The sequence below is a fragment of the Beta vulgaris genome, chromosome 7 (genome assembly GCF_026745355.1).
Source record: "Beta vulgaris subsp. vulgaris cultivar EL10 chromosome 7, EL10.2, whole genome shotgun sequence".
Classification (NCBI taxonomy): domain Eukaryota; kingdom Viridiplantae; phylum Streptophyta; class Magnoliopsida; order Caryophyllales; family Amaranthaceae; genus Beta; species Beta vulgaris.
In genome coordinates this window covers 42,788,456-42,851,036 of record NC_079208.1, presented here as the reverse complement: position 1 = coordinate 42,851,036, position 62,581 = coordinate 42,788,456, and the positions used below count along the sequence as shown (strand labels likewise).

Sequence of the window (62,581 nt, the reverse complement as noted above, 5' to 3'; positions counted from 1 at the left end):
TTCTTGAACAAGGCTATGACTACCTTAGAATCATTAGTAGGAGATGCCACGGCTTCAACCCACTTAGAGACATAATCCACAGCAACCAATATGTAGCAATTTCCATTGGAGGAGGGGAACGGTCCATAAAGTCAATACCCCAAACATCGAAAATTTCAACTTCTAGAATACCGGTTTGGGGCATCTCATGCCTTCTCGAAATATTGCCGGTCCTCTGGCAAGCGTCACATGACACGATGAAAGACTGTGCATCCTTGAACATTGTCGGCCAAAAGAAACCCGACTCATGGAGCTTTGCAACAGTCCTGGAAGGGCCATGATGCCCTCCATACGGTGAGTTATGGCAACGATTCAGGACGCCATTGACCTCCCATTCAGGTACACATTTTCGAAAAAGACCATCTGAACATTCACGAAACAAGTGAGGGTCATCCCAAAAGTAGAATTTGACATCATGGAGGAACCTTTTCTTCTGTTGGTAGGACATATCAGGAGGTATCACACCGCCTACCCCTTTAACATTAGCTGGTGGGGGTAATTGCTCAATCACTTGGACCTTAGCTCGATCAACTTGGATGCCCCTATCAGAAACAATATGGCCTAAGACGACTCCTTCAGTCACCATGAAATGACACTTTTCCCAGTTTAAGACCAAATGACACTCTTCACATCTTTTCAGGACTTTAGTGAGATTAACTAAGCATGTATCAAACGTAGAACCATACACACTAAAATCATCCATAAAGACTTCCATGATAGACTCGATGAACTCAGAAAAGATACTCATCATGCAGCGTTGAAAGGTGGCAGGGGCATTACACAAACCAAAGGGCATTCTACGATATGCAAAAGTGCCATAAGGGCAGGTGAATGTGGTCTTTTCTTGATCATCAGGATGAATGGGAATTTGGAAGAAACCTGAATACCCATCCAAATAGCAAAAGTATTTATGACAAGCCAACCGTTCAAGCATTTGGTCAATAAAAGGTAGAGGGAAGTGGTCCTTTTTAGTGGCCATGTTGAGTCTCCTATAGTCTATACACATACGCCATCCAGTCACAGTTCTAGTAGGGATTAGTTCATTCTTTTCATTTTTCACAACAGTCATGCCACCTTTTTTCGGTACTACTTGGACAGGACTTACCCACTTAGAGTCAGCAATAGGGTAGATAATACTTGCATCGAGTAGTTTCATCACCTCTTTCTTGACCACTTCCTGCATGTTTGGGTTCAATATCCTTTGTGGTTGAATGCATGGCTTATGGTCATCCTCAAGGTGTATCCTGTGCATACAAAAATCGGGGCTAATACCCTTCAAATCATCAATACGGTACCCTATAGCCTTCTTATGATTTTTCAGAACAACTAGAAGTTTGGAAAGTTGGCTATCGTCGAGTGCAGCACTGACAATTACAGGATCTAACTCTTGCTTATCTAAAAAAACATACTTCAAATGAGAAGGGAGAGGTTTAAGTTCGGGTTTCTTTACCTCAACATTGCACACAGATCGATCAAACCTCTTTACCTGTTGGCATCCATGAAAGTCAGATTCTTCACTTGCTAGCATTCTCTCAATAGCATCTACTTCATCGCTCCATATACTGCCATCACCTGTGGAAGAATCAAGCAAAGTACCGCCTCCAAGGGATCTCCATAGAGAGCTTGGGGCATGTTATCATGGCAAATTAAATCAACCACATCAATACTATAGCACTTTTCCTCTAGCATAGGACTTTTCAAAGCAGTGCTCAGATTAAAAGTGACCTCATCATCTCCAACAGATAGTGTAAGCTTACCATTTTTCACATCAATGACAGCACCAACAGTATGGAGGAATGGCCTACCCAAAATGATTGGAATTTGCCTATCTTCCTCCATATCAAGTACAACAAAGTCCACGGGAATAAAAAATTTACCTACTCTAACAGGTACATCCTCTAAAATACCTAGGGGGTATTTAACAGAACGGTCGGCCATTTGTAGAGTAATATTGGTAACTTTCAAACTTCCCATGTTCAATTTTGAGGAAACAGACAATGGCATAACACTCACACTAGCCCCCAAATCACATAAAGCTTTATCAATGAACAAACTACCAATGTGACAAGGTATAGAGAAACTACCAGGGTCTTTTAATTTTGGTGGAGATTTATTTTGTAAAATGGCACTACATTCTTCAGTAAAAGCAACTGTCTCCACCTCGTTAAAAGCCCTTTTCCTAGTCAAGATATCTTTCATAAATTTAGCATAAGCAGGCACTTGAGTAATTAATTCCGTGAAAGGAACTGTTACCTGAAGATTCTTGACGACTTCCAAAAACTTACCAAATTGCTTGTCCAGCTTACTCTTGAGGTGACGATTGGGGAAAGGAAGTTTGATAGGAGGAACTCAATAGCAGGCTTTTTAGCTTCATTGGTCTCTTCATGTTCAGTGCTTGCTGAGAGTTCTCCTTGTCATTTGTAGCTTCAGCTGGGACCTGTTCCTCATCATTTTTCACGCTCAAAGTATCATCAATAGGCATGGGTGGTCCATTGTAGTGAGAACCACTTCGGAGAGTGATGGCATTTGCCGAATCTGTAGGCTGAACAGGTTGTGCTGGAAGAGCACCTTGTTGTTGAGTGGAATTCGAAGTAGCCAATTGTGCCAACTGATTCTCCAACATCTTATTGTGAGCAAGAATGGACTCAATTTGTGCCTTATCAGCTTGTCGATCCTTTTGCATTTGTAGCATCATGTTTCTCATCTCAACCATCATTGGATCGGCAGGAGGTGCTTGTTGAGATGGATTGAAAGGTGGTCTAGAGAAACCAGGAGGGTGTTGGGGAGGTGTTGTAGTATCTTTGGTTCAATTGTTGTGCTTGTGGTTGTGGTGCAGGAGGATTCAGGACATTAGTGCTCTTGTAAGACAAGTTAGGATGATTTCTCAATCCTGGATTGTATGTGTTGGAGTATGGGTTGTTCGGCCGTATGCTTGAAAAGCATTAACTTGTTCGAGAGAACTCCGACACTCTTGTGCCCAATGTCCAACTATGCCACAATTATCACACATAATCTCGGAGGTAGTACCCAAAGCAGCAACACTTGCAGGAGAGGAGAGCTGCATATTGTCAAGTTTATTGCTGATGGCATTCATCTGTGCAGCTAATAAGGATATAGAATCTATCTCATGCTTTCCACCCTTGTTAGCTAGTCCTCGAGGATTACCATATTGAGAGTTGTGGATAGCCATCTCCTCGATCAAATCATGTGCAGCATCAATTTCTAGTTTCATGAATCTCCCATTTGCTGCAGAGTCAAGGATAAGTCTCGAGTTGTTCCCCAAACCATTGTAGAATCCTTGAACTAGGAACCATTTTTGTAGACCATGATGGGGACATTCTCTCTGAAGATCTTTAAATCTTTCCCATGCCTCATGTAAAGACTCATCAGTCCCTTGGGTGAAGTTTGTAATCTGACTACGCAACCTAGCAGTCTTTTCTGGAGGGTAGTACTTTCTGTAGAAAGCTAGAGCCAAGGTATTCCAATCAGTGATCCCAAGAGTGGCTCGATTAATCCATTGTACCACATCTTTGCCTTGTCTCGAAGTGAAAATGGGAAAAGAATCTCCCGAATCTGATCTTGTGTCACTCCCTGCTGCTTAATGGTAGAGCAATATTGGCAGAAATCTTGATAATGAAGATTGGGGTCTTCATTAGGTCCACCACCAAATTGTTTTCTTTCGATCATGTTTAGCAATGCAGGTTTGATCTCGAAATTTACAGCTTCGATTTCAGGCATTTGATTGCTTCTGGGAAGTTCAGCCAAAGAGGGTTGGGAAAAATCAGTAAGCCTCCGAGCCATCTCTGATTCTGGTGAAGCAACAGAGACAATGCTGGTAGAATCAGAGTCAGAATCCAAAGGATTATCTTCCCTTGGATTATCTCGCAACTGTCTGGAAAAGTTCTTTGTCTATGAAGGATCTTTCGATTTCAGGATCAAATTGTAGGCAATCTGAACTCAAACTCCTGCGCATAGAAGAACTAAAGAACAAACAATTAAGAGATTTTGTCCCAAAGAACAAGTGTTCTCTGAGACGAGAGTATATAATCTAGACTCTAAAACAATTAAAGAAAATGGAACAAAACCGTTCCCCGGCAACGGCGCCAAATTTTGACAGGCTAAAGTCGTATCACCTTATCAAAAGTAATCCTAAAGTCCTCTAACAAATAGTAGTCAGGGAAAGGGTCGAATCCACAGAGAAACAGTGTTCTTTTCCTAATTGTCAGTCAAATCTAGAGTAAGGAACGAGTGTTTGTGAGTAATTATACTAACTAAACTATAATATATCAAGAATTATCAATAATAAAAAGTCTAGGGCATAGGTTCACCAATGATCAATATTTCGGGATGAAACACTAAAATCAACAATTAATAATGCAGTTAAACAGATTGATTCGCTCTCTCAAGTCTAAATCAAGCATAGAACGATATTAACAGCTCTCGCAATTTATTAACACCAATTCTACCTATTGAAACTAGCCTTAATATCAAGTTTATACCTCTCGGCGCATAACCTAATATTGCAACACTATAACAATCAAATCTGGCCAAATTGGATTGAATAGATATAAAAACATTCAATAGGGATCAACATGCATCAATAAAAATCAATACTTTAATTAAACATCCCTTCCTAATTGATCATGGATCCCCCTAAACCCTAGAAATAGACTACTCAATTATAATTGGGAAAACATATTCATAATTAAATAAGCAAACATGAATTGATAATAAAGGATTGAATAGGAATAAGAAGAGAAGAGAAATAATACCAATTGTAGAACTAATCTTGCAAAAATCAAAGCTTCTATTGAAAATTCAATGTAATTGGGGAAAAAGCAAAACTAGGGTTCTTCAATAATTGAGAGAAAAAGAAAATAATCTTTTATGAATTAATGACGGAAAAAAACCAAATAGAAAATAAGATAGGAAATAATAATATTCCCTTGAGTCTTTATACCTTTCTATTTCCTAAAACAACTAGAAAAATAGAGTCTAATTCGTCAAAAGATAAAGCCTTATTCGACTAGGAAACCCGGAATAATCCGCGGCCGCGGATTTTCGGGCTGCAAAACAGCGTCAACTTGCAAAGACCATATCTCCCCAACTAGAAGTCGTATCGGGGCGTGTAATATACCGTTGGAAAGCTCTTCAAGTCTAGTTTCCAACCCCACTGGAATCACTGAATTCCGATCTCTGGATAATAAGTTATGATCAAAAGAGTGAACATGTAATTTTCATACTTTTTTAATACGTTTCCGCTATGTTTGAGTTGCAATCCGACTTGAAGATGCCCTTTGGACTTCTCATTTGACTTAGCTCCTTCCTAGATGCTTCTCATGCTTAAGCTTATCCAATAATACTCCAATTGTGTTTCAATACCTGAAAACTATCAAAAACACCGAAAACATACACTAGAGTAATATCTTCTCAACTTAAGTAACTTTATGCATTTATGAACTAAGAATGCAACTAAATGATCCTAAAATGCAACCTAAATGCATCATGAAATACCTATATTAATATGACTCATCAGCTAAGGTCACTGCTTTACAATAAACAAAAGACTTCACCAAGTTCAACTTGGAACAGCTTGTTGGGTCACTTATGACTCATGAGCTTCACCTTGATACTGAGTATGGTGAAAGCTCCAAGTCAAAATGCACTACCCTAAAAGCAGATGATGAAGATGACTCCGACTCAGAAGAAGAGGAAGCAACACTCATAACAACATAATTTTGAAAGATGTATGTGAATATGAAGAATGGGAACTTCAAAAGGTAAAACTAAAATTTTTTCTAACAAAGCTGCTTGTCATAAATTGGTAGTACTAGGGATGGCAATCAGGTCGGTTTGGGTCAATTTTAGGTTGACCTGATTTATATTTCAGGTCAGTTCCCCCTAACCCAAACCCAACCTGATTCTAATTTCAGGTCGGAAATCATAACCCAAACCCGACCTTATCGATTTCGGGTTGATCCGAAACCAACCCAAAATGACCTGAAATGAAATTCAACTATACACTCTAAGTGTTAATGACTTGAAATGAAATTTAGGTGATCCAAGAAATGAACTTGGCTCAATACAAATAAGAATAACAAAAGAAAAGTTGTACAAGTTATAAGTCTGGGTTAATTTGAAGTTGATCTGGCCTGAAAATAATCCGACTTCTAAATCAGGTTATTGAGGTGTAAATAGTCAGCCCGAACTTAATCCATTATATTTTCAGGTCGGGTTAGGTCGACCCATATTTTATTTCAGGTTGAGAATCTCTGCCCAAACTCGAAATTCTCTGGTCAATTTCAGGTCGGATTATCGAGTTGGGTCAACTTTTTTGCCAGTCCTAGTTAGTACAGATCAATTCATTAAGGAATGTTCACTTTGGGAAAACGACAAAACCAAAGAAAGGACAGAAGGAACGCTTCGCTGAAAGGAACAAGGAAGCTAAGGCATTTTGCTCTAAAGCGAGCATTCGAAAGGCAATGATAGCAGCTTGGGGAGATCCAGAAACTGAAGAGGAAGAGGATCAACAAAATGAAGAAACCGCAAATCTTTGCCTCATGGCAATGACATAAAAAAGATGAAGAAAATGTTGAGGTAAGCCAACATATACTTCCTCCATTTCACAATATTTGCAACACTTTTAATTTTTCTTAAGGGGTGACTAAAGTGTTGGAGAGAGAATTAATTAGGTGGCGTGGACCAAAAGTAAAAGTGGAGTTGGAGGGAGAATTTTGGGACACCAAAATTTTGAGTGAGAAACAAAACCCACGTGGCCCAGGGCTTTTTTTGGAATCAGTACAACTACTAGGAGGGATAATTTCCCTCCAAAACATTTTACCCAAAAGTTGCAGCAGTATTTTCTCATTTGCTGCTTGGGTTTTTGTTTTGGAGGGAAATTTTAACTCCAAATCATAAAATTGCTGATTATTGACAAAGTTGTCCAAAAATTAAGGAGGAAAATTTTACCTCCAAAACATAAATTATCCCACCAAATTCCTACGTTTGGCATTAAGTAAAAAGTTCTATATTAAGACAACCACAAGGAGACAGCCATTAATGTTCACCAACCTTAAAAACCACCAAATGTTTACAAGAGTAACTTCCCAAAAAAATTAACCCCATAATCACATAAAACACACACTAATTAAGTCATTACCATCCCAAATTCAGCAAAAAAAAAAAAAAAGACAAAATCATCATCTTCTTCATTTCCAGATCTGTTAGGGGCAAAATGCAGAATCATCAAGATGATGGGTTCTTAAGTGTTGATTGGTTGTTAGATGAGGGATGACATGCTTTGCTTGATGAGACCTCTGATTCAGAAGATGTGCGGCAGTAAAAATTCAACAACAGAGGTCGTTGTTAATGGCCCAACAATGAATGAAAAATTAACTCCAATGAGGAAAAGACACTGATATTATGGTTTTATATAGAGTTATCTCCCCTAATTATGTGCTAAAAGTTGTGCTTATGGTGCTCTTAGGAGCCATTTGATACTAACTCTCTCCATCTAGTTGTGGTTTGCTATTTTATATTGAATTGTAGGTTTTGGAAGCTATTACCTACTTTACATGATTGCACAGTGGATTAGAGAGGTTAGATGCCGAGTTTCTAGATCCCGAGGATGATTTCCGGGACTTTGAGCAAAGAAAGAACAAGAAACGAAGCATAAGCTGATCGGCCCGACAGCATCGGGCGGCCCTGATGAGTCATATTAATATAGGCATTTCATGATGCATTTAGGTTGTATTTTAGGATCATTTAGTTGCATTCTTAGTCCATAATTGCATATAGTTACTTAAGTTGAGAAGATATTACTTTTGTGTGTGTTTTCGGTGTTTTTGATAGTTTTCAGGTATTGAGAACACAATTGGAGTATTATTGGACAGGCTTAAGCATGAGAAGCATCTAGGAAGGAGCTAAGTCAAATGAGAAGTCCAAAGGGCATCTTCAAGTCGGATTGCAACTCAAACATAGCGGAAACGTATTAAAAGAAGTATGGAAATTGAGTCATGTGTACTCTTTTGATCATAACTTATTATCCAGAGATTGGAATTCAGTGATTCCAGTGGGGTTGGAAACTAGACTTGAAGAGCTTTCCAACGGTATATTACACGCCCCGATACGACTTCTAGTTTGGGAGATATGGTCTTTTCAAGTTGACGCTGTTTTGCAGCCCGAAAACCGCGGCCGCGATTATTCCGGGTTTCCTAGTCGAATAAGGCTTTATCTTTTGACGAATTAGACTCTATTTTTCTAGTTGTTTTAGGAAATAGAAAGGTATAAAGACTCAAGGGAATATTATTATTTCCGATCTTATTTTCTATTTCGTTTTTTCCATCATTAATTCATTAAAGATTAGAACTCTTTTTCTCTCAATTATGAAGAACCCTAGTTTTGCTTTTTCCCAATTACATTGAATTTTTCAATAGAAACTTTGATTTTTGCAAGATTGGTTCTACAATTGGTATTATTTTCTTTTTTCTTTATTCCTATTCGATCCTTTATTATTAATTCATGTTGCTTATTTAATTATGAATATGTTTTCCCCAATTATGATTGAGTAGTCTATTTCTAGGGTTTAGGGGGATCCATGATCAATTAGGAAGGGATGTTTATTAAAGTATTGATTTTTATTGATGCATGTTGATTCCTATTGAATGTTTTTATGTCTTTCAATCAAATTTGGCCAGATTTGATTGTTATAGTGTTGCAATAGTAGGTTATGCGCCGAGAGGTATAAACTTGATATTAAGGCTAGTTTCAATAGGTAGAGTTGGTATTAATAAATTGCGAGAGCCTGTTAATACCGTTCTATGGTTGATTTAGACTTGAGAGAGCGAATATAATCTATTTAACTGCATTATTAATTGTTGATTTTTGTTTTTATCCCGAATATTGATCATTGGTGAACCTATGCCCTAGACTTTTTATTCTTGATATGTTATATGAGTCTAGTTTAGTATAATTATCACAACACTCGTTTCTATACTCTAGATTTGACTGACAATTAGGAAAAGAACATGTTTCTCTGTGGATTCGACCCTACTACCCTGACTACTATTTGTTAGAGGACTTTAGGATTACTTTTGATAAGGTGATACGACTTTAGCCTGTCAAAATTTGGCGCCGTTGCCGGGGAAACGGTTTTGTTCCATTTTCTTTAATTGTTTTAGAGTCTAGATTATATACTCTCGTCTCAGAGAACACTTGTTCTTTGAGACAAAATCTCTTAATTGTTTGTTCTTTAGTTCTTCTATGCGCAGGATTTGAGTTCAATTGCCTACAATTTGATCCGAAATCGAAAGATCATTTCATAGACAGAAGAACTTTTCCAGACAGTTGCAAGATAATCCAAGGGAAGATAATCCTTTGGATTCTGACTCTGATTCTACCAGCATTGTCTTTATTGCTCCACAGAATCAGAGATGGACGGTTACTGACTTTTCCCAACCCTCTTTGGCTGAACTTCCCAAGAGAATCAAATGCCTGAAATCGAAGCTGTAAATTTCGAGATCAAACCTGCATTGTAAACATGATCGAAAGAAAACAATTTGGTGGTGGACCTAATGAAGACCCCAATCTTCATTATCAAGATTTCTGCCAATATTGTTCTACCATTAAGCAGCAGGGAGTGACACAAGATCAGATTCGGGAGATTCTTTTCCCATTTTCACTTCGAGACAAGGCAAAGATGTGGTACAATGGGATTAATCGAGCCACTCTTGGGATCACTGATTGGAATACCTTGGCTCTAGCTTTCTACAGAAAGTACTACCCTTCAGAGAAGACTGCTAGGTTGCGTAGTTAGATTACAAACTTCACCCAAGGGACTGATGAGTCTTTACATGAGGCATGGGAAAGATTTAAAGATCTTCAGAGAGAATGTCCCCATCAGGTCTACAAAAATGGTTCCTAGTTCAGGGATTCTACAATGGTTTGGGGAACAACTCGAGACTTATCCTTGACTCTGCAGCAAATGGGAGATTCATGAAACTAGAAATTGATGCTGCACATGATTTGATCGAGGAGATGGCTATCCACAACTCTCAATATGGTAATCCTCGAGGACTAGCTAACAAGGGTGGAAAGCATGAGATAGATTCTATATCCCTATTAGCTGCACAGATGAATGCAATCAGCAATAAGCTTGACAATATGCAACTCTCCTCTCCTGCAAGTGTTGCTGCTTTGGGTACTACATCCGTGATTTTGTGTGATAATTGTGGTACAGTTGGACATTGGGCACAAGAGTGTCGGAGTTCTCTCGAACAAGTTAATGCTTTTCAAACATATCAGTCGAACAACCCATACTCCAACACATACAATCCGGGTTGAGAAATCATCCTAACTTGTCTTACAAGAGCACTAATGTCCTAAATCCTCCTGCACCACAACCACAAGCACAATAATTGAACCAGAGGTACTACCAACAACCTTCCCAACACCCTCCTGGTTTCTCTAGACCACCTTTCAATCCATCTCAACAAGCACCTCCTGCCGATCCAATGATTGTTGAGATGAGAACATGATGCTACAAATGCAAAAGGTCGACAAGCTGACAAGGCACAAATTGAGTCCATTCTAGCTCACAATAAGATGTTGGAGAATCAGTTGGCACAATTGGCTACTTCGAACTCTACTCGCCAACAAGGTGCTTCCAGCACAACCTGTTCAGCCTACAGATTCGGCAAATGCCATCACTCTTCGCAGTGGTTCTCACTATAATGGACCACCCATGCCTATTGATGATACTTTGAGTGTGGAAAATGATAAGGAATAGGTCTCAGCTGAAGCTAAAAATGACAAGGAGAACTCTAAGCGGGCCACTGAACATGAAGAGACCAATGAAGCCAAAAAGCTTGCTATTGAGATTCCTCCTATCAAACTTCCTTTCCCAATCGTCACCTCAAGAGTAAGCTAGACAAACAATTTGGTAAGTTTTTGGAAGTCGTCAAGAATCTTCAGGTAACAGTTCCTTTCACGGAATTAATTACTCAAGTGCCTGCTTATGCAAATTTAGAAAGATATCTTGACTAGGAAAAGGGCTTTTAAGAGGTGGAGACAGTTGCTTTTACTGAAGAATGTAGTGCCATTTTACAAAATAAATCTCCACCAAAATTAAAAGACCCTGGTAGTTTCTCTATACCTTGTCACATTGGTAGTTTGTTCATTGATAAAGCTTTATGTGATTTGGGGGCTAGTGTGAGTGTTATGCCATTGTCTGTGTCCTCCAAATTGAATATGGGAAGTTTGAAAGTTACCAATATTACTCTACAAATGGCTGACCGTTCTGTTAAATACCCCCTAGGTATTTTAGAGGATGTACCTGTTAGAGTAGGTAAATTTTTTATTCCCGTGGACTTTGTTGTACTTGATATGGAGGAAGATAGGCAAATTCCAATCATTTTGGGTAGGCCATTCCTTCACACTGCAGGTGTCGTCATTGATGTGAAAAATGGTAAGCTTACACTATCTGTTGGAGATGATGAGGTCACTTTTAATCTAAGCACTGCTTTGAAAAGTCCTATGCTAGAGGAAAAGTGTTGGAGTATTGATGTGGTTGATGTAATTTGCCATGATAACATGCCCCAAGCTCTCTATAGAGACCCTTGGAGGCGGTACTTTGTCTTGAGTCTTCACAGGTGATGGCAGTATATGGAGCAATGAGGTAGCTGCTATTGAGAAGATGCTAGAAAGTGAAGAATTCGACCTTGATGGATGCCAACATGTAAAGAGGTTCGATCGATCTGTGTGTAATGTAGAGGTAAACGGTCGTGCGGGACCTGCATAAACCAGCGCTATTCGGGAGGCAACCCGAATCTCTAACTCTTTTTTTTCCTTTTACTCTTCATTTCTCTAAACAAAAGAAAAGAACAAAATATTTGCATATTGAATTTACTTGAATTCAATTTATTTTTATTTTTGTGTTTTTGAATTCACTTGAATTCGTTTCTTTTTTTTTTCAGTTTAGTTAGTTTCTTTTAGTTTTTGAATTCACTTGAATTTTTTTATTAGACTAACCATGCTAACAAGTGTTGTTTAGTGGTTTTGGTGTATAATTTTTTACTATAGGTGAAAGCACAAGCTCCAACATGCGCCCGCGGGAATTTGGCTCCACTATCACCCTTTTTCCTCCAGCCCAGGGTAAAACACGCGCCGCGACCAGCCACGACCCCTCCCTCACCAATGTTCTGCCAGCCCGCGGGGTAAAACCCGCGCCCGCGGGGTACAGCCCGTGGCCCCACCCGAAATCCCGCGCCCGCAGCACCAATTTCCCCCCACACCACAAGCACTCTGTCCGCCCGTGGGGTATAACCCGCGCCCGGGGATTTCGAGGGTCCAAATACCATTCGCCCAACCCACAAACAATAAAAAAAAAAAAAACCACACCCCATCCCTCTCGACACCAACCCTCCCGTCCACTCTCACCCGCCTCCTGGACCGTCGACCGGCGGGAGTCCGACCACTCCCGACCCGCCGGCGCTGCGCTCCACCCTTCTAAGCCGCATCATCACCTGCGCCTTGTTCGTCGCCTCCTTTCCCCTCTGATTCTTTGCTTCGCCCTCTTCCGTCTTTCACCCGCCTCATGTCGTCTTCTTCACTGACCCAGTGCCGGAAAATCGCCATCAATCTTCATCTCGTCGGCCACACAACCGATATCTCCCGAACGAGCGACCCCCACCAACACGACCCATCGTCCCTTCCTCCTCTCTGCATCTGCTGTTCGAACCCCACATTCTGTCCAACCACCCCTCTCGCCCTCCCTCGCGTCTCCTGCCCGCACAGCATCGCCGACAGTCTTCCCGTCCTCTTGAACTCCAACCAGCAAACCCAGCGTTCCTTATCTTCTTCTCTCTCATCTCTTTTCGATACTTAGTTTGTTCTTTTATTTATTTTCTTTTCTTTTGTTTTGTTTCCTTTTTTTTTTTCTCTTTCTTTTTAATTTTCTTTTCTTATTACTCTCTCATTTTCTTACCTCTTCTCTATAATTTAATTGATGATGGTTACAGGATTTTGTCAAGTAGGCACCAACTAGATTCAAGTTCGTCTTTGTGAAGCATTACGACATGGATTTTGCGCATATTTTCCTCTTCTCCCCAATTAATTGGGTAGTAAGCATTTATTCTCACTTTGTACTTGTTGTTTATGTTTATTCCAAATTTTCGCTTGGATTTTTGTTTTAATGCCCTCTTGTGAGAATCTTTTGCACACATTGATTGAATTTTTAGATTATTGGAGTTTGTGTATGGTTTTCGTGATGTGTTATGGTTGTTAGTGGGTGACTTTGGTGTTGGATGATTGTCGGGGTTGGTTCTGATTCTTTTTCTAAACTAGTTTATGCAGTGAGGACACTGCAAATTCTAGCTTGGGGGAGGAATATTCTATCTTTTATGGCTTTTTAGTGTAGATTTCATTGCTTTCATAGGATGTTACACGCTTTTGCCTGTTGATTAGGAATAGGATTTTACGTGTAACCAAAAAAAATGTACTGCTTTCTTAGTTGCATCATAGTTGCATTTAGTAGCTCATTTCATTTAGTTTTCATCTATGGGACTATTGTTGGCACACCTTCGAGAATTTTGTGGATATCTCTACTACAGCTCTACAGCTTTGTTGTACAGTGGTTTCATGATTCTTCATAGCATAATTGTGATACGATTGATTGGTGTGGTAAGACTGTTTGATCTCTCTGGCTGGCTTTAACTTTACTGTGCAGACAAAATTGACCCATGTGAGCTTCTGTGCCTAATAAACTGACGAATCTGTGTCAGTTATGTTCTTTCATGAGTGATTAGTTCCTCAGTTGATGTATTGATCTTGATTTTGACCTGGTACATCCTTGATACTTGATTGTGTACACTATTTGATATGATTGAGGCGTTCATTTCATGATTTTAGCTCCAGAGTTCTATTTGTTTACATATTTCCCGTCTCTAGCCCCGCTGAGCTTTCTTGACCCTTGCTTGCTACTTACACCCATATTACAACCCTTAACCTCATTTGATTATTGTCCCAAGCCTAGCTTGGGGGAGCAAGTGTTAGTTTTGGTCATACTGTATTACATGGATGTAGTTAATGCATGGTTATGTTGAAGGAAAGTGTTATTAATGAGCTTTATCATCGAATTTGAATGTGGTGCAAAGAGATTTTGGCAATATGAAAAAGAGTGAAGAAAAAGAAATGAAAGAGCAAGTAAAGTGAACATATTTTGAAAGAAAAGTGAAAAGGTTATATATGGGTTCTATGCATGAAAGATATTGTGGTGATATTTGGTAGTATGGTGTTATATGAAGTTGTGATGAATGCCTTGTTAGGCCGTTTTACATTATATTTGCTCCCCTTCTTGGCTTTTCCACCACATTTCCCAAAATATGATCCATACCCTTAACCCTAGCCTCATTACAACCCTTGAAAGTCCTCTTGATCTTTGTGTGTTACATTTTTCGTGTTGAAAGTGAGTCAAAAGGTCAAAGTTAAAGAGTATTGCTTCTTCTGAGTTGATATATATAGGTTGAGATCGTTGAGTGTCATTGATTTTCGCCCTAAACACAAGAGAGTATTAGTTCACATACCTATAGTGAGGTCTGTCAAGTTTTGTTAAGTCCAGCTTGGGGGAAAGGGTTGTGGTAAGATTGTCGAGTTGATTGGTCACATGACGTGCTATGCGGCTTTGTTTCATTGATACTCGATGCTTGGTTCATGTAGGATTGATATCTCTCGTGTTTTGGATTGTGTGCTTGACCCTGTTTTAGTCCCATATTGTAGGTTATCATTTTCTTCCCGTGTCTATTGTTTGATTGCTTGAGGACAAGCAACAGTTTAGCTTGGGGGAGTTTGATGAGTCATATTAATATAGGCATTTCATGATGCATTTAGGTTGCATTTTAGGATCATTTAGTTGCATTCTTAGTCCATAATTGCATATAGTTACTTAAGTTGAGAAGATATTACTCTTGTGTGTGTTTTCGGTGTTTTTGATAGTTTTCAGGTATTGAGAACACAATTGGAGTATTATTGGACAAGCTTAAGCATGAGAAGCATCTAGGAAGGAGCTAAGTCAAATGAGAAGTCCAAAGGGCATCTTCAAGTCGGATTGCAACTCAAACATAGCGGAAACGTATTAAAAGAAGTATGGAAATTGAGTCATGTGCACTCTTTTGATCATAACTTATTATCCAGAGATCGGAATTCAGTGATTCCAGTGGGGTTGGAAACTAGACTTGAAGAGCTTTCCAACGGTATATTACACGCCCCGATACGACTTCTAGTTTGGGAGATATGGTCTTTGCAAGTTGACGCTGTTTTGCAGCCCGAAAACCGCGGCCGCGGATTATTCCGGGTTTCCTAGTCGAATAAGGCTTTATCTTTTGACGAATTAGACTCTATTTTTCTAGTTGTTTTAGGAAATAGAAAGGTATAAAGACTCAAGGGAATATTATTATTTCCTATCTTATTTTCTATTTTTTTTTTCCATCATTAATTCATTAAAGATTAACTCTTTTTTCTCTCAATTATTGAAGAACCCTAGTTTTGCTTTTTTCCAATTACATTGAATTTTCAATAGAAGCTTTGATTTTTGCAAGATTGGTTCTATAATTGGTATTATTTCTTTCTCTTCTTATTCCTATTCAATCCTTTATTATTAATTCATGTTTGCTTATTTAATTATGAATATGTTTTCCCCAATTATGATTGAGTAGTCTATTTCTAGGGTTTAGGGGATCCATGATCAATTAGGAAGGGATGTTTATTAAAGTATTGATTTTTATTGATGCATGTTGATTCCTATTGAATGTTTTTATGTCTATTCAATCCAATTTGGCCAGATTTGATTGTTATAGTGTTGCAATATTAGGTTATGCGCCGAGAGGTATAAACTTGATATTAAGGCTAGTTTCAATAGGTAGAATTGGTATTAATAAATTGCGAGAGCCTGTTAATACGTTCTATCGTTGATTTAGACTTGAGAGAGCGAATAATCTTTTAACTGCATTATTAATTGTTGATTTTGTTTTTATCCCGAATATTGATCATTGGTGAACCTATGCCCTAGACTTTTTAATTCTTGATATAGTTATAGTCTAGTTTAGTATAATTATCACAAACACTCGTTTCTATACTCTAGATTTGACTGACAATTAGGAAAAGAACATTGTTTCTCTGTGGATTCGACCCTACTACCCTGACTACTATTTGTTAGAGGACTTTATGATTACTTTTGATAAGGTGATACGACTTTAGCCTGTCAGGCCCAGCCCGATCGGGCGAAGAAACGCGTTCAAAGTTCTGTTGCGGGCCCGATCGGGCGTTCAATGCCCTGTCATATTTTGGTGTTCCGTCCGATCGGGCGTGTTGGCCCGACATCGGGCGCCCCTCCAGCTGCTGCCTAACATTGTATTATCATGCCGCCCGATGTCATCGCGAGGGTCAGCCCGATCTCATCGGGCGTCCGGCGATTTTGGCGGTTCTCATTCGTTTTGGAGCCCGATGCCGTCGGGCGACTTTGGCCCGATCGAGCGGCTGACGAGACGCGGGTTTTTAATGATTACGGGCCCTTCTTTCGAGATTTTCTTCTATTGTTTTAGGGCTTGTATAAATAGAAAAATCAGAATTATCAACTCCTATCTAGTTTTTATTATTAGTTTTCTGTAGAGAGTGTTTCAAGAACCTTAATTTATTGCTTTGTGATATCAATTCAAGATCAAACCTTTTGCTTATTCATAGTTCAATATAATTCAGTAATCTTTCTTCTTTACTTCTTTGTTATTTCTTCCATTGTTAATTATATTGTTTTCTTAGTTATTTGCCATGTTTCAAAGTATGAGTTTTTATATGATTCTTGTTTGTTTTCATGAATTGTGAGTAGTTTATTCTAGAATTGTGGAGATCTATGTATGCAATGAGGGATTGATAGATTAGTTTGATTATCTGGTTTCAATTGTTTCCTTTGATTGATTCTTCATGCTAGGATTATAAGTTAGGCCTGATTTATATTTCTACTGTTGCAATACTGAATCTACTTCGAGAGGAGAGATGCCGTATAGGCTTTCAATTATTAGGCAAAGTGACCCTTGACTATGCGAGAGCGGCTGGGTGATCTTTGAGGGAGGTAATGTTCGAGAGAATTACATGTGCCCTAGACAGTTGACTTACTAGGTGGTTATCATTTATCCCTGATTTCCCGAATTGTATGCATAGTGATCCATGATTCTAGTACTTTATTGATATATTTACACCTTCATATTTAATTCTGTTTCTGTTTAGTTTAGTAACACAACATTCATCTGATTTCGTTAGTATAATATTAGAGTTCAGATACGATAGTATAACTTCTCCTTGTGGATTCGATCCTGACTTCCCTGACTACTAGTTAGTGGACCTTAGGTTATTTTTGATTAGGTGATACGACTTTAGCCTATCAGACACTTAGTGGATAAACTGTTTCAACTTCAAAATGGTGATAAGTTACCTTGGGGCACACAAAGACAACTTTCTAGAGAATTTGGGATACACATAACTACTGTGCACATACTTTGAAAACTTGCACAAAAATGCAAGGGTCAAGATGTTCCACTTGATGTGACCTCAAAGAGAAAAGACAATTGTGGAAGAAAGACCTTAAATTATGATGAGGAATGGCTTCAGTCATGTCCCATAAGCTACAGGTCAACTGTGAAGGCATTTGCAGGGTACCTTAAGGTTTCACCCAGTACTATTTTCAGGCTACTTAAGAAGGGAAAGCTTAGAGCACACACTGCCAGCAACCACCCAAGCCTCACAGAGGCACATAAGCTTGCAAGGATGAAGTGGGTTCTTTCCTACATCATACCTGCCACTGCAACTGAACCATCAGTGTTTGACCCCATGGAGAATGTCATTCACATTGATGAAAAATAGTTTTATTTAAACCCATACATGAGAAGGTTCTACTTATTACTGTCCAGGGAAGAAGAGCCATATAAATGCACACAGTCAAAGAGGTTCAAGATCAAGGCTATGTTTATGGCTGTAAATTCAAGGTCATTTTATGACAAAGAAGGTCATATGATCCATGATGGGAAAATTGGCATCTATCCTTTTGTGGAAAGGGTTGCAGCAAAAAACAACAAGCAAAAATAGATTTGTAAGTACTATTGAGACCAAACCAATAGAGAGAATAACCCAAAGTGGTCATCAGGGATGTGATTATCAACCAAGTCATACCAGCGATCATGAGGAAATGGCCTGCTTATCTCTCAAAAAACATTATCATACAACAAGATAATGTAAGGCCACACATAAGTCCAACTGATCCAGCTTTCATGGAAGCATCCACAAGAAATGGGTTTAACATCAAATTGGTATGTCAGCCCCCCCAGTCCCCTAATTTAAATAGACCTAGGTCTTTTAATGACATACAAGCATTGCAGTATAGGTCATTTCCTAAGAACATTGATGAGTTGATTGAAAAAGTGCAATCATCATATGAGTTTTTGACCCACAGTTGTTAAAGTTTACATGGTTACAACTTCAATACTACATGGTTGAGATTTTACAAGTGAAAGGGGGAAACAACTACAAGAACCCTCACCATGGGAAGATCAGAGTAGAAAGGCTGAGGCTGCTACCTAAGAATGTGACAGTGGATCAATAACTTATTGATGATGCAGTGGACTACTTGAATGACAAGGTGATGTTGGTTGAAGATGATCCAATGGAGTTTTTTTTTGAAGTGGATACAGACTAGTGAGTGTATGTACAATGGTGTGATGCATAGAAGAAGAAGTTAGATCTAAGTTTTTGTTTTCACTACTACACTACAAGGTTGATTGCTGCATAAACCTTATTCTTAGTGTGAAATATGATATGCATATGTTTAAAAACTGAAATTGGATGGACAACAAGTTTTTGTGTTTTAAAGTGGTTTAGGTTGATGCATACCAACTTTTGTGCTGTTAATGGTATGCATCTGAAGATAGGTAAGGAAAATCTTTTGTATAGATTACAGGTATGCATATCAACCTACGTTTGTAAATGCAGTCAAGTTTATGCAGTGAATTTTATTCAGTTTAAGAAAAAAATATTTGGTCCACTTTGTTCCTACATTAATCCATCAGGGATATGGTTCTTTTACTCATTAAAAACAGGATATATTATCTCAACAGAGTTAACTCTGGAGCAAATCAGTCCATGTTTTAAGAGGTAACTAGTTATTAGGTCCGGGCTATTCCCCGAGTAAGAAAAAACCTCATTTATTTATATAATACTTTATGATAATAACACTAAATACAACTTAACCTAGTGGTTAAAACTTTAGTATATGTACTTGAGGTCTCGGGATCAAACCCTATACTATGTAATTTCTTAATTTTTTTTATTATACATGGATTACATGAACTAAAACTCCCTAGGGATCAGAGAGCCTCGTGGCACATTTTCTTGTTTTCGCACGCCTTTTAATATATTTGTATAGATGAGTCCCTTCATCATTTGGATGTAATTGTGTATAGGGGACTTAAAAACTACAACTCTAACTAAAGCAGGGGTGAAATCAAACTCACATCATGGATCATCATTTGACCTCTAATAATCCATCAGGGATAACAAAATTTAATTCATTGAATACAAGGTTTGTTACCTCAACAGAGTAAACTCTGGAGCAAATCAAACCTTGGTTCAGAGCTTTGAATCCCTTCATCATATGGATTGGGTGGCTATAAGGGACTCTAAAGTAGTGCATGCATTAGGGAGAATAGGGACAACAAAAAGCAAACCATTTACATCATTACCCAATAACCTCAGCACACAATTCGTGGACTCATCACAATTAAACAATAAAATTAGGACAGTCAATAATGAACCTTTAACATCATAAGCCAAAATCTCAGTATACTAACAAGCCTTACCCAACAAAGTGAGGCACAAAGTTGAGGGAGTCATCATAATTACAGCCACAAATATTAGGGACAGTAGAAACTTAACCTTTAACAACATAAGCTACAAAGTTTAGGGACTCATCACAAGTAAAGCCATTCATATTAGGAACAATAGATATTGAACCTTTAACAACATAAGGCACAAAGTTCATGGAGTAATCACAAGTAAAGCCACATAAAGTAGGGATAGTAAAAGTTGAACTTTTAACAACATAATAAACCTTTAACAACATAGTCCAACATGTCCAACATACTAACACAGCCTTAACTAACCAACACAGTGAGCCATAAAGTTCATGGAGTAATCACAAGTAAAGCCACATAAAGTAGGGATAGTAGAAATTGAACTTTTAAAACCATAATGAATCTTTAACAACATAATCCAACATGTTCAACATACTAACCCAGCCTTAACCAACACAGTGAGGCATACAGTTCATGGAGTAATCACAAGTAAAGCCACATCAAGTAGGGATGGTAGAAATTGAACTTTTAACAACATAATGAACCTTTTAACAACATAATCCAATATGTTCAACATACTACTTAGGGACTCATCACAAGTAAATCCTTGTACAACACAGTGAGGCAGAAATTTCAGGGACTCATCATCACAACTAAAGCCACAAATAGTAGGAGTAAGAAATATTATCAAAAGCATTAAAGGAGTAAGAAATCACCAAATTAGGTTGTTGTTTGATGTGGGACTCATCACATGTAATGCTTCCTGAATGAAGGGACATGGCCCTTCATGAATTACAACACCACTGGATCACATGCATCCTCATCAATTCCACTCCATGGCCTAACCCTATTCTTCTGGGGGATGCTGTTAGGGATGGCAATGGGTGGGGTTGGGTCAAGATCATCAGTTTGGGTTGGTGAGTTGGTGGGTTGGCGGGTTGAGAATCTCTTGACCCAACCTGACATGTTAACTTAAACGGGTTGAAATTTACAACCCAACCCAACCTTATGATAAACGGGTCAACCTTTAGGTCGACCCGTTTAATTTTTTTTCGTGTTTTTTCTAGAAAAAAATAAAAACAACATAATTTATTTGCAAATAACAGTAGGCAGAAAATTAAAATTAAGTCATTACATAATCATATGATAATATTGGGCCTACGCACTGAGCATCCTTACCCCTTTTTTCATTAACATGCAGATCTCACTGCAAGACCTGAGTATATATAGGGCCTACGCACTGAGCATCCTTGTTTCTTCTCCTCCACCGCATCATGCATAACTTCATCCTTGATAATTTGTTCTAACTTGACCATCCTCTCTTAAAACCCTAATTTTTCTTCTTCCTCCTCCTTACTATCAATTTCAATAATCTCCCTCTCACCCTCAAAAGACGAATTGTTATAAGAATTAAAATCCTCCAAGATCTGACAGTCACTATCCTCTCTCACATTTTTCGCAGCCAAATTGGGTGGTAATTTGGGCCTTGTCTCCCCCAATTGATACCCCTTCGTCTCCTCCAACTGCTCATCCAACGCAGATTTAAGTGCATTCTTTGCGCTTGGACCCATATGATGTTCCGCACCTCCAGATTCAAAAGAACGACGAGGCCAAGGATATCTACGCTCGAACGAGTCACAAATGTCTTTGATTAACAGTGTCTCCCCATCGTCATCAGTCTCGAATAATGCATCAGTCAAGGGACTCAAATTGGGGATGAATTTTTCAGCCATAATCTCAATGGAGTGTTAAGGAACAAGATGAGAGAAAGAGATCTAGGTTTGGGTGCGAGAAAATCTAAGGTTACTGATTTAGGGTTGAAGAAGGAGAGAAGAGGAGATAGAGAGGGGAGAAATATAGAGAGACCGAGAGGATAGAGAGAGAGGAGGGAGAGTTTAAAGATCGAGAATTTTGGGGGAGTTAATCTGAAATTGGGAGGGGGTTGGTTGATTTAATGTTGGGGGTGTTTTCAATTTTGGGGGTTCGAATCTGAAAAGTGGTTGGGTTCAATGAATTGTGGTGGGAATCATTAAATTGGGTAGTTTTAGGGATTTAATTAGGGGATACGAATCAGGTTTTATTTTTTAAGTAATGGTATTGTTGTTTTTTTAACACCCCTAAACTTACTAAAAAAGGAAAGAAAAAAAGTATTGCAAATATTTTGGAACATTCCAAAATAGATAGTGTTGCATATTGTGAAACGGAGGAAGTACTTGAATCAGACTTAGATGGAAAAATTAGGACTGAAATTTATAATCTTCTTTATGATGCAATTCTTGAATGTAGAGATGGAGGTGAACAAATTGAACAAGCTGTTAAAGTTCGTAAAGAACATATAGAACGACTTAAAAAAATGAGAACAAATGTTGAAAGCAGGTTCTTTGACTTGTTTGATAAAAACATAAAAATCAAGGAACTATATGAGAAATTTGAAAAATGATAATATCTAATCAATTTAGAAATTGCACACCTAAAAAATTTTGTCCCTGTTCTAAGTTCCTTTGATATAAGTTCTACCCCTTTGAAAGGTTACAAATTTGGGATCGAAAATTTGAATAAAGAAAAAACAACATTAATGGAACAAATTTGTAATCTCAAGAAGGACCTTGTTGTAGGAAGAAACAGAGGCAAAATGATGGTTGTTCCTAAGTGGATTGAGAGACCACAGACTAAAAGAAAAGAAGGTCTTGAGTTTGAAAATCACAAGAAGAACAAGCCTAAAAAATATGTTGACCTACCTAGTGATAAAATTTGCATGTACTGTGGAAAGATAGGTCATTACATAACTCATGTCAACTAAAAACTGAAATGATTGGCAATAATGTGAAATTAAGCAACATGAAATGGATTGCTAAGACCAATTATAATCAAGAACATGAACCCACGAAAGAAGGGGTTCCTACAACTAACTAGTTGATTTTTGTAGGTTAGAGATGGGGAACAACACTTGGTTTCTTGATAGTGGATGTTCCAAACACATGACTGGAGACAAATCTAAATTTCTCTCACTCTCAACCTATGAAGGCGGAAGTGTGACATTTGGTGACAACAAAAAAAGGTAACACAGTTGCCATGGGTGAGCTTGATAAGTCACCATCACATTCCATTGATAATGTTTTTCTAGTTGAAGGATTAAAACACAATCTTTTAAGTATTTCCCAATTCTGGGATAAGGAAAATAATTTAAAATTTAACAGTGAAAAATGCTTGATCATAAACAATAATTCTAAGAGTGTCATCTTGGAAGGAACAAGGAAAGGAAACACATATGTTGTGGATCTTGATCTTGTTCCTAAAAATAATTTGACATGTCTTAGTGTTATTGAGGATGATCCACTCCTATGGCATAATCGACTTGGTCATGCAAGCTTTTCATTACTTGACAAACTTAGATCAAAATATCTTGTTTTGGGATTACCATCTATAAAATTTCATATTGATCAAGTTTGTGATGCGTGTGCCAAAGGGAAACATATAAGATCTTCTTTCAAATCTAAAACTGTTGTGAGCACCACAAAGCCATTGGAACTAATTCACATGGATTTGTGTGGTCCTATGAGGATTCAAAGTAGAAGTGGTAAAAAGTATGTATTATGTTGATGACTACTCCAGATTTACATGGGTAATTTTTCTTTAATTTCTAGCAAGGATGAGACTTATGATGAGTTGTCTTTGCAAAGAAAGTTCAAAATTTGAGTGGTCATAAGTTAATGCATATTAGATCTGATCATGCATGGTAAAGAATTTGAAAATTATAAATTTGATGACTTAAGTAGAGATCATGACCTAGATCACAATTTTTCTACACCTAGGACACGACAACAACATGGTGTTGTTGAAAGAAAAAATAGGACTTTGGAGGAAATTACTAGAACCATGTTAATAGCTAGTGAGCTTCTAAGAAAATTTTGGGCTGAGGTTGTTAATACTGCTTGTCATATAATAAATCGTGTCATGATGAGATCTATCATAAATAAAACTCCTTATGAACTTTATTTTGGAAAGAAACCCAATACTACACATTTCAGAATATTTGGTTGTAAATGTTTTATTTATAATAATGGGAAAGATAGTCTTGGAAAATTTGATGCGAGGAGTGATGAAGCAATATTTCTAGTTACTCCTCACATAGTAAAGCTTATAGAATTTCCAATAAAAGGACTATGTGTGTTGAATAAAGTGTACACATTATCTTTGATGAATCTGACAATTTTAATCCCAGCAAGCAGGTTGATGATTTTGAAATAGGCTTGGTTAAACCAAATGAAAAAGATGCAGATTCAATCGAGGAAGAAGAAGGAATAAAAGAGGAAAGGAACGAAGAAGAAAATCTTCGAAACAATGTTCTTCCTGTTCCTCAAGATGATGGAACTGTTCATATTCCTACCAAAAACGAAAATGTTGAAGGAACTGATTTAACACTTGCTGAAAGAGGAACAAATGAACAAGGCTCCTTATCCTCTCATGAAACTCAAGAGGAACAACCTGTTCCTATAAGGGAATTTCAAACAAAACCTTAGAGACATCAAAAATCACATCCAGTGGAACTCATAATTAGTGACATATCCAAAGGTACGCAAACAAAATCTCAGTTAAGGAATTTTTGTGCATTTCATACGTTCCTATCAATGATGGAACCAAGAAATCATGAAGAAGCCTTAACTGATTCTGATTGGATCACTGCTATGCAAGATGAGTTGAATGAGTTTGAAAGAAACAAGGTATGACATCTAGTTCCATCTTCTAAACAACAAAAAGTGATTTGCTTAAAATGGGTGCTTAGAAATAAACTAGATGAGTATGGAAAAATTGTAAGGAACAAAGCTACACTTATAGTAAAATATTATAGTCAACAAGAAGGCATTGACTATGAAGAAACTTTTTCTCCTATTGCTAGACTTGAGGCCATTAGAATACTAATTGCATTTGCTGCATATATGGGATTTAAATTGCATCAAAATGGACGTCAAATGTGCGTTTCTTAACGGCTACTTAAATGAAGATGTATATGTTGAACAACCTCCTGGATTTGAAAGTAATAATTTCCCAAACCATGTCTACAAGCTTGACAAGGCTCTTTATGGGTTAAAACAAGCACCTAGGTCATGGTATGAGACATTGTCTAAGTTCCTATTAGAGAATAATTTTAAAAGAGGTAAAGTTGATAAAACTTTATTTCTAAAATTGAAAGGAATTAACTTATATATTTCTTGTTCCAATATATGTTGATGACATTATCTTTCGAGCAACTAATGAGTCATTATGTAAAGAATTATCAAACCTCATGAGTAATGAATTTGAGATGAGTATGATGGGTGAGTTAAATTTCTTTCTTGGGTTACAAATTAAGCAAACTGAAAAGGGATAATGATTCACCAAAAAAAATACATAAAGGAACTACTAAAGAAATATGGCCTCGAAAATTCAAAGATAAATCACATTCCTATAGGAACTTCAACTATGATTAGATGATATTCCATAGGAACAAGTGTTGATCAAACAAAATATAGAAGCATGATTGGTTCTCTTTTGTATCTAATTGCTAGTTCTCCAGACATAGGTTTAATTTTAGTGTTGGTTTGTGTGCTAGATTTCAAGCAGATCCCAAGGAGTCATCTTATAGCAGTAAAGAGAATTCTTAGATAACTCAAAGGAACAGATGATCTTGGACTTTTGTATCCAAGAAGTGACACATTTGAGTTAAGAGGATATGCTGACGCTGACGTTGACTATACTGAAGATCTTGTGAATAGGAAAAGAACCTCACGTATGATTCAGCTTCTTACTCATAGTTTAGTTTCTTGGAGTACCAAGAAACAAAACTTGGTTGCTTTATCCACTTCAGAATATGTAGTTGCTGCTGCATGTTGCTCTCAAATGCTTTGGATAAATGACAGGCTAAAGTCGTATTACCTAATAAAAAATAACATAAGGTCCACTAACTAGTAGTCAAGGAAGTCAGGATCGAATCCACAGAAAGAAAGTTATATTATAGTATCTGAACTCTAATATTATACTAACAAAATCAGATGAACATGGTTGTGTTACTAAACTAAGCAAATAAAATAATTAAACACGAAGGAATGGATCAATTAATAAAGAACCAGGATTATGGATCACTATGCATACAATTCGAGAAATCGGGGACGAATAACAACCACCTAATAAGTCAATTTATCTAGGGCACATATAATTTTTCTCAAACATTACATCCCTCAAAGATCACCTAGCCGCTCTCGCATGGTCAAGAATCACCCTGCATAATGATTGAAAGCATATACGGTATATTTTCTCTTGAAGCAGGTTCAGTATTGCGATATTAGAAATATAAACAAGGACTAACTTATTAATCTAGCATGAACGATTCAACTACAGGAAACAATTGAAAAACAAGACAATTAGACTAATCCATCAATTCCTCTTGCATACATAGATCCCCACAATCCTAGAAATAGAACTACTCACTCATATTTATGAAAACAATAACAAAATCAATATAAAAACTCATACTTTGAAACATTGCAAATAACTAAGAAAGTAATCTAATCAACAATTGAGAAAGCAATAAAGAAAGATTACCAAATTGAAGAATTGTATTGAACTTGTGAATAATCCAAAGGTTTGATCTTGAATTCAAAGCGAAAAGAAACAAACTAAGGTTCTTAAATCACTCTCTAGAGAAAACTATGAAAACTAATAGCTAAAACAAAATATGAATAATAGAAATTCTAATTTGCCTATTTATACTAGCCCTAAAACAATTAGGAAAAAGTCTTATAAAAATAGCCCAAAATTCATTGAATGCGCGTGTCGGGTCACCGCCTGATAAGGCCATGTATGCCTGATGTAATTGGGCTAATTAAATTGGAAGCAACCCAAAAATTACACGCACCCGATGCAATCGGACCGCCTACTATCCTAGCAATGTGCCATCAGAATCTTCATGGGCGTCCGATGAAATCGGGCCGAACTTCCCGATCGGGCTTCAACGATGACTTACGACAGGGCGTAAGCGCCCGATCTGACCGGCAAAAATGTAGTTTGTGTCTCTTGGGGGCCCGATCGGGCTAGGCCGCCCGATCTGATTGGGCCTGGCCATTTTTCTTCGTTTCTCGGCTCCAAGTGCCAAGTCTTCAGCTCTTTTTTTGCTCAAGGGTCTCGAAAAGTGTCCTCGGGACCTTGGGACTCAGAATCAAGCCTCTCCAGTCTAGTGTAGCAGTCATATAACAGTAGAAAATAGGGAACGATTCCCTAAAACCTGTAATCTGAGACAAAACAACAAATCATAACTAGATGGAGAAAGTTAGTACAGAATGACTCCTAAGAGCACCATACACAACCTTTTTAGCATATAAATCGCAAAGTAGGGGGAAAACTCTATATAAAATCATAACATCAATAAAATAACAACTCTGTGACTACGCGATAAGTCATATCTATATATAATTTTTGGGTGCACTTAGGTTGCATTTCAGAGCATTTAGTTTCACATTTACGTTCATTATTGCATCATATTCTTAAGTTATGTTATTCTACTCCTATTCAGTATGTTTTCTTATTTTTGATTAATTTCAGGTAATGAGAACGTATATGGAGTATGATTAGCTAAGTTTGAGGATTAGGAGCACTTGGAAGGAAGCTACAATGCATAAGGATCGTCACGGATATTTTATAGTACGAGTTTGAGCGAAAACGAAGCGAAAACGAAGCGAAAAATCATTAGAAGAAATGTGAAAAAGAGTTAGGTCACTATTTTGATCATAAATTTTGATGTGATTCTTATAATCGGCTAATTCCAGAATATTCTTGAAGAGCTTTCCAACGATAGGTGGCACGTCCCGAGGAGACTTCTAGTCAAGGAGTTATTCGAAGTTGGGACTGTTTCTGCTTGAATATGTTTTTGTACGCGCGGGTTACTAATTCCACCTATTTAATGATATTTCGACTTTTCTTAGCTTTGTAACTTATTTTCCTAGTCATATTAGGTTACTTAGTATTAATTATATTAGGTTGTTATTTTCTTAATCCTTAGTCGTTGTTTAGTTTTTTTTTTTCCTTTTCCTCTCTAGTTTTTTTAGTAAACTCTAGCTGTTATATATTCTTCATCATTAATTCATGAGTTATTATTTTAATCTCTTTTCTTTCATTGATTTCTTTGATTATATTTTTGTTTATAGATTTAGATTTTGTTATTTATTTCATGATTGAGTAGTTTTTATTTCTAGGGTTTGGGAATCCATGTTTATATGATATGATTACTATGGAATAAACTTTAATTGTGTTCCTATGTACTGTGATAAATACAAGTGCCATTAGTATCTCAAAAGATCCAGTGCATCATTCAAGAGTTAAGCATATACATATCTGACATCTCTTTCTGAAAGAAAATATGGAAAAAGGTTTGATTAACTTGAGTTTTGTCTAACTGAAAATCAAATTGCTGATAGACTAACCACGCCACTACAAAGAGAAAGATATGAAAAATTAAGGCTTGAGTTAGGTTTAATAAAACTTAAGTAATCGTTCCTGTTTCAATCCTCCATATCTGAATTGATTTGTCTTACTCTATGTGATATTAAGTCACTATGATTAATTGCCTAATACCATTGCAAATTAAGATGTTCAAAGTATAAACATGGATTCAAAGTAATAAAGCCACTCACGAATGTCACATAATACTCCCCTTATTGTCCTAAGTCATAGAAACATGCATGATTTGAAAAATGTTGATAATTAGCATAAGTTGTTCCTATAGCACAAGTTCCTTATTTTTCCTTTTTCTTTCCATAAATTAAAAAGTCCATTAAAATCAGAAAATCCGAAAATTTCAAAAATATAGGAATCAGATTTATCAAGTCTTGATTCAATTTTTATAAAATCTTTTCTTTTACTTTTATTTTATCTATTTTAAATTTTACGCGTGTAACTCTTCATTTATTGTTACATACATCTTCCTTTTCTTTTTTTCACTTTCTTCCCTTCCAAAATCGTGTTCCTTTAATTGATTCATCTTCACCATTAATCATCTCCTTCACACCTCTTTGAACGACATAAAACCCTAATTTCCCTTCACAGAATGCCAAAAACATCTCTCAATTCACTTTTTCCAAAAGCAGAAACTCCCCCAAACAAAACAGCTCGCAGTCCGTATTTAAGATACAAAAATACATAGACGGTATGCAGATCGTATTTTCTATCCTAATTTGGGCCATACTGATCATCCAACATTCAAGCATAAAATTATTCATTCATTCACTTACTTAGAGTAGGTGACCCAGTTTATATTAGACAATTCTAATAAAAAAAATATTAGTTCAACTAATCAACAATTTTAATTAGTTCAAATAATAACAAAATATTTAATAATACTAGATTATACTTGGACTTTATATTATCATGATAATAAAATTGCAACTTTATCCAAAAATTTGAGAGTTGAATATTAATTAATTAAACTAATAAACTCCCACTAAGAAATGGATCACCTAACTATTAGGTTCAAAATTTGGATTGAAGAAACTTAGGTTAAACACATTTTAAGCCCAAAACTAAATGTAAGTAATGCTGTTCAAACAAGCAAAACAAGCCCAAAACATTTTTTTTAATTTAATAAACATGTTTTAGCCCATGCCCAACAGTAGGCCCACAAGAGCCACTGCCAAGCCCAGAGGACAGCAAGCCAGGCCAGATCTTCTGTCTGGCCCAGCAGTCTAGAACAAGCAGAAAACCCATCTCAAAACGCTAGAAACCAGACAGACAGCAGGCCCAACTTGCTGTTTGTCCAGCAACAAACGTTGCAAGACTGGCCTGCTATCTCAATTCTCAAAAGCAATACGCTGGTTGCTGCAGCAAACTTTCACTTTCTTCCTTTTCATTTTTTTTATTAATATATGAAAGAAACCCATTTTCAAAAAAAAAATCAACTTTATATATATTGTTTAATAAACATATTATTCTAAAAAAAATTTAAAGAAAGGGTTATAATCGGAAAAAAAATTGTATTGATCTCATCAAAAACAAAATTTCGAATATAAGAAGAAAAAAAATATTATATGAACTATTCATAAAATAAATTGAAAAACGAAAATTAAATATCATTATATCAATATTATTCGAATTCCAATAAAACCAAATTATTATGTTGCAATTTCATAAGTCCAAATTTAATACTAACAAGATTAAATAATATGCATTTTTGAAGATCAAGATAGCATAATTAGGGAGGCGACTGATACCACTAAAAGGATTTAAGATGCGGAAATATAAACAATTTATACAAAACCTATTCCCAAGAACACCCTAAAATACTATAATGAATCTACAAAAGGGGTGAAGTAAATATACCTTTGAAGCGTGCCTCGTTGATGTTTAAGAACGTCAATTGAAGTTCCTCTACAACCACCACAAGTTGATTATACCTTGGTTTACTAGAACCCAAAACAAACTCTTTGTATTTTGTATGAACTTTTGTACTCCCTCCGTCCCAATTTATTTGCTACATTTTGCCATTTAGGGGTGTCTCAATTTATTTGCTACATTTGCAAATGTTTCCATATATAGTACATAGGTCCCACACTTTATTTACAAATTTGCCATCACTCCCTTCTTGATTTTGTAAATGTTTCCATATATAATACATAGGTCCCACAATTTACCTATTTGCTTTTTTGTTAATTCCATTTATGTCAATGGTCCCCACTCCCTCCTTGATCTTTGTGAAAAAGTGCTTGTAGCAAATAAAAAAAGACGGAGGGAGTAATATTTTGTGAGAAACTCTTTTCTCCTCACTTGCAACCTCACGACCAGAATTTTGTAAAATGAGTTAAGTAAGTCAAATTCATATACATTCATATTTATTTTGCTTTGTATGCATATAAAAGGAAGGACTTGATTTCCTTTCAATTAAGAGGATATCAATCCATTAATTGGTTAACTTTCTCAATCAATTAATATTGATATCAATCAATTATCCTATAATTTATTTTGATCCAAAATATAGCAAGATATTACCCATAGCTTATTATGGTCAAAAGAACATATTGACATTATCGTATAATATTAATCTAATTAAAAAGACTAACTAATCAACAATGTAGTTTATGTGTGACCCTGTAGGTCCAATATAGTTTAGTAGTAAATATTAATTGTTTATTAATATTACAAGTCAAGATTGGCTCCTAGCAAAGCATCATGACTACCCAAACTATATTGTATATAATTAATAATTTATAAATTTTGAGTTATGCACTTGATCGTAGGACATACTCCAACAATCACTTTCATTAGCTTGTCTTTTAGAAAATTTCTTTATTAATTGATTAGCATCACATACATCTAATGCCTTCTTTTTCTGCCCAGCTATCGCATCATAAGCATCTCTCTGAATAAATCCAAAGGTAGTTGATCCACCCGCTTCTTTTCTTAAAACACGAACAACATCAGCTACCCCCACACCACTACTCCTCAAATTATTTATCATATCTAATTGCTCATTAGTTACTTTCTTATGAGACCTTATCAAGTGTCTTTTACTCACTGGAACAATCTCATGATGTGCACCATGTCGTGTCTCACAACAGTAAAAATGTCAATGCCTTTTGAAACATCAAACTGGATTTTTGCTTTGCATCCAGTCCGTTGGTCAAGTTTAATGAACACATAACAGAAAGAACAATTGGTTTATTTGAAAGAACAACACTCACATCAGTTAATAAACAATTGATTAACTACAATAAACATTTACGGGCGACTTTTGCATTGAACATTGAATTTCATGATGATTTAGAAGATACTAATGAACATCACCAATATTTTACTGAATACCAATAAGAAAGAACAATTGATATCTAACGACATCAGAATAACGTCCTACATATTACATTTTATAATGAACTTTGACTTCCATGATGATTACATATTTATCAATGAACATCACCAACAGGTAATATGAACGCACATCTGCCTAATAATCTTGCAATCACTTCTTTTGTAACCCTCGCCTTACGAACTCCAAACCCATGCTTAAACGCATAATTGTTGTAAAGTTCATAGGCTTCGTCATCGTTCACAACTTCTTTGTGAATCAACTAAGATACATCAACTTCACGAAATTTTGAAAACCAACATAATATTCATATGTTACGCCTTTGATCTCAAACTATTATATGTAAAGCACATTATGTTTTAGATGTTCATTACAAAAAAAGAATTAAACACATTGCATACAATAATAAGAACATTGCCTTTGGTAGTGGGTACAAAAATGAATTTGTACATTCATTTATACAAAATAATTATACCAACTCTACGTACTTAAAAAAAGTTATTCAATAATAAATAAGCTGCCAAATATGTACATTAGATAAATGTCATTGTACCTTCAGATAATCCAAACGTACATTAGATAAATGCCATTGTACATTCAGATAAATGCCATGTGAACTCGTAAATGATTCATGTAATTGCATTACCTTTACCCTGACAAGATTCATCCAAATTACCCGTCAAAAAAAAGATTCATCTAAATTAAATGCAGAATTTTCCATAATTATCCTTTGACTCCAATAATAGTCTAATACCAATAAATGTTGAGAAATTTTGCTGAAGAAACTATTTTCAAACAAATAACGCAGACATAATTAAAGAAGTTTCATAAATGCAATAAATGAATAACGAGAGAGGAGAGAGAATTTCTGCAAAGGAATGATGAGAGAGAAATGTTGATGAGAGAGAAATGCTCATGCAATAAATACCACTATCCCCCCATTTTGAATTGTCTTTTGTCGCGCAACAAAATGAGGAGAGCTGAGTTAGAATGGGCCTCCCATAAATAATGCCAAACGATGTTCTCATTGATGCGTACGAATTAGATAATTGATGCGCACGAATGACATGGTAGACCCGTGTGGCCGTGTCTACCATCTAATTTGCGCTACCTACACTCGTGCGCACCATCGATCAAGTAATATATGCCCTTCATTGCGGGGAAGTGGTATGAACGCGAGAATCCTTCACAGTATCAACCTCCATATCCCTTGACTCGAGGCATTCCTTCACAGTTCACACTCAACTTCTGATTGGCCGATATGTAGTATCAAAAACTACCAAAAACCAAATACATCATAATCTTTCCGCATACGTCCATCTCGAAAAATAAATTTAACAAATGCATCGACTCATCAAGCTGAACATCATAGTATAAATCACTTTCATTAGCTTGTCTTTTAGAAAATTCCTTTATTAATTGATTAGCATCACCCTTCTTTTTCTGCCCGGCTATCGCATCAGAAGCATCTCTCTGAGTAAATCCAAGGGTAGTTGATCCACCCGCTTCTTTTCTTAAAACATGAACAGCATCAGCTACCTCCACTCCACAACTCCTCAAATTATTCATCATTATCTAATTGCTTATTAGTTACTTCCCTTGGAGACCTTATCAAGTGTCTTTTACTCACTAGAACCATCTCATGATTGTGGTGCCTCACAACAGTAAAAATGTTAGTGTCTTTTGAAATATCAAACTGGATTTTTGCTTTGCATCTAGTCGCCGGTCAAGTTTGGTGAACACCTAACAGAAAGAGCAATTGGTTTATTTGAAAGAACAACACTCACATCAGTTAATAAACAATTGCTCAACTATAATAAACATTTACGGGACCCATTGACTTTTGCCTTGAACACTGTATTTCATGATGATTTAGAAGATATTAATGAACATCACCAATATTTTTATTAAATACCAATAAGAAAGAACATTTGATATCTAACAACATCAAAATAACATTCTACATATTACAATTTATAATGAACTTTGACTTCCATGATGATTACATATGCATCAATGAACATCACCAACAAGTAATATGAATGCACATCAATTAATAAATATACCCACCAAGACAATAAACATATGAGCAAATCCATTTAATCTTGTGTTGAATTCCATGGTCATTGTGCATAAGATGAACATCATTACCAATTACAAAGAAAATTAAATATGTATATACCTTGGCCATTGAGTCTTTCTTTCTCTTCTTCCCTTCACAAGAACAATAAATTAAACTTTGCTAAATACTCTTGCAGTCACTTCTATAACCCTGGCCTTACGAACTCCAAACCCATGCTTAAACGCGTAATTGTTGTAAACTTCATAGGCTTCGTCATCGTTCACAACTTCTTTGTGAATCAACTAAGATACATCAGCTTCACGAAATTCTGAAAACCAACATAATATTCATAATATGCATATGTAAAGCACATTATGTTTTAGATGTTTATTACAAAAAAAAAAAAAGAATTAAACACATTGCATACAATAATAAGAACATTGCCTTTCGTGTTGGGTACAAATTAAAATGAATTTGTACATTCATTTATACAAAATAATCATACTAACTCTACATACTAAAAAAAGTTGTTCAATAATAAATAAGCTATCAAATATGTACATTAGATAATGCTATTGTACCTTCAGATAATTCAAATGTACATTAGATAAATATGTACATTAAATAAATGTCATTGTACATTCAGATAAATGCCATTTGAACTCGTAAATGATTTATGTAATTACATTACCTTTACCCTGACAAGATTCATCGAAAAGAGATGCAAAATTTTCCATAATTATCCTTTGACTCCAATAATGGTCTAATACCAATAAATATATAGAAATTTTGCTGCATAAACTATTTTCAAACAAATAACTCAGATATAATTAAAGAAGCTTCATAAATGCAATAAATAAACAAAGAGAGAGGAGGGAGAATTTCTGCAAAGGAATGATGAGAGGGAAATGTTAATGAGAGAAAAAAAATGATGAGAAAAATACATCCCAAGTTTGAATTGTCTTTTGCCGCGCAACAAAATAAGGAGAACTGAGTTGACCCCCATAAATAATGCCAAATGATACCGTTTTAATTAATGCGCACGAATAAGATGGTGACCCGTGTCTACCATCTAATCTGCGCTACCTACACTCGTGCGCACCATCGACCAAGTAATCTATGCCCTCACCAAGTAGTACTTGGTCTAGTGGTAAGGAGAACACCCTTTCAACCTCAAGGTTGGGGGTTCAATTCCCACTAGATGCACTTTGAGAGTAGGGATTCTCCTTACCCTTCCCCCTTACTCTCAAGTGTCTGGCCCATTAAGACACGGACGCGAGAATTTTTCATAGTATCAACCTCCATATCCCTTGACTCAAGGCATTCCTTCACAGTTTACACTCAACTTATGATTGGCCAGCTAGGTGCTGCATCCTAGGTCATGATATTTTATTAAGATAGTTTAGTACTGCGGAATTCGGCCAATGATCTCCAAAGTTTAACCCAGAATAATAGCTGTAATTCTCCACTAATTCAACTGAAGAAAGGCTCAGCTTCCTCGATCAAATGCGTCCAAAATGCTTCGCAATAAACTTGCGGAGAATCTCATACTGTTCATCTTCAGTTTCCCAGCTCTTCAATCGAGTAAAAACCCCATTCTTCTTAATATCACCCTTATTACTTCGAAATAATACTCGTTTTTATTCATTTGCATCACCAATAACTACTGATTACATAAACAACAGCAACAAAAACACTTCAAAAACTAATCTTTCAAACATACCCGGTTGCATTTTATCTCCAGCAGATTACGCTCCCCTCCTTAAGTCTTGTATTTCTCAAAGAGCAATTGGACCTGGTAAGCAGATTCATGCTCAAATTTGCTTATCTGGGTTATCTTCAAATTTAAGTTTAGCTACAAAACTTGTTGATCTTTATTGCAATTGCAAGAACTTGGTTTATGCTCACCATGTGTTCGATAAAATGTCTAAGAGTAATCTCTTTGTTTGTAATGTTATGATTCGTGGGTATGCATGGGATGGTCCTTATGAAGTTGCTATATCACTTTACTATCAATTGCTTGATCATGGGCTTGTGCCTGATAATTTTACGTTCCCTTTCGTGCTTAAGGCATGCTCGGCGCTTTCAGCTATTAAGGAGGGGAGGGGTATACATGAACATGCTATCCGCACTGGTTGGGAGAATGATGTGTTTGTGGGTGCTGCACTTATTGATATGTATGCAAAGTGTGGTTGTGTGGAGAGTGCAAGGGGTGTTTTTGATAAGATTATAAGGAGAGATGTTGTTGTGTGGAACTCTATGCTCGCTGCATATGCCCAAAATGGGCACCCGGAAGATGCTCTGACTTTGTGCAGTCAGATGGTCTCTGCAAGTGAGAGGCCTACGGTTGCAACCTTGGTTACAATTATCTCAGCTTCGGCTGACAGTGCAGCTCTTCCTCAGGGGAGGGAGATCCATGGGTATAGTTGGCGGCAAGGATTTGCGTCTCAAGATAAGGTTAAAACTGCTCTTGTAGATATGTACGCGAAGTGTGGATCAGTTAGAGTGGCAAGGTGGGTGTTTGAGAGACTTCAAGAGAAAAGGGTTGTCTCATGGAATGCTATGATTACTGGGTATGCCATGCATGGTTATTTCATTGATGCAATCGATCTCTTTGAGGAATTGGTCAGTCAGGCCTATATCCCTGATCATATTACTTTTGTGGGGGTCCTTTCAGCTTGTCGCCATGGTCGTTTACTGGATGAAGGGTGGAGATATTTCAATCAAATGATAGAAGAATATCATATTAATCCTACGGTGCAACACTATACATGCATGGTTGATCTCCTTGGCCATACGGGTCGACTAAAGGAAGCTCATAATCTCATAATGCAAATGAAGGTTATGCCAGATTCTGTTGTGTGGGGCTCATTGCTAAATGCATGTAAGATCCATGGAAATGTAGAATTGGGGGAAATAGCTTTGGAGAAGCTCGTTGAGCTTGAACCTAATGATTCGGGCAATTATGTGATACTTTCTAATATATATGCACAAGCCGGACAATGGGATGGAGTTGCAAGGGTGAGAAGATTGATGATTGATAGAGGAATCAAGAAAAGTATAGCATGTAGCTGGATTGAATTTAAAAATGAAGTTCATGCTTTCCTCTCTGGAGACACTTCACATCCCATGTGTGATGCTATATATGCAGAGTTGGAGAGGGTAACAAAATTGGTAACAGAAGCTGGGTATGTTCCAACTATTGGTACAGTATTCCATGACATTGAAGATGATGAGAAGACCAGCATGGTTTGCAGTCATAGTGAAAGGCTAGCAATTGCTTTTGGACTCATTAGCACTCAACCAGGAACTAGACTTCTTGTAACAAAGAATCTCCGAGCATGTGAGGATTGTCATGTTTTTATTAAATTTGTCTCTAAAGTGACTCAACGGGAAATTACTATAAGAGATGTCAATCGCTACCATCATTTCAAGGATGGTGTTTGTTCTTGTGGAGATCAATGGTAAAAAGCTGGGAGTCCTTTACTTCTTTAGAGCCAATCGGTGTTGGTATCATTCAGTAAAGAGCAATCTCAAGTATCGCTTCCATTAGCTTCCAGAAACAGTATTGGTCAATTCCTCTCTTAAGGTATCTCAATGACTCTCATTCCTTCAATATGAGCCTATGAGTCTACTGACTCTTGGTGGTGTTTTGTTCTGATACATTTCCAGATTACTAACCTTTTCTGTTTTGTCAGGGATGCAGGATCAGCTCCTAGGTCCTGCATGCTTTCCCAAATGATCATCATCAGGCACTCTAGCAATGCAATTGCATCTTAAGCAAACCTCTAAAAAGTTATTCCTGTACACTTAAGCTGTATGCATCCCCCCTTAATTTTTGGGCCTTTCATTTACTTCAGTTTTTTTTTCTTAGAATGGGAGTTGGTTAGTTCTGCAAGACATAGGATGGATACTCAGACTGCGTGGACATATCAGTGTTCTTTCTAGCCTCATCCGGAGCTTCTTTTGACATTATGTTGTATGTACAGCCAGGGAAGAGTTCACACCTTCAGAGGCAGTTGATGTTGCCAAAATCTAGTAGCCCAGGAGTCCCTTTTTTCTGTGCATTTGGTTCTCGTTTCACTTATCAGACTGCTTCTCCACCTCATTGAACAAATGCTGGGCACAACTAGCAGCAACATCCAATGGAGCAGCAATGTTGCCATGTGTTTCAGCATTTGCATCTGGTTACAACAGAGCAACAAACGTTCTCCGCCTTGTTTGAGATGGATAGATTCTGCAAAGATTGTTGCATTGGCAGCATTGACAGATATAGCTCCCTGTGTCTGGTGCCTGATGACTCATGTTCAAACTTTGTCTCAACCACCTGTATCATTTTTAACGCAAGCGCTTCTCAGCTTCAATCGACATCTGCATTAGCACCAATAATAACCGTTTACAGCTAAATTTTGAAATCCGAGCTACCAAATTGCTGAGAAAGGGGAGCAAGGCTGTGCAATTGATGCAGCCTCAGGGGTTATATAAAGGGTTTGGTTGAAATACAATACCAACAGCCGTGCTAGGAAGCTCAAATTTCAGCAGCAATTCAGGGAATAGGGGTATTCAGTTTTGGTGGAATTGCAGAGGGGGTAAGATTCGAATGCGAAAAGGCCTTCTTAGTAAGTGCCTTGGACCATCTTTGGCGCGTAGTGTGGCCTGAGATTTTGACTTGCTTCATTGCACTTCGCGGCCCTCATTGTTTGAATCTCGTTGAGTTCCATGCAGGTATGATGTGAGGCAATCATACTAGCCAGATGGTTGGATTTTGTAGGCTAAAGATTGTTCTTCTGATCCTCCCTTTACTTGGACTAATAATGGGCATGATGGCTGTCAATTCTAAACAGTAGGATATGGCTTAATTTATGCCTCTAGTTGTTGCCTTCTTGGTTGAGTGATTTTCCATCGGCTTCTCTCAATACTTGTTGATCTCCGAAACGACTTTTTCTTTCTTTCAACTGATTAAAATAAACTTGACTTCTTGTTGTATCATCAATCATGTTCATGAAACATAAAAGGAATAACTGTTCATATTATGGTTTTTGTTTAAGGGTAAAACAGTTATACGATTCAACAACTGGACTTGAACTTGACACGAAATTGGCTAGTCTACGTTTACAACCCATTTATATGAGTTGACCCGGCACAAGATCAATTGTTAAAATGGATTGGGTTATGGTTGATGATCATGGACTTTAACACGACAATTTTTCTAGTTGCTAGACTAATATTAGTATTAGTTATATAGGGGTCTTGCTTGAGGGGATAAGAGGGATACTTCAAATAATCCCATGAGTTTATAGATTTTAGGGATAAGAGGTAGAAGTGATGACACTCCACCTCAACCTCACGTATTATTGTACTCATATGGTCTCTATACTTTGGTGCGTCTTGGTGCAACATAGATCTTGATTAGGGGAAAGAGAATTTATTATTACATTCAATGGCCAAAATTAAGGTTATTCATTTAGATTTACTCTAGCGAAAACTCTATATGGCTGAATTTTAGTGAGTTAAAGAAGATAAGAGAGATGCTAGTCCCATACACTAATAAAACTCTAAACCTAGGATATTGCTCACACTATATTCACGAGACAGAAAGTTACCTAGCTAATTTACCTAAATTGTCATACTCGCTCTGTACGAGCCATCTGAAGCCTACCAATCCCATTATTGATGCTCCAAAAATGCACCAAAAAGAAAAATTGATCCTCCAAAAAAAGTTCTCTATTATAAAGCGAGAAATCTATTTATTCATTATCATTATAATTGTTGGTCTATCTAGTTAATTATATTTATACACTTGTCCAACTGTTAATTATGCTCCTCACTTTTCTATCTTGCAGTCTACAAACATAGAATGTCAACCATAATTTTCCCTCACAATTTCCTATCATGCCGTACACTTCCTGTGATTTCCTTGTGAATACGAACACAAATACTATAGATTATACAACTTCATCACGAGAACATACATAAACTTTGAATCTGCAAAGAATCTTGTGAAAAAACATTTATATTTCTGGGAACTTCTCCTCAACTGCAGCATACTACAAGTTTGATATTCAATAATCATACAGAAATATACCCATTCATTCTATCGTTAAAAAACTAGATTACCAACATCATCTTTATTATACCACAAAAAAAAAAAAAAAAAAAAAAACTTGAAATTTATTTTCATCACAAATCAGGATTAATCTTCATCTTCTTGAAAGAAGAATCATCACTAAAAGCTTTAGAAATCAACTCAACAGTCTTGTGTTGAAAAAGATGAATCATATGAATCCTCTTATTCTCCATTTCCATCCTAAACCTTTCAGTCTCTCTCATCAACTCCATCTTTTTCCTCTCCATTTTGACAAAACTCTCAGAAAACACCCTCATTTGAGCACCCAATTCACCCATCAAACTCCCCTTATTTTCTCTCTCCTCCTCCACCTCATCATCACCTCCTTCCTCCTCATCCTCCTCCATCTGAAACCCTAATTTATCTTCTTGATTCCCTCCCCAATAACTCTTCCTCTTATTCAAACCCACATACCCATTTTCCGTTTTCGAAAACCCATCAACTCTTTTATGATCAAACTCCCTAAGTTTCCCCAAACTAGCATATTTAACAACACCACCATCACCATCATCATCATCATCATCATCATCGCTATCAACAAGATTATTATTGTTGTTGTTGTTGTTGTTGTCGATGAAATTAGGGGGAACAGCAGAGATAGGAAGAGGGCCACGTTCGAGGTGATCCATAAGAGAGAAATAGATCCAAGGATGAGTGAAATTAGATGAAATATAACAAGGAGCAAGTTTGAGTTTTTCAGCACGATAACGTTTGCGGAGTTTTTCAATTTTGTGGCGACATTGGGTGCCGGATTTAGAAGGTTCGTCGAAGCCACAACGAGCAGCGACGGTGACAGAGACTTCTTCCCATTGAGAGGCTTTTAATTGACCGCGTTTGAGAGAGTACCATTTTTCTTGGTAGGCTTTGATGAGGTTTAGAGTTTCTTCATGGGACCAGGGGATTGGTTGGGGTTTTTTAAGAGGGGAGTAAGAGAGGGCTTGGATGATTGGTGGTGGTGCTGCTGGTAGTGCTGGTGGTGCTGCTGGTGGTGATGGAGGAGGAGGTGTTTCGAGTGTCGGTTCGAGTGGTGGTGTGGGTGTGGTTGTGGAGGGGGGAGAGGACATTTTTGTTGTGGATTGGGGAAGGGGGATGTGGGAGAAGAGAGAGATTTGGAGTTGGATGGGATAAAAGAGGGGGTGGGTGGTGAGAATGTGGATTGTTGTGGTGGTGGATGGTGGTGGGTGAGGTGGGGTTGAGAGAGAGGTGGAATTCAGGTTTTTTTTAATGGATTCGACCCGGATCCATGTGAGTTTTTTTGCGGTATGGGTTCTTGTCCAAATGGTTTTTTTTTTTAATTTGGATTTCCCAAATGGGTTATTGGGAAATTGGGGAGTGTGTGTGAGTAGACATGGGGAATTGTCAAAATATACTTTTTTTTCAACTTTGTAAGTGAAAATATTAAACTAAAAAAAATCAACCTAAAATACTAATGTAATATAGAAAGATATGTGTAAATAACTCATGTAAGATATATGAATCAATAGTAGTCGTGTCTTGATATAGATTCGACTTTAAGCTAGAAGCACTCAAAATGTAAAGAGCCAACGTTGAATAAGTCAAGAGTCGAGTTCAAGCCAAGATCGAACTTAAGTAATTTGTCTTGAGTTTAGCTCAAATATGTAAATTTTTTTTTTTTAAAAAGAGAAATTTCATTAATTGAGGGTCAAACGGCATCTACAATAGGTATTAAAGTAAAACAAGATACAATTAAACAAGACTAAATCAAATTCGTCTTCGAAGAAACTACAATGAACCAGATCGAACAATACAGCACAACCCTCTTGTATTTGCTGAATCAAACAGCTATTGATGAAGAAGTCTATCATTCTGATATAGTTTGGGAAAAACATTCTTGATCGAGTCAGGTTGACCGCATCTGAGATTCCAATACCTTCATGTTGCGTCTCGAACTTCAACCTATGAGAAAAATTTCTCACACCTAAAAACAAAAGAACCATACTCACAACTCCCATAGGGGAGAAGGAGATTTCCAAAACAGAAACTAAAAACCCCATAACAGGGTTTGAGAAAATCTCATAAAAAGAGACTAATTTATTGAACAAAACAAGAAAATGAATTAAAAACTGGAAATAAAAGGGAAAAAGGGGCTTACCATGGATGAAAACATCCATGGCAGCCCCTAATTGATGAAGAAAGGGTAGGGGAGGCTAGGGTTTGAGAGAGAGAAAAAAAAGAGGGGAGGCTTTAATATGTAAATATGGAAATTTGTAAATATGGAAATTTAGGTAAATGGTAGATTATTAGATTTTAAGGTATTGTTTAATATTTCCTCCGTTTTTTTTTCTTGCAACACTTTTTTAAAAAGGAAATAATTTACTTGCAACACTTTCTACTTTTGCTTTTCCTTTCTATCTATCTCTCTCCAATCAAATGGGGTCCTCTCTCTTTTTCCTTTCTACCTCTCTCCTACCCAAATTTTACATTGCAGTTGATTAAAAAAAGTGTTGCAAGTAAAAAAAAAAAGTATTACAAGTAAAAAAAGTGTTGCAAGTATGTAAAAAAAATTACGGTACTATTTTACAAAAATGGTTTATAATTAAGATATTGATTGACAGAAATCCTTCACTCTTTTTTTTTTTTTTTTTTTACAGAAATCCTTTAATTCAAAAAATATAAAAAAAGAGAGCAGCATATAGCACATCGAACCGAATTATTAAATGAACTTCATTCTGGGTGCCAAAAATACTGAATTGTGTTGCTGCCCAGGATCGAACTGGGGACCTTCAGTGTGTAAGACTGACGTGATAACCACTACACCACAGCAACCTTGTTGGATGATTATTAGCAACCTTATTACATAACTATTTTATTAACCTCGTTTTTCTTGGTCTTGTTAATATAAATATTATTTCCGCAACTGCATGCATGCAAATATTGGCCGAGTTTTGTCATGAATGTTCCACATACGACTAATAAGATATTGAAGGAGTCTATTAAAAGGAAGAGAATTATTATTAGAATATACATTAATCTTAAAACCTTATATAGATCATCCTAATTCCTAGAAGTGGGCATGGGAGGGTCAGCACGCGGGCCGGGCCGGGCCGATCCACTACATGGCTGTGAGCCTGTCACGGTCAACAAATTTTATTTCAAGCCCGCACCGGCACGAGCCCGCGTTAATGGCATGCGGGCCGAACATCCCTTTCCTTTATTTTTTAGCCTAAAACTGTCAAAAATTCAAAAAAACAACATAAAACACGGGTCAGGCCCGCATGAGGGACGAGCCCGGTCTGCGGGTCGTGGACAAAATCCGGAAATTTCAAGCCCGGCACGACCCGTCATTTTTCCAAGCTCGCGGGCCGAGCTCGTGAACAAACTCAGCCTGGCCCATACCTAGGTCTACTAATTCCAACATAATACGCGATCATCCCATGCCAATCATATCACTTTTGATCCGACCCGGATGATAAGCTTAAAATAATCGGGTCGAACTTAACAATAGAAAACACTTGGAGTTTTCGTAGTAAAAAGAGAATTTTGGATCACTTTTAGAGTTTTTGACTAATCAAAAACTTTATGGGGATGTTTGTTAAAGAGAGATTTTTTTATGTAGAGCTTTGGGGTGGAAACTCTCAAAATGAAAAAGCTCCTCTTTGAGCTTTTTCTTTAAAGAATTAGGTAAGAGGATGTGTGAATGGCTTTTTTAACCATAATTATAATACTAAAATATCAGTTAATATGTCCATAAATGTCATATACAAACAAAGGGTAATAAGCTTTTAGCAATCAGCTAAGTTTTACCCAGCACATTTATGTGAAAAGTTAGTCAAATCTACTGTCAAATCTGCTAAACAAAAAGATAAAACTCTATCTAACTCTAAATTCTAACCACTCAACTCCAAACTCTAATTGCTAAATAGCAACTTCAGTCCTTCACGTTCAGTCACAACAAATCCAAATATCCGATAGAATGATGTTGGAGACCAGCACGCCCAAAAATTAATGTCCAATGAGAGACCATTTCACCAAAAGAACAAAAAGATGTCCAATGAAAGAAAGACCAGCAAGATCCTATAATATGTAGAATATTATGCAATGTATTGTCCGGTAGTAATTTTTTAATATAATATTATATATCATAGATTATCATAATTTGATTACATGATATGATAGATATTGTTTTGAAATAAATAAATAAAATTTATGGACTTTCTCGTAAAAGCTTAGTTGATTTCAACATCTTTAACCGCTAATAAATTCAAAACTAAATGAAATGCTTTTGCGTTATTTCTTTTCCTTCCTCTCTTTAAAATTTTCCTCTGCATAAAACCCTAAAACCTCCGCCACAAATATTCAACCCCAGAGGGGCTCGACTGTCCCGTGAGCCACCTTGGCTCCTCACGATGATAGTCGAGCCCTCCGTAAACCCCTGTTTTTTTTTTTTTCAGTTTAGTTTCTTTATGATTTGGTTGTTAGTACCGATGTCCTTCCGCTGAGGCCCGCCGCCATTGGTATCTTCTCCCCCCCGATTCGTCGTCCTCCCTCCACCATCCCCTGTTCGTCGTCCCCTTCCTTCAACCCTGTTCGTTTGTCGTCCCCTTCCCCGCTTCCATAGCGCCAGTTAATTCACCTCCCCGCTCCGCCGTTTCGTCGTTTACAGTGAATAGGTTTAATTATCCTTTCCCCGTTCCCCGGTTCTCGAGGTGTTTAGGTCCTAGGTTCCCCTTGCCCGCTCCCTTGTTCTAATTTCGATGTGATTAGTTCTTAGTCCCCCTTCCGCGTACCCTGTTCTAGGTTCAAGTTTAGTCTTAGGATTCCCTTCCCCGTTCCCCGCTTGTGTTAGTAGTTGTTAGGTTGGTTAGTTCGCCAAGGAAGCAATAATTAGGTAAGTGAAGGTTATGTGTGGTTTGAAGGTAGTGTATTGTTGTTTTAGGCATGTGTTTTATAATTCGGGTGGTCGCTTGATTAGTTTGTTTAGTTTACGTTCTCTGTTCTAGCCTAAGTTTAGGTTTATCTAGATCCAATTACACGTCCTATTGTGAGTATGGTTATGCTTGTGCTTGTTAGTAAAGTTAGGTGGGCAATAAAAGGTTCTTCAGTTCGGAGAGGAGGTTCTCAATCTAAATATATTGTGGTTCGATCTTCTAGTTAACATATTGCAAGGTTGGATCTCCGCATCTGTAGTATAGGTGAATTACTTCATCAAAATTCGCCCCAAGTTGTCGTAATGACTTCTGGAGTCATCACACTCCAAAAACTACATCTTGTGGGAGCCCTCCAATTTAATTTGGGACAAGTTTCGACCTCCACGCATTTTGAGTTTTAGTCATGCCGAAGGGTCAGAAGTCACCAAAAGGACATGACTTCTTTGTTACTTCCATCAGTAGAATCCCATGAAGCTATTTCTGTTGAAGAACCTTGGGGTTTATCGTCTAGCAGGCATCAATGTCTGCTAGCTAAGACGTGGCAATCTATTTCGGAAGATTGTCTAGGTTTCGTCTATCAACAGGCTCCTTCTCATATCAGGTCTTCTTCAACAAGACATACAACCCAACCCCACCTACCATCACTTATGACAAATTTACTTTGGACTAGACATATAATAGTTTGTTTTTATTTCATAGCGTATGTACGAACAAATGAAACTCCTTTAGGTTTCATTTCCAGTGTTTTATGTTTGGTTGTATTAGATTTAGGTTGTACTTCATTTTTTTTAATTAATGCAAGTTTTCTCGTTGTGAAAAAAACCACTAATAAATTCGCTAATAACCCAGCTGTTTTAACAAATTCTTATGGTAATATGTAAAACCCAGTGCTCAAGTATACGTACTAACGTACATCAGCACATTGTGGGGCCTGCACGCGCTCCACAAACCATGTGTGCCAAGTGCCATCAATATGCCAACGACTTATAGATGAGAGTGTACGTCACACGCCAGCTCCTGTCGTCGCTGGCTATATGATAAAATTGCACATAAAACACTATTATAAAAATTTAGAGATTTTATAGAGAAATGAATCTGAAAATGCAAGAAATTTACTATAATAATGTTAAAAGGGAATGAGGGCCAAAGTTATTCTCAATCCCTTGCCAGATCTTATAGGCTTTCCCTTTCTAATACAAAAATAGGCCATATCTATTGTTACATCATTATGTTATTCTCAAGTTCTTTGGTGAAAACAGTATTTATGTATCGTTCCCTCAAAAACTAACCTAAAATCTCTATTTTTGAAATTTGTATGGCCGAGCTATTCACACAAAGCAAAATCTAGTTAGCTATTCACACATAATACTGTGAAATGACTGCACTGTACCGGAGTTCACTCCTAGCAGTCGAAGCAATAAAGTAAAAAGACCTGCAAGAAAATTAAAACATAGAAATAAAAGTTATTCAGAGAGGGAAGAGGAGGACAAGTAGCGGCAAAGGGCACAAGTAAACTTACCAGCTGCAAGAATTTGCAACCCTCAGTCAGCAAAACCTTTGTTGAGAGAAGTGACACTCGTTGATAAAGAACTACACAATACTATTTTAACATCATCTTATCTACTTTCTGAAAGAGCAGGCCTGTAACGTCTTCTCCAACAGGTTGTTTGTCCCTGTAACGAAGAACTCTGATCTCAGTATACGGAGATTTCAAGCATACATCTTACTTTGGATCACGAAAAACATTATAGCTACACATAAAATGAACATAAAAAGAACTGTTTTAAGTTCAAATACTCTCTAAAAACCAGTAGATAGTGTACAAACATGGGGCGGTACTAAACAACGTTTCAAGCAGCTGTATCTAAAGAGATGCATGAATAAGAAAAGCCATACAGCCACATACACTTGCATCTTCTGATTTCACTTTATAAGAACTGCCCAAGATGCAAATGGTCTGTAGCTATGTTTACACAAGAAAAGTTACTTGTTCATCTCACATCATCTGTGCTGTTCTTGCCGTTTCCAGTTAGCAATGGCCATTCTCTTCTAGGCACTGTTAGGTATTAAAGAACGTACGGATTTCAGCAAATAACTGCACCTGACTCTGCATTCTACCAAAATTGCCTCACTTCTAAAGATTTTGTTGTAACTATTAATCTATACCTAGCATTTATAAACAACTATCCAAGATGACACATGTCATCTTCTGAATAAACTATTCATTTCCTTTTATGTCTTATTTTAAAATAACACCAACAAATTTCAATTCAATTCTTTTGGAATTCCCTACTAATTCAATAATAACAATAAAAGTTGTATTTTTCAGTTACATTTTGTTTTCTCATTGATAGTTTTAATCCCCAGTATTTGATAGAAAAACTAGTTTTTAGGCCCGGGCTATGTCCCGGGTAAGAAAAAAATTCATTTATTAGTATAATACTTTATGATAATAACATTAAATACAACTTAGTCTATTGGTTAAAACTTTAGTATATGTACTTGAGGTCTCGGGATCAAACCCTATACTATGCAATTTCTTAATTTTTTTATTGTACATGGATTACATGAACTAAAACTCCCTAGGGAGAGAGCGCCACGTGGCACAGTTTCTTGTTTTCGCACGCCTTTTAATATATTTGTATAGATATGTTAAAAAACTCATTCTATTAGCAGCATTTGGTATACCTCAACTTAAATTAAAACTGTATTTTTTATGAAAAATGACATATCCCTAAGAGGCTAAACGTGGAAAGATTAAGTAACAACTAAGTGTTAATAACACAGATTGACATGTTATTTTTGTCATATTCATATGGACTATAGAGATGATTAATTGCCAAAAAACACAAAACAGAAACCTAGACAATTAATTACGAATTTATGACACTTGATAAATAGTATGGCATCTTCAATAGGGATCTTTCTATTTTGCACTTGACCAAAATTCAAAACTTACTCAACTAAATGTGCCACTAAGGAAACTACTACTCTAATTAAATTCAATAGGGCCTATCAATTGTCGAATGTGAATTTCATATCCCTTTTCCTTTTTGCGTGTGACAACGATAATAAATATTTAAAAAAAATGTTGATAAATTATAAATGAGGTACAGTATGGAATACATGTAGATCTCGGTTTAACTTATTCCAAAAGATGAAGTCTTACATGCATGTTGCTTTCCTTAAGACTTTCCAGTGACGCAGCCAGCTCTACTTGCTTTGATGCTGTTGCAAACAGAGCCTGTTCCAAAGGCAAAAAAGAGGTGTTAACTTCTTAATAGCTCAACAAATACATCTCAGCAGGTAGACTTATAGTACTCTTTACCTTCTTTGTCTTCTGCAAGTCTTGCTCTATGGCTTTAATTCTATTCAGTGACTCAACGATAGTATCTTCCTTATCTGGAGGGATTCTTGAAGGTTTATTTATAAGATCTGTAACCAACTGCTCTAAATGCTGGAGCCTTTGCCAGCAAGGATTAAGCATAGAGTCATCAATCTTCTGAGCAACAATAGGACCCTTCAAGCCTTCTGACAGGCTCGTTGTGAAGTCAACAGGCTCTCGCTGAAGCTTCGGCTGCTTTTCTTCTGGTCTAAGCACCCACAGTTTTCCTAAGGACCGAAATAAAATATGCAGGCATGCAAAAAATTTGCATACGAATTCAGCTGGTGAACTTCTCACATGGGAAATGACTGTCAAAGGCGTAGCTTCTACGCTCCTTTCAAAAGTATGATCTGTCCAAAACTTCCAAATTAGCTGTGCAAAATTCTCCAATCAATATAAGTAAATTAACAATGAGCTTAACCACGGTTAAGGACATAAGCGGCATAACTATCAAAGCTCAATTGTCAAGCAGGTAAGTTACTTTCAATCTGTGTCAATGACAAATGCAGCTGATCATGATTTAACAAAACTGAACAGATCATCAGAGATGCTAAGTAGGTAGTAAATGTGGGTTTCATAATCATCATAACTTTCAAGAACGCACTTCGGGACAGGAAGTTACTCTCAATCTGAGTGAGTGAGTTTACAAGACTTATCCCGTCCAGCTAATCATGGACTGACCAAAACATAAGAAAAGCTAGATACAGAAGTAGAGAAAGTGTTTTCAAGGGCCCAGCTAAACCACAAGAAATGCTGGAAACCCATATTGGATAAGAAGTATGGAAATTATTCTCAATTAAGTTCATAACTAGTCCTCCCCAGTGAAAAATCCCCACTCACCTATAAAGCTAGGGACTGAGGACAGGACAGATAGCTCCATGTCAGTTTATGTGATGTGAGTCTCACTTCGGACCCCAAGTTATAAGACTAAAGGTGAAAGGAAAAGGTATATTAGTGCAAAAAAAAAATTTAGAAGTAACTCATTAGTTTTTTCCATCTTGAAAAGAAGAAAAAAAAAGATAGTTTGAACCGAATAGGTATTTCTAGAACTTACTGGAAGCCTTTTCGATTGAGCTTCATAGGGCTAACAGGATTCTCTCTAAACCAGAGTCAATTTGGCACCTCAGAGGAAATGCTAGGATATGCCTCCCAAGTCTGTAAAGATTTCTGTCATAATTCACTATACCTTCCCTAGGTCAAGCATATACTTGGTATAACTGTTGGTACTGGAGATAAGTCTGAATTCTAAGGAGACCCTTGAAATGGGAGAGGTTTTACTCTTACTTTTTCTGTACCATCTCCCTACACAGCAATATGCTCCAATTGCTTGCTAGATTGATTTCGTTTCATAGTGAAATTTCCATCTCCAAGAAGGTCCTTAGATTGGAGTTGGAAGGGCTCACAAATTCGCTGTCGCAAGTATTTGAAGCAGTTTGAAATTGGTGAGCTTGATAAGGGAAAGTGATGTTTTCTCGTAGCTCTTTACAAGAGCACCTCGAAACAAACATATACTTCCTATTTACCATAATCCAATGAGATTTGGAAACCTAAGGTCAAAGAAAATCAGGCATTTCCTGAGGACGACATGATTGGATTACTTGGATTAAGACCTCATTAGGGTTTGTCCTCTAATGTATCATCTTGCATCTATGTTAGTGCATATGGTTCGTCCTCTAATGTATCATCGTGCATCTATGGTCTAGCTTTCATTTCATGGCACAACTTTTAAAAAGATTTCAATAATGGGGATCAGAATGTCACTCAGAAGTCAGACCCTCCTGGAGCTAAAATCTCCAGTATGCAAATAATGGGATGAATAAAAGGAAGAAATGTCCAGGATGTTCAGAAGCAGAGTATCTAATCAAGATCAAATGATGACAGCCATACCATCATTTTTGGTAAACATCTATACAAAGAGCTTTGTACCCCATTTTTCCTATCATATCCCACATCCTGAAAATTCTAGTCTACCACAAGGGTTGAGCTTAAATGTTTCTGTGGGGTTGGTATGGTCAAAAAGTACGAAGATCTTTGGTTGTACAAGTTCTAGCTGTCAGTCTTTGTGGGATAATGTTGTATTGCTAGCATCTTTATGGAGTCATATCATGTTTGTGCTCCGAATATATGTGATTCACGTTCCGTGTCATCTGCAATCCATTTAATACCTCTCTAAAAAGGATACCTGGTCCTCTGCTAATGTGCCTGTTAGCTTTATCAATAAATATCTTTATCACAAGGGAGAAAAAGTTGATTGGACTTTAACTTTGGAAAACTTTTACACTTTGATTGGACAACAAGATAGAAGGGAAAGGAAGGGGAAGGAAAGAGGAGGAAGGGGAGGGGAAAGGTGGAGCTCCATTTTCCCTGCAGATCTATCCAATTTTGGAGTGGTGTTGTTTATTAAAAAAAAAAAAAAAGGGGGGGGGGGGGGGGGGGGTTATCCCTCCCTCCCCTTCCTTCTCCCAACCCCTTATCCAAACAAGGGAACTCATCCCCTCTCTCCCCATTCCCTCCTTTTATCTCCATTCCATCTTATAAAAACAAAGTTTATATGTATTGTAAAAGAAATTCTTTCACTCAAGTGTAATGGATTATGGATATGCTCCCGCCCAACCCCTCAATTGGTTTTTCTAGGGAATACTTCTGAGTAGAGGTGGCCAATGGGTGGGCCAGGTTGGGAATACCAGACACGAGACCACACAATAAGACATGCAGGTGTGCCATCAAAAAAGAAAAGAACGAAAATGTGGGTGTGCCAGATTGCTGGCCGGGTTGGGAATTGGATTGGTCCAAAAAAATTACTTCCTCTGCTCTAAATTGCAACATAACTCTATAGGCATATTTTTTAAGAAACCCATGTGAAGGAGGAAGATAAAGAAAATAGGATCCATGTCATGAGAGTGAGAGATAGATAGAGAGAGAGACAGAAAATATTAGCAAATAAGGAAATGTTTGGAATTAATATGAAACATTGTAACTGAGGGAAATGTTGCAATTAAAAAAACAGATGAAGTATTCAAATAAAATATTGGGTCAAGGATAACCAGGTTAACTGGACAAAATCAACATGGGCCAGGTTGAAGCGAGTTGGTAGAGTAGAAGCTCAACCCCAACCCATCCACTAGGTTGATCGGGGTGTGTTGGACTGAGACCGGGCCTGACCCAGGTGGCTCAAATCCTGAGCTGGGTAGGGTGGGCTAGGGTCAACCAAGACCAGTTGCCACCTCTACTAAGATAAAAGTCTGCTAATATAAGTGATGTGACCTGCAAGCTACAAAATCGCCAAGACAAATTAATTGACATATTCATACATAATATTTCCTCATTGCCTGTACCCTGTACAAGGGCTTTGTCGCTTTGACTGTTTGACATACAGAGTTGATAGGCAAAGCTGAATCGTGATACAGAGAAAAATGCAGAGCAGAAGCTTTGCTTAATTACTCATATAGAAGTATACTACCGAATAATCCTACTTAAAATAATCATCCCAGTATATAGAAGTGAAAAGAGGAAAGATCTTATACTTGTATTAGTCTCTTCAACTCCGGCGTCAGTGCTCACCACTTCTACTGGGTTGCCAATGCTCGAAGATTCACCCACTCTTACCTGAGGAAGGTTAAGATAAGAGACAAATGAATATGTATTTTCAGATATGTGTACAAACCTTCAAGAATAGCATAGCTCTATGTCATCTAGTAGCAAAAGCATTCATATTGGTGTGAGAAGAGCATGTGCTTTTTGCACACTTCAGATAATTATTAAATTTGATGACCAATCAGAAAACTGCATAAATAATTTCATTGCATGTCTAACCATGTAAATGCAAGATTAGTAACTAGGTTAGATGTTGCATCGTATCACACTGACCCAGGATATCCCATTGGTAACCAACTCGTTACATATCAATTGCAGAAATAATTGAAAACTCATATCAAATCAGAATGATAAGCAACTATATTGTAAAAGCCATCCATTAGCAGGAACAACCCCTTCCTCGAGATTAGGTGAGGAATGAGAGAATTGACCAAGACTTGAAAAAATTACTTTGTCGTCCACTAATGCTGCACCACTAGGAATCTCGCCATCTAAGTCAGGACCCACATCAGCAAAAGCCATGTCATTTCGCATAGCCTGCGTGAGCAACATCCATTAACTTAAAATATTGCTACAAAATTTTGAAACAAAGTAGGTTCATGACGTTAATAATAATTTGCACAATACCTTACGAGCAAGTAACTTAGATTTAAGATCTTCACAATCAGAAGAGCTTGTGGTTCTCTTCAAATACATAATTTCTTGAGCATGCACCAGCTGCAAACATTGACATGGTCATCCACTTTCCACTTTAAAACTTTTGAGTCCAACAACAAAGACGAAAAGAAATTCCCAGTGATAATCCAAGGGAAAGTATCTTACTTTCGTTATTTCTGGATCATTCCAGGGTCCCTTCTGATATCTAAGACACCCACCAGGGCAAGAGCAAGTTCCACCCATAAAATTAGGCAATTGGCTGCAGAAAGATGGCGCAGATATCAGCTTCTGAAACCAGAGACTGACAATTGCTTTATTTTGACCAAGCAAGAAAAAGTGCAGCAATAGAATGAAAGAAAATCCCACCTGGAATCTACAGATTCCATCAACTTGCTGTGAAATTTGTTGCCCAAAACCTGCCAATTAAGACATATTAAGAGTGCCATGTAACACAAAATAACAGATTAAAAAAAAACTTCACAATCTCTAAAGGTTGTATATATGCAGAGTAGAACATACATGTATCTTTGAGGCAGTCTTGGCATCAATAAAGCTTTTCACAGTATTCCATATCATCTTGAATCCAGCACCGGCATTTATGATAAACATTTGATGCAGAGTCTGCAGATATTTTGAGGGTAGGGTAGACAAGATGAGCATATGTCCAATTGTCCATACCATTTAGATTGGTACAAAATAAATACTTCCTCCTTTCCTAAATAAGTGTTGCATTCACTTTCCTTGATCATTAATATCTTTGATTGCGCACAAGTAAAAATTATAAAAATAGTTGATATTTTAAAAGTACATATATTGAGATTAATCTAGCAAAATCTCACTTGACTATTTTTTCCTTTATACAATTACGAGAAAATAGAGTCGAATTTAGTTGATGCATAGTGTCAATGTACTCAAGGTAACACTCATTTAAGAACGGGGGAAGTATATGCCTAAAGAAATGAAGCAACCTACCTCGGGGTAATTGTCACCATCAACTTTTTGAATGTTCTTTATAAGATCAAGAGCAACTTTACCAAAGCTCATCCAATTCTACAAAAATCGAAGAGCTAATAAGAACTCAGAAAATGAAATTTTGCTTGCATGAATCATGCTAGAAGACTTTTTTCACATATCATCCATACCACCCCATGCACGTCCAATATTGTAGTTGAAGAATCAATATGTCTCTTGGCAGCAATGGAACAAGCTGGAAATTTCTCAGCAAAAGCCTTTTCAAATCCTTGTACATGATATCTTAAAAAGCGCTCTACTGTAGTCACGGTCATAAGCTTGCTAATTTCAATCTTGCCAACTCGTTCTATATAAAGAGGTCGTCCTTCCCTATCTACACCATGATAACCATGAGGATAATATCGCTGTACTTCTTCGAATTCATCATAATAAAAATCCTACAGAAATAAGCAAAATGAAGCTTTGTAAAATATACAGCATAGAGAAAAGACGTCGCATAGCCCAAAAAGTAACAATTTTTTTGTCGTCGAATTTTAATGAAGTCAATGATTCACTATTCTTCATTTTGTAACTGATAATGACGAAAAATAAGTGCCTAGCTAGAATTTACAGAATTCAATGCTTAATTATTGTAGAACATCAGATCAAGGGTCAACTACAAACAATAATTTTGTTGTTTCCAGAGTAAGATTGCGTACAACCGAACCCCTTGTACCCATCCAGAGCAGGGGACTCGTTGGAGGCATAGGGGTGTAACTCTGACATAACGTTCATGATACACATAGGACACCCAATATCATTTCTAATGCTCGTATCAGTGCAAGAAGGGAATTACTAAAAACAGTTTTGCTTGAAAGAAATTGCCAAAAAAGAGAAGACACAAGCCACAATATACAAGGGAAATATACAGTTGCAGCAAGTCAAGATACAGGTAGCTGCTTGCCTATCTATTTCAAACAAAAGCATTTACAAAAATATTAGAATGCCAGAATAACTAAGCAGCCCCGTGAATGGTCCTTCAATCTGCACATCCAGAAAAATATTCTCATGTCCAGTTTGTGCAGTTTCAACTAGCTCATCAACACAAGTCTCATAAATTATAGCGACAACCCTCCAATAAGACTTTGTCCAATCATTCTTACCAATTACATCAGCCTGCAGCCTGAAGCGCAACGTATCCCCAATATGTCTCAACAATGCACTGACAATTCTTTAAAACTTCAGCACAAAATTTTCTACAAATGCATGTTTATACTTCACCTATATGGGATTTCTAAAGAGCAAGGAATTCCACAGATATTAGTCAAGTATGCATGGATTGGTGACTTTCAACAGAAGGTGGAATAAGTTAGTCATGTAAAAGCCACGCATCCAGGAACCTTGATTATGAGACACATTTTTATAACTTGCTGTTGCATTGCATATGTCAGGGAAGTAATGATGATTAAGACAGGGATACTAAAACAGTTACTGTGACTGAATGATAAGCATCTCTCTTCAGTAAAATAGCAGAAAAGTTGGAGGGTTAGTACCAAATATATATAGCAGGTGGTAGCTAATAACTAAAGTATTCTTGCGATTGTGCTTGTAAAACAAGACAACAGAAGCGTAGCACAAAGTTCAGCAAATACACTCCTCGAAAGAATCTTCTAAAAACACAATTCTCATCTTTGGAACTACAATTGAGGGGTTAACTTTTGTCAACAAGAACTTAATGGTTAATTTTCTCTTTCTCTGGTGTTAAAACATGCCTGCTGTTGACGACATTATTACCTGTATAATAGTATCAACTCCATTTTCTTTCCTCCATTTGATCATTTCTTCCCACATATGGACAGTTTTATCAAGGTCAAACTTCCTTGCTTTCAAAAATCTGCGCAAAGTTGACACATCTTGTTCAGGAAAATATCACAAGTAACAATTGAATTTCAAGTTAAACTAATGGGATTTAAAGAGTGTAACTGAAGAACTAATTATTAAGGGGAGAGATAAGTCATCGTACTTCCATTCTTTTCACATTCCGTCTGTTGACTGTCATTATATTCTTGATAATTGAAAATCATATTTCGTGAACAGAAAAGCATCACAAGCCAATTGATAATTATAACAATAATCAGCTCACGACTAATTGACTATAAGTTCATTCAATGCAGATGGGTTTATGTAGTGTACAGCTTAGCTTTAGAATAGCTACTCCCAATGCTCTGTGGAGCTAAACCAAATACTCTACAAGTTAGAAAACATGGTTGAGTTCTGGCAAAACCACCAGACGTATAAGTTACCAAAAAGGTATTTTCTCTTTTCAACTAGGGAAATAAAAACCATTAATATGAGCCATGTGGGAAGAACTAATCTCTAAATAAGAACCGATTAAAGGAAGCATTCACGATCGCTGGTCTCAATTTTAATCATCTAAATCACTGGCCTGGTTAACTGCAATGCCATAGTTTAAGCTAGGTTTGTATGACTTCAAAAATTTAGAAAAAAAAAAAAGGTTACATAAAAAGAAAACAGGAACAGATCAACACTCTCCCTTCCCTCTTCTAGGAATCAAATAAACACAGCAAGAATATAACAGAAAACTAGACCAGAATTACAGTAGAAGTTGTAATGATAAATTCAGAGTAAATCTACCAATTACAACTCTCTCTCCAAGGTGTTTTCTCTCTCACAATATTTTAGAATGATTCCCTGCTATCCTTTCCACAATTATTTGTATCCCTCTTACAACTTCTTACACAAGTAAACCTCAATAACTAACTGACAGAAATATCAGAAGATATTCCAATTGCTCATAAAACTATGAAATGGCATATTGTTGTTTCCCCTTTTGCCCCTTCTCACATAAGTAATTAGAGGTCTAGTAGTCTAGTAGCCTTATTTTGATTCCTTGCAAGTCGCACCCTCATCATGTCTATTTCCATCACTAATATACTCCCAGTTCCACTTACTATAGTCTCTTAATTGTAACCTGATTTCTGCAATTCATATTCATAAGATATTTGTTCAAGGGAGCACATTGCTTGCAGAGGGTGAATGATCAATAGCCTACAAGAACTTTACTACACTACAGCTGAAGGAAGCTGCAAAATGCTACCCAATGAGTGATTACCCCTAGCACGTTCCTCGCCATTCCCTTAAGATTGCAGAATATTGTGCTGAGTCCTGACATTGCCAGTTGCCAATACCTAACTCTTCAGCTTTCCATGTCCCGCTTGCATATCCAGCTATCTTGCATATCCAACTATCTATGAATCCAGGGTTCTCTTTAGGCAACTACTCCCTCCGTCCCAAAATATAGTTCCCATTTTCCTTTTTTCACGGTAATTTATGCAAGTAGAATCTAAGAGAGATATAAGATTTTTTCTTTATTTAAATAAATGTTGTATGGGAAAAGATGATTTTAGGAGAGAGAATGGAGAATAATTGGTAAAGAGCATTATTGTAACATTTTGGTTGAGTAAACAAAGGAAAAAAAAACAAAATTCAAGGAGCAAATAAATGATGGGACACGGTTTTTCTAGAAAAATTACGGAAAAATGTAGAACTATATATGGAAATGGGAACTATATTTTGGGACACCCAAAATATAAATGGGAATTATATTTTGGGACGGAGGGAGTATTAAATTGCCTAGACAGTAAGAGGAATCATAATTCATTCCATTTCTAGATTTTTTTCCCAGGCTGTAAACTGAATAGTCTAAAAAATCATGAACATATTTTGAATTCACGCCATTGCCCTATATTAACCATACCCATAGCACGGTAGCACAAATAATCTCCTGGCTAACTCTCGCATTAATTGAAACCAGGATTGCCAAAATTCATTCACCAGTGACTGATTTCCAAAATGGATCCACCAACCCAAATTATGGATACCCATAAGTCAACATTATGATCAAGAGCAAATTAAGCCAATTTAATAGTGATGAGCCATTTTAGAAAAACTTAAGCACAAAAAGATATAGGCTCAGTAATATCATAAGTAATCTATAAATAGCTTAAACAAAGGAATCATGACTTCCCTCAACAATTCATTTGTAATTGACTAACAACTATTAGGTAGCATTCTACAACCCATGACGAATTCCTGGGCAATATTGTTTCCATTTTAATTTTCTAAATTCTAAACATTAAAATGTCAACAAGACCAACAACTGTAATAGATAATGACTTAAAAAAGTGAGTGATCTTCCAATCACGTACTAAACAAGCTTTCTTAAAAGTGATTTCCCCACTCACTTAAACAGTAATGAAGTAGTATTCAGTTTAATACTTTTGACATACATAGAAGAAGCAGTTCATTTTGGTTGTTTACAAGAATTAAAGCAACAAGTGTTCAAAGTTGTTGCAATAGTTCTCTAGAAAAAGCAAGACAAAAGATAAGTGACTCAAACTAATAGATACCAAAGATCTGTTTGAAACCTTAGACAAATTGCTTTATACTCCTCTCTAAAGTTCCATTTATTCTCATGTTCCTTTCAAAAAGTCACTTGTAACAGCTTGGTGTATATCAGATAAGTTTCGGGTCTCTCCAACTCATACAGGGGTTGGGAGTTCACTTAATCATCATCTTTAATAAAACCAAGTCCACAGCGAGTATTATTACCCATAAATGAATTTAAGTATTCATTCACTACTTTTATCCAAAAAGTAGAATCATGGGAATTCATAGTCTCACTAAAAGTTTTAGGATTTTCCTATACACTATAGCAAAAAGAAACTCCCTTGATCCCTCATCCAAGTCAACACGAAATTTGGAACCAAAAGTCTTCACTTTTCTAATTCAAACCAACCCGTTCATTCATCCGCGCAACCAGGTCCGAGGGCATTATTAAGAAACTGAAGAAAATTGAACTCGACTCGTCCGCTGAGACCCAACCTAAGACCATTATCAAAACTAATGGAATTTGAAGTTACAAATTACCCGACCAGAAGATCAAAACAGGCAAACCTAAATCCTGGGAACCAACCTTAAGTTTGCCCCAAAATAACTTCATTTCGTCTGGACACTTGTGCCCTTCTTTGATTGGTCTCTCTAGTATAATCATATGCTTAAACATATATCATACTCCATATATACACTAAGAACACATTTAACTACAAAGGTACCAATAACAAGAATGTCAAAGCTTTGATCCTAAAAGGAGTTGGCTATCCTCTAAGCGTCACCAAAGATCCTTCCTCTATTCATTCTATCTAGTGTCATATGCTCCTGAAAACCCATTTTCTTCATACTATTGTTAGCTCTCTCCACCCAAATCATCTTTAGGCTTCTACTAAAACCCCCAATGCACATTCTGGTCAATGGCGAAATTACTCTTACACAATGAAACTAAATCTAAGCCACTACATATCAACGAGCTGTAGAACTCAAAGTCATTCTTGTACAGCAGAGTTGTCAAAATTAGGACTAATGATCAACTGAAAATCATTATTCTTTCCATAGGTTGCTTTTTGAGGATTACTCCATCTACTGAAACTAGTCAAAGGAAAGAGCACATGCTTGACAAAGCAACAAGATGGACATAATTTTGAGAATCCACCTAGAGATAAAATTGACATATATAAGAACTTGCTGAAAGTCTCCCAAAACCATCTTTAAGACTATGAGCCTCCTTTATTTTTGTTGCGTATCCAAACATTATATTTTGGCTCTAGCCCTTCTTAGATAGGTGACAATTCCTTGGGGGTCTTTTATTACTTTTCCTTCACTTTTTTAACCTTTACTACAGCATATGAAAGCAAACTTCCTTTGAAGTTTTGGTGAAGGGCACTCCTTAAGGGTCTTAAGGGGGTGTTCAAAGTTTATCTTACTAAATCTAGAAAGTAGCCTACTATGTTGGAGCAACCTAAAACATAAAAAAAAACGCTTATATTCGGAACAATGGGAGTTTTATTATCTCTGTTTTTGCTTGGGAAAGGTTGAAAACAAAAAATATTTTCTTAAGGGGCTTTTGGCTCAAATCATTGCAATCAAATGGTATGACAATGAGAATCCCACGGGTATAGAATAGAATTTCATAACGTGGTGCTGGAGGGGGAGGTATGGGGATCTCAATCTATGAGGGTGTGTGGATCAAAAACCTCTGTGTATGAGATTGAATACACAAGTTACCTTAATCAAATAACTTTTACATTTTTAATTGTATCACATCCTTTCCATTCCATTTCAAAACCTTCACCCCTATAATAATGCTTCAAAGAATAGCTAGAAACTAGAAAGTATTAAGATAACCCTTCAAGCACTCTTTGTGGCAAACATTAGCCATTAAACCGAGCATGTCCTTTGGAATCCATATGAGGCCCAATCTGGAGGAGATAATAAGAAGTTGCTTGGACTACAACTTGACAAAAAAAGTATAGTTCAAATCTTCCATGTATCATCACAATAGCTAAGCCTGCGTAGTATATATTGGAGACCTTTCCAATGATTTCTCTCTACACACAACGATATGGGAGGATGCATGTAAAGGCCATGCTCTCCTCACCTTAAAACACATTATTTTAGGATAAATAAGCTACATAATTTAAGTACACTGAAGTATGAATAGCTAAAGTTCAGGGCTAATAAATGAGATAACTCCAGTTCAGGCTCAAAACCAATCAGGGCTAATAACATATGATAAATTAACTTCAAGTCTTCAAGGCTTAGTTAAACAAGTTAAGTTCAGATAAATTATGTCTAGGGCTAATAATTCAGATAAGATAAGTTCGGGAAAATTTAGGTGAAGATAACACACCATAAGTTGCCAGCTAAGAAGATATATATTAATGAAGCTTTCTCAATGAAAAATGCTACTAAGATCCAAGGGTTTATTGCACACCTTAATTACATTATATAGCAAGATAACAATAATGAGTGGATTTTCGCATGCATTGCAGATCGAGAGTGCACATGTTTTGTGAACTCCTTACAACAAACATCTAGAGCACCATAGAGAGACAAGAACATCGAAAAGCAAAACCAAAGTCCTTGTGACACATCTTTTCATATCTAGTTAGCTCCAAGATAGATTCCAAGTTAATTATCAATTTCAGAAAAGTACTTTGGCAACCTCAGAGCATTCTCCATATTGTGACAGATAAAGCTCACCACCATTATAACTCATGTTACGATCTTTGTACAATTTCAAATAACATGGGAAACACCTTGCAAAAACAATCCAATTTACAAACAGAAGGCCAATGTGAAATTTCGATCATATGCCAAGATCATGATAACACTAAATACCTTAATTATCAAATTTCGTTCAGCTAGAAGTTTTTGCATCAGAATTCACATCTCACCAAAAACTTAAAAAAAAAATAGATACTTAACTAATAACTGAATTATAAGTACTTCAACAGACGCATTACTCACCTAAGCATGGTATGATAATCATCAAGATGATGTGGAAGCATACCCCTTTCCACCAAAATCAAACGGAAGGCATCAACTGCTTCTTCCTCCTTCTCATCCCTAACATCATCAATGGCGATCGCGGCGAACTTACAATCAGCAATTCGCTTGCCTCTTTTCTTGAGGCCATGCGCCAATTTCGTTGAAGCATTCACCGCTTTCTTCTTCAAACTCTTGATCCTTGTTTTTCTTATTGGACCATCATCAGAAACTTCAATTTCCGATTTCCTTGTTCTCTCTTCTTCTCGGATCAAAATACTTTCTTCTAAATTCGACAATAAACAAACAAAAACATGTCAAAATCAATGCAAAAAATAATCAAAAAATTCGATTATGATCTCCAAATTCAGCTAATGCGACAGTACCTTGCATTGCTGAATTTCCTGTTGATTAAATATCTGCAATCAAGAAACAAAAAAATTTGTGATTCAGAAAATTAATAAACATGTAGAAAAGTGAGTATATCAAACAGATCTAAGCAAGATTTAGCTTTACTTCAATCCTAAGTGATCTGATTTTTATTTAATTTAATAATTAAATAAATAAATAAAAGCGTGAAAACAATTTACACATCAATAAACAGAAAAAAAAAAAAGGAATCCGAATAAAAGTACATTGAAAAGAAAGAAACGAAAAGATCGCAGAGTGTAAACTTTTTTCTCTCTCCTCTGACTAAAAACACGAACGGTAAAACCGATGCGAATCAGATGAAACGAAGATTAAGAATTGAATACGACGAGACAAAACCGAAAAAAAATAAAAATCGCATTAATTGTTAAAGAAGGTGAAAAAAAACCTGAGAATGATGCTGCATTCATTAATGGAGCTCAAACATCATTATCATCTTCAGCTGAAAAAACGCAATGTTTTCTCTCTCTAGTTTCTCTCTCTACTGTGAGATGAGATGTCGGCTGAAGGAGAGAGAAAGAGGAGAGAGAGAGAAAGAGGAGTGAGAGAGTGAAAAATATGTGTGTGTGTGTTTGAGGGTGTCGTTGTCGAAGAGAAGAGAGAGGAGAGAGAATTTGCCAGAAACGGAAAGGCTCCGTCACGGTCGCGGAGAGAGAAGGGGTCTCCGTCAATCAAATCTGTGCTTTTTTTTTTTTTGAAAGAAAAAAAAGGAATTTCATTAATATTTCGCCAAACGGCACTTACAAGTTATTTCTGAAAAACATAAAATTCTAATAGAAATACATATCACCCTAGAAATGTAAACATCGCAGATTTGACTTAATTTTGCCTTAAAAAAAATCTTCATCTGAAGCAATGCAATCTGTGAGTTCGCTCTGGTTCGGCATACGATCTGCAGATGCGGAAATTTTGGGATGAACGTACTCCAATAGTCTTCCATAATTTTACAGAAGTTGTGAAACCCTAATTCTTCAGGTTGAATCTCGAACTTCAACCAATGAGAATAATTTCTCATACCTAAAAACCAAAGAACCATACTCACAACTCCCATAGGGGAGAAGGAGATTTCCAAAACAGAAACTAAAAACCCCATAAAAGGGTTTGAGAAAATCTCATAAAGAGATACTAATTTATTGAACAAAACAAGAAAATGAACTAAAAACTGAAAATAAAAGGGAAAAAGGGGCTTACCATGGATGAAAACATCCATGGCAGCCCCCTAATTGATGAATAAGGAGTAAGGGAGGCTAGGGTTTTAGAGAGAGAAAAGGAGAGGGGGGGATCAAATCTGTGCTTCGTTTCGTAGGTTTCTTGATATTTGCTTTTTTTTTTAT

General features: G+C 36.8%; 3 protein-coding genes and 3 non-coding genes across 9 annotated transcripts; 2 read left to right on the top strand and 4 right to left on the bottom strand.

Annotated features, from left to right (window-relative positions):
• Positions 1-3,359: 3,359 nt before the first annotated feature.
• LOC125492119 (small nucleolar RNA R71) lies at positions 3,360-3,466 on the top strand. The gene has a single exon (XR_007268565.2). It is a non-coding gene; the product is annotated as a small nucleolar RNA R71 (small nucleolar RNA).
• Positions 3,467-9,838: 6,372 nt separating this feature from the next.
• Positions 9,839-9,945, bottom strand: LOC125492108 (small nucleolar RNA R71). The gene has a single exon (XR_007268555.2). It is a non-coding gene; the product is annotated as a small nucleolar RNA R71 (small nucleolar RNA).
• A 25,187-nt stretch (positions 9,946-35,132) lies between these two features.
• LOC104899513 (pentatricopeptide repeat-containing protein At4g21065) lies at positions 35,133-38,800 on the top strand. 2 transcript variants are annotated; one of them, XM_010686713.4, is made up of 3 exons: positions 35,133-37,400; positions 37,510-37,628; positions 37,801-38,800. In XM_010686713.4, the coding sequence occupies exon 1, from the start codon at positions 35,318-35,320 to the stop codon at positions 37,277-37,279; it is 1,962 nt and encodes a 653-aa protein (XP_010685015.2). In that variant the 5' UTR covers positions 35,133-35,317; the 3' UTR covers positions 37,280-37,400; positions 37,510-37,628; positions 37,801-38,800. The 2 variants fall into 2 exon arrangements, with proteins under 2 accessions (XP_010685015.2, XP_010685014.2); XM_010686712.4 differs by having other exon boundaries at positions 37,510-38,800.
• A 1,008-nt stretch (positions 38,801-39,808) lies between these two features.
• Positions 39,809-41,388, bottom strand: LOC104899512 (hypothetical protein). Its single transcript, XM_010686711.4, has one exon. It carries the CDS (start codon positions 41,000-41,002, stop codon positions 39,992-39,994), a length of 1,011 nt encoding a protein of 336 aa, XP_010685013.2. The 5' UTR covers positions 41,003-41,388; the 3' UTR covers positions 39,809-39,991.
• A 1,264-nt stretch (positions 41,389-42,652) lies between these two features.
• TRNAV-UAC (transfer RNA valine (anticodon UAC)) lies at positions 42,653-42,725 on the bottom strand. The gene has a single exon. It is a non-coding gene; the product is annotated as a tRNA-Val (tRNA).
• A 3,162-nt stretch (positions 42,726-45,887) lies between these two features.
• Positions 45,888-61,942, bottom strand: LOC104899511 (phosphatidylinositol/phosphatidylcholine transfer protein SFH9). 3 transcript variants are annotated; one of them, XM_010686709.4, is made up of 16 exons: positions 61,636-61,942; positions 61,205-61,237; positions 60,801-61,104; positions 55,209-55,308; positions 53,606-53,872; positions 53,436-53,513; positions 52,983-53,084; positions 52,830-52,879; positions 52,629-52,722; positions 52,434-52,523; positions 52,257-52,343; positions 51,737-51,818; positions 48,156-48,562; positions 47,997-48,071; positions 46,347-46,500; positions 45,888-46,259 (listed from the first exon to the last, which is right to left on the bottom strand). In XM_010686709.4, the coding sequence occupies exons 2-15, from the start codon at positions 61,209-61,211 to the stop codon at positions 46,444-46,446; spliced, it is 1,800 nt and encodes a 599-aa protein (XP_010685011.2). In that variant the 5' UTR covers positions 61,212-61,237; positions 61,636-61,942; the 3' UTR covers positions 45,888-46,259; positions 46,347-46,443. The 3 variants fall into 3 exon arrangements, with proteins under 3 accessions (XP_010685011.2, XP_010685012.2, XP_057252098.1); XM_010686710.4 differs by having other exon boundaries at positions 60,801-61,101; XM_057396115.1 differs by lacking the exon at positions 61,636-61,942 and adding an exon at positions 61,454-61,554.
• Positions 61,943-62,581: the final 639 nt, after the last annotated feature.

Excerpts from the sequence above, each read along its gene's own strand:
- LOC104899513 (XM_010686713.4), top strand. The coding sequence starts at position 35,318 with ATGCGTCCAAAATGCTTCGCAATAAACTTGCGGAGAATCTCATACTGT.
- LOC104899512 (XM_010686711.4), bottom strand. The coding sequence starts at position 41,002 with ATGTCCTCTCCCCCCTCCACAACCACACCCACACCACCACTCGAACCG.
- LOC104899511 (XM_010686709.4), bottom strand. Across the intron at positions 55,309-60,800 it reads GATTATCATACCATGCTTAG|ATTTTTGAAAGCAAGGAAGT; the intron begins GTGAGTAATGCG and ends AACTTTGCGCAG. Across the intron at positions 53,514-53,605 it reads TATTGGACGTGCATGGGGTG|AATTGGATGAGCTTTGGTAA; the intron begins GTATGGATGATA and ends CGATTTTTGTAG.